This window comes from Salvelinus fontinalis, chromosome 3, assembly GCF_029448725.1.
Source record: "Salvelinus fontinalis isolate EN_2023a chromosome 3, ASM2944872v1, whole genome shotgun sequence".
In the NCBI taxonomy this organism is placed as follows: Eukaryota; Metazoa; Chordata; class Actinopteri; order Salmoniformes; family Salmonidae; genus Salvelinus; species Salvelinus fontinalis.
Genome location: NC_074667.1, coordinates 77,979,475 through 78,049,936, shown reverse-complemented (window position 1 = coordinate 78,049,936; position 70,462 = coordinate 77,979,475). Strand labels below are relative to the sequence as shown.

General features: G+C 44.7%; 5 protein-coding genes across 10 annotated transcripts in view; 2 read left to right on the top strand and 3 right to left on the bottom strand.

Moving 5' to 3' along the window:
- LOC129851516 (anti-Muellerian hormone type-2 receptor-like) overlaps positions 1–11,126 on the bottom strand; it is a 23,435-nt gene extending 12,309 nt beyond the window's left edge. Inside the window, exons 1-4 of the mRNA XM_055918137.1 lie at positions 10,983–11,126; positions 8,774–8,965; positions 2,708–2,872; positions 2,150–2,239 (exon numbers count right to left, since the gene is read on the bottom strand). Coding sequence (XP_055774112.1) covers positions 2,150–2,239; positions 2,708–2,872; positions 8,774–8,965; positions 10,983–11,007 — 472 coding nt within the window. The 5' untranslated portion in view covers positions 11,008–11,126. The remainder of the gene's footprint in view (positions 1–2,149; positions 2,240–2,707; positions 2,873–8,773; positions 8,966–10,982) is intronic.
- Positions 11,127–12,170: 1,044 nt separating this feature from the next.
- On the top strand, positions 12,171–16,138 carry LOC129851513 (cell division cycle-associated protein 7-like). The gene is made up of 9 exons (XM_055918129.1): positions 12,171–12,533; positions 12,643–12,765; positions 13,067–13,375; positions 13,494–13,586; positions 13,925–14,080; positions 14,293–14,436; positions 14,567–14,716; positions 15,129–15,265; positions 15,761–16,138. The coding sequence occupies exons 1-9, from the start codon at positions 12,525–12,527 to the stop codon at positions 15,792–15,794; spliced, it is 1,155 nt and encodes a 384-aa protein (XP_055774104.1). The 5' UTR covers positions 12,171–12,524; the 3' UTR covers positions 15,795–16,138.
- A 176-nt stretch (positions 16,139–16,314) lies between these two features.
- On the bottom strand, positions 16,315–28,162 carry sp1 (sp1 transcription factor). Its single transcript, XM_055918114.1, has 8 exons — positions 28,054–28,162; positions 27,354–27,430; positions 25,337–26,428; positions 24,573–24,780; positions 22,354–22,495; positions 21,686–21,876; positions 18,572–18,859; positions 16,315–17,754 (listed from the first exon to the last, which is right to left on the bottom strand). The coding sequence occupies exons 1-8, from the start codon at positions 28,058–28,060 to the stop codon at positions 17,657–17,659; spliced, it is 2,103 nt and encodes a 700-aa protein (XP_055774089.1). The 5' UTR covers positions 28,061–28,162; the 3' UTR covers positions 16,315–17,656.
- Positions 28,163–30,328: 2,166 nt separating this feature from the next.
- tespa1 (thymocyte expressed, positive selection associated 1) lies at positions 30,329–50,039 on the top strand. 3 transcript variants are annotated; one of them, XM_055918112.1, is made up of 13 exons: positions 30,332–31,053; positions 33,745–33,807; positions 34,564–34,729; positions 35,225–35,267; positions 40,498–40,541; positions 40,656–40,709; positions 41,756–41,795; positions 41,955–42,011; positions 42,422–42,514; positions 42,750–42,958; positions 46,205–47,637; positions 48,827–48,914; positions 49,476–50,038. In XM_055918112.1, the coding sequence occupies exons 1-13, from the start codon at positions 30,973–30,975 to the stop codon at positions 49,583–49,585; spliced, it is 2,481 nt and encodes an 826-aa protein (XP_055774087.1). In that variant the 5' UTR covers positions 30,332–30,972; the 3' UTR covers positions 49,586–50,038. The 3 variants fall into 3 exon arrangements, with proteins under 3 accessions (XP_055774085.1, XP_055774086.1, XP_055774087.1); XM_055918110.1 differs by having other exon boundaries at positions 30,329–31,053; positions 40,498–40,709; positions 49,476–50,039; XM_055918111.1 differs by lacking the exon at positions 33,745–33,807 and having other exon boundaries at positions 30,329–31,053; positions 40,498–40,709; positions 49,476–50,039.
- A 29-nt stretch (positions 50,040–50,068) lies between these two features.
- Positions 50,069–63,786, bottom strand: tarbp2 (TAR (HIV) RNA binding protein 2). 4 transcript variants are annotated; one of them, XM_055918130.1, is made up of 8 exons: positions 63,568–63,786; positions 62,714–62,787; positions 56,833–57,076; positions 56,497–56,572; positions 53,294–53,411; positions 52,904–53,031; positions 52,470–52,662; positions 50,069–51,861 (listed from the first exon to the last, which is right to left on the bottom strand). In XM_055918130.1, exons 1-8 carry the CDS (start codon positions 63,618–63,620, stop codon positions 51,704–51,706), a joined length of 1,044 nt encoding a protein of 347 aa, XP_055774105.1. In that variant the 5' UTR covers positions 63,621–63,786; the 3' UTR covers positions 50,069–51,703. The 4 variants fall into 4 exon arrangements, with proteins under 4 accessions (XP_055774105.1, XP_055774106.1, XP_055774108.1 ...); XM_055918131.1 differs by having other exon boundaries at positions 53,294–53,408; XM_055918133.1 differs by having other exon boundaries at positions 62,664–62,787; positions 63,568–63,593.
- Positions 63,787–70,462: the final 6,676 nt, after the last annotated feature.

The following is a 70,462-nucleotide window of genomic DNA, read 5'->3' as shown; positions in this document are numbered from 1 at the left end:
AGAGATGAGAGGAGGAGAGGGACAGAGAGAGAGAGAGAGAGAGAGAGAGAGAGAGAGAGAGAGAGAGAGAGAGAGAGAGAGAGAGAATCCATCTAGTAGGTTAAATGGAATGAATCATAATAGTCATGTGAATGTAATTTCGTCACCCAGAACCAAATCTCACATATCATTAACTCTTGATAACCCCCACCCACAAGGGCGTCTTATGAAACTCTAGTGGCAGTCTACAATAAATATATATGTAATATACTTATGGGAAATACAAGGGATATATTTAAACTAGTATGATGAAAATGACTAAAATGTTAAAGAATACAGTGAACAAAAAATATAAAGCAACAATTTCAAAGATTTTACTGAGTTTTAGTTCATATGAGGAAATCAGTCAATTGAAATAAAATCATTAGGCCCTAATCTATGGATTTCACATGACTAGGAATACAGATATGCATATGTTGGTCACAGATACCTTTAAAAAAAAAGGTAGGATCAGAAAAGTAGTCAGTATCTGGTGTGACCACCATTTGCCTCATGCAGTGCTACACATCTCCTTCATATAGAGTTGATCAGGCTGTTGATTGTGGCCTGTGGAATGTTGTCCCACTCCTCTTCAATGGCTGTGAGAAGTTGCTGGATATTGGCGGGAACTGGAACACATCGATCCAAAGCTCGATCCAGAGCATCCCAAACATGCTTAATGGGTGACATGTCTGGTGAGTATGCAGGCCATGGAAGCTTCCAGGAATTGTGTACAGATCCTTGCGACATGGGGACGTGCATTATAATGCTGAAACATGAGGTGATGGCAGCAGATGAATGGCACGACAATGGGCCACAAGATCTCATCACGGTATCTCTGTGCATTCAAATTTCCATTGATTAAATGCAATTGTGTTCATTGTCCGTAGCTTATACCTGCCCGTACCACAACCCCACCATGGGAAACTCCGATCACAACGTTGACATCAGCAAACCACTCGCCCACAAGACGCCAAACACGTTGTCTGCCATCTGCCCAGTACAGTTGAAACCGGGATTCATCCGTTAAGAGCACAACTCTTAATGATCGGCTATGAAAAGCCAACTGACATTTATTCCTGATTATTATTTGACCATGCTTGTCACTTATGAACATTTTGAACATCTTGGCCATGTTCTGTTATAATCTCCACCCGGCACAGCCAGAAGAGGACTGGCCACCCCTCATAGCCTGGTTCCTCTCTAGGTTTCTTCCTAGGTTTTGGCCTTTCTAGGGAGTTTTTCCTAGCCACCGTGCTTCTACACCTGCATTGCTTGCTGTTTGGGGTTTTAGGCTGGGTTTCTGTACAGCACTTTGAGATATTAGCTGATGTACGAAGGGCTATATAAAATAAAATAAAATAAACTTGATTTGACTTCACTAGCGTGCGAGTGGCCATCGAAGGTGAGCATTTACCCACTGAAGTCGGTTACGATGCCAAACTGCACCTATTGAGGATGACGAGCATCTTGATGAGCTTCCCTGAGACGGTTTCTGACAGCTTGTGCAGAAATTCTTCGGTTGTGCAAACCCACAGTTTCATCAGCTGTCTGGGAGGCTGGTCTTAGACGATGCTGCAGTTGGAAGAAGCTGGTTGTGGTGGTCCTGGGCTGGCGTGGTTACACACGGTCTGCAGTTGTGAGGCCGGTTGGACGTACTGCCAAAATCTCTAAAACGGTAGAGAATTGAACATTAAATTCTCTGGCAACGGCTCTGGTGGACGTTCCTGCAGTCAGCATGCCAATGGCACGCTCCCTCAAAACTTGAGACATGTGTGGCATTGTGTTGTGTGACAAAACTGCATATTTTAGAGTGGCCTTTTATTGTCCTCAGCAAAAGATGCACCTGTGTAATGATCATGTTGTTTAATCAGCTTCTTGATATGCCACACCGGTCAGGTGGAGGTATTATCTTGGAAAAAGAGAAATGCTTACTAACAGGGATGTAAACAAATTTGGGCACAAACATTTGAGAGAAACCTTTTATTTCAAATCATGAAGCATGGCATCACCACTTGACACGTTGTGTTTATCATTTTGTTCAGTGTATGTAGATTAAGCTGAAATCAAAAGGGGATAAGTTATATTGGAGAAGGTTACCAAATTAATATTTGTGTAAACATAAACTTACCGTAACCTCTGAAACGATGTCTGCATTTAACTGCCACAACGAGGGTACACAGTAACATCCCAAGGACAACCACAGTGACCGTGACCATGTCTGCAGACACAGTACAGGAACAGAATAAAGTACATGCTTTTAATGTGCAGTAGGTCAAATCTGCATTCGTAATGTCTACAGTACATGGCGCCATTGTGATAAATGCGTACAGTATATGGATGACACCTTGCTATGTCTTTATACAGCAGGGTAGATGTTTGTTTGACTGTGTGGGTGCAGGGTGTGAGGAACAGGGAGTGAGGAGACGGGGTGTGAGGAACAGGGAGTGAGGGGACGGGGACTTCACACGCTAGGCTTTGGTTCCAAGGTTAAACAACAGAACACAGAAAAGAGGAGTGGAAGGGAGTGATCTCACAAGGTGGGCAGACAAGAGGAGTGGAGGGGAGTGATCTCACAAGGTTGACTGGGCAGACGAGAAGGAAATGAATATGATGCAATCACAAACACACATTAACACTATTAGGCATTTATACTATAAAATCACGAGTAAACAAAAAGTATCCATACCTGCAGAGTAAGATGAGTGTTTGAGTTGAGGTTGCTTCTCTTCTGCGTTCCAGGTGATGTTGCCATTACACAGGTTTGAGCTGCACTCACATCTGATGTAGTCTACATGGGTGGTTGATGTAAAGCAGGCAGGATCTAGGCAGCCACCGACTACCATTTTGCAACCTATAGAGAATGACAGATAAACAGAGGTGTACACAAATGCCACATTTAGGCTATTTGGATTTAGTTTGGACTGTTTATGAATGAGAGAGGTTACATTTCGCCTGCCCCATTCCTCAGATTATCAAGCAAAGAGGCAGAGACATGCTGTTGAAATTTCACACTGTGCCTTTAATTTAAATCTGGTATTTGGTCTAATTGTGTCTGGTGTATGACATGTCTGTGGACATCTATCACAAGGCCGTAGCCATGGAGTCAACAACCTAAACAAGGGGAAACTAATTTCCTGCCATTCTAAAATATTTACAAATTCACTAAGCCATGGGATTAACTTTTTATTTTATTTTAATTTTTTACAATAATATCTAATAGTGTATTGTATTACATTTCTGTTTTGTTTTTTTGTTTTTTTACCTTTTCTTGTTTCATTTTATGTAACGGCAGAGATGAGGAATTAATGAAGTACAACCATATAAACAGAAATATCTGCATTGTTATATGAAGACAAGTCCAGATATTGTGGCCAAGGTTTAGCAAATTGTTGTTTTTATTTACAAGTAAACTTGGGCGGGCAGCAGGGGTTTTTGCTCTGCTCTCCTCTCCTCCTATCTTCTCCCCTCCAGCCCTCTCTCCTCCTCTCCTCTCCCCTGCTCTCCAGTCATCTCTTCTCCTTTCCTCTCCTTTCCTCTCCTCTCCTCTCCTATCCTCTCTTCTCCTCTCCTCTCCTCTCCTATCCTCTCCTATCCTATCCTCTCCTCTCCAGTATCTCCTCTCCTCTCCAGTCATCTATCCTCTCATCTCCTCTCCTATCCTCTCATCTCCTCTCCAGTCAATGACATGTGTTTTGACTTGCCATTCTTCAAGCAAAGGATCCAAAGGCCTTTTTTGCGCTTATTGTTGACACCGATAAAAGACTGGCATATTCCTTCAAGGTCCAGTCTGTCCAGTTTCTCCTTAGTGCACGTGACACATGGCCACACTACTCAGCCTTGATTGACTCATGGATGATCTAAGCCATGTCTTCAGCCTCCTCAGGGCACTACAACTCCTCTCAGCCTCTACAGAGGAGGCAGGGACGACCAGCCTTACTAAAGCTTCCACCTGACTGAAGAGACCTCTCACCTCTGGCACCGTTTCCCCAATAACGCTAGAAACAGCTGAGCTCGAATTGATATGTGTAATTAACCCCAAAACAAGGCCAGCTGCACCAGCAGTAGTCTTGAACTCAATTCAAGATACTCGTCTACCACCTTGTCCATGTCTCCGCGTAGCAGCACATTTTCAAGCTGCTGCAGCTTGTGGAATCCAGCTTGATCCAATCTCTCTATGAATTGACTATTCACTGTGTCCAAGGTGTTGTAGAACTGGGCTCTGTACAAAGACTGGGCATCCGGATGGATATGGGCTGAGTATTCACTGTGTCCAAGGTGTTGTAGAACTGGGCTCTGTACAAAGACTGGGCATCCGGATGGATATGGGCTGAGTATTCACTGTGTCCAAGGTGTTGTAGAACTGGGCTCTGTACAAAGACTGGGCATCTGGATGGATATGGGCTGAGTATTCACTGTGTCCAAGGTGTTGTAGAATTGGGCTCTGTACAAAGACTGGGCATCCGGATGGATAGGGGCTGAAGTCTGACCGGTGTAACGCTTTGTAGGTTTGCGGATATGAGGCATCTGAATAGGTTGTATAGGTCCAACTTTGTTGCCATAGCAGTTGCTTTTGCGAACAAGACATCACAGTGCTCCACCGTTCGCTTGCCCTGCATGCTTGTTTTGACGTGGTCCACAGCCTCCAACATGTCTGAAACGATCTGTTTCCTAAGCTGCAGGGAGGTGATCAGACACTCCAAATCCCCCGTCAGGTCTTCAGCCACTACAAGGCCGAGCACAGTGTTCCCTTGTAGAAATGTTCCATGAAGACCAATAGCCTCAGTTGAAGTGTCAGATGAGCTGCATAATGCCTTTTCTTCAAGGGCTGTCAGCACGGACTCATACTGGCTGAGAACTGAGCTGATGGCAGGGGTGGGAACAGTTCACCTGGCGGGACAGAGAGGTTTCAACGAGGTGAAACCATGCTTTGATTTTGTGATTTCCTGGAAAATCACCTTGAACTTGCCAGATTGAATAAAGAAGCCCCCCAATTCATGCACCAGACACATTGAATCTCTTACCAGTGGAGAGGCTAAGTTAACTAAGTTCACGCAGTGTGGACCACAGTGACAATACATAGCAAGCGGTTGTTCTTTCCTTAAAATGGCTTGCACCCCCCTGCAATCGTCCAGCCATGTTTGCCGCATCGTCATAGGTTTGTCCTGGAAGTTGGGACAGAGGAAGGCCTAGACGCATCATCACATCACATGACATCTTGGCTATATGTTGCCCTGTCGTTAAGGACACTTCGTAGAATCCCAGGAATTCTTCCTTTGGTTGTAGATCTGCAACTACAAAGAGTCAACCATATTGACTCCTGATCAACTCCTGATATATCCTGGGTGCATTCAAACATATTGACTCCTGATCGACTCCTGATCAACTCCTGATGTATCCTTGGTACCATCAAACATATTGACTCCTGATCAACTCCTGATACATCCTGGGTACCATCAAACATATTGACTCCTGATCAACTCCTGATCAACTCCTGATCGACTCCTGATCGACTCCTGATCAACTTCTAATGTATCCTTGGTACCATCAAACATATTGACTCCTGATCAACTCTTGATATATCCTGGGTTCCATCAAACATATTGACTACTGATCAACTCCTGATACATCCTGGGTGCCATAAAACATATTGACTCCTGATCGACTCCTGATCAACTCCTGATACATCCTGGGTGCCATCAATGATAAGTGGCATTGATGTTATTTCTGACACAATCTCTTTGAGTAATAAAACTATTTGCACTTTAATCAAACAAACACTAATAATGCTATCTATCATAAGTACAGCTATACAGTATACTATACAGTACATCTATACAGTATACTATACGAATATGCAATAACTGAAAGCTACTACTGTCTACATCAGTTACACATGCAGCGGAACATAAATGATTGACACTTTACTCAGACGTGAACGTAATAAACGTAATAAATACATTAACGTTAGTTGAATACATCCGTGAGCACCATTGTTGGTCGCTGGGTGGAATGTGTGGCTGATTCACTTCCCAGGTAACTTAGCTATGATAGCTAACGTTAGTGATGGTTGGTTGATTGATTAGCATCGCAAATCGGCCCGTTTTAACCCCCAAAAAATTGTTTCCACTCCATGCAATTACTGACACATTTTTAGAAAAATATTATTTATTTCCACAATTACAGTTACAGCGCAAAATGACGTATTGACGTAGATGTTAAAACTATCACAATCGACAGTGATATAGCCTACGTAACACTCATATTACACTCTAGTTTTACACTTTTTAATAAATTTCTAAGTAATGAAATAAAGAGACAGTATAGTGTTAGCCATTGGTTGTACCCACAGCAGTCGAGCAACAGCTTCTGCCGGGGTACGGCAACACGCAGAACTGCAGTACACCGTAATACTAGAACCGGTAGTAATAATAATAACAATTTGTTAAGTTTAGTTATGATAACATTTACTAATGATTATTTCGGACGGTGGTGCATGGGCCTGTTGTAGCATAGTACATTTTTTATTTATTTATTTTCATAATATAAATATATGGGTGGGGTTTGAGCATATTTGAATATAGGGGAGGATGTGTACAGTTGTGGCCAAAAGTTTTAAAAATGACACAAATATTAATTTCTACAAAGTTTGCTGCTTCAGTGTCTTTAGATATTTTTTGTTAGATGTTACTATGGAATATTGAAGTATAATTACAAGCATTTCATAAGTGTCAAAGGCTTTTATTGACAATTACAAGAAGTTGATGCAAAGAGTCAATATTTGCAGTGTTGACCCTTCTTTTTCAAAACCTCTGCAATCCGCCCTGGCATGCTGACAATTAACTTCTGAACCTCATCCTAACTGATGGCAGCCCATTCTTGTATAATCAATGCTTGAAGTTTGTGTTTTTGTTTGTCCACCCGCCTCATGAGGATTGACCGCAAGTTCTCAATGGGATTCAGGTCTGGGGAGTTTCCTGGCCATGGACCCAAAATATTGATGTTTTGTTCCCCGAGCCACTTAGTTATCACTTTTGCCTTATGGCAAGGTGCTCCATCTGTCACTGCCGATGCTGGAAGAAGACCAAGGTGCAGCGTGGTTAGCGTACATTTTTCTTTTATTTAAAATGTCGCCAACAAAAACAACAAACGGAAAACAACCGTGAAGCTTACAGGGCAAAGTGCCACTAACAAAGATAACTTCCCACACTGAAAGGAAGGAAAAGGGCTGCCTAAGTATGGTTCCCAATCAGAGACAACGATAGACAGCTGTCCCTGATTGAGAACCATACCCGGCCAAAACATAGAAATAAAGAAACATAGAAAACAAAAACATAGAATGCCCACCCCAAATCACACTCTGACCAAACCAAATAGAGACATAAAAAGGCTCTCTAAGGTCAGGGCGTGACACCATCATGCTAGAAAAGGCATTGTTCGTCACCAAACTGTTCCTGGATGGTTGGGAGAAGTTGCTCTCGAAGGATGTTGGTACCATTCTTTATTCATGGCTGTGTTCTTAGGCAAAATTGCGAGTGAGCCCACTCCCTTGGCTGAGAAGCAACCCCACACATGAATGGTCTCAGGATGCTTTACTGTTGGCATGACACAGGACTGATGGTAGCGCTCACCTTGTCTTCTCCGGACAAGCTTTTTTCCGGATGCCCCAAACAATCGGAAAGGTGATTAATCAGAGAAAATTACTTCACCCCAGTCCTCAGCAGTCCAATCCTTGTACCTTTTGCAGAATATCAATCTGTTCCTGATGTTTTTCCTGGAGAGAAGTGGCTTCTTTGCTGCCCTTCTTGACACCAGGCCATCCTCCAAAAGTCTCACTGTGCGTGCAGATGCACTCACACCTGCCTGCTGCCATTCCTGAGCAAGCTCTGTACTGGTGGTGCCCTGATCCCGCAGCTGAATCAACTTTAGGAGACGGTCCTGGCGCTTGCTGGACTTTCTTGGGCGCCCTGAAGCCTTCTTCACAACAATTGAACCGCTCTCCTTGAAGTTCTTGATGATCCGATAAATGGTTGATTTAGGTGCAATCTTAATGGCAGCAATATCCTTGCCTGTGAAGACCTTTTTGTGCAAAGCAATGATGACGGCAAGTGTTTCCTTGCAGGTAACCATGATTGACAGAGGAAGAACAATGATTCCAAGCACCACCCTCCTTTTGAAGCTTCCAGTCTGTTATTCGAACTCAATCAGCATGATAGAGTGATCTCCAGCCTTGTCCTCGTCAACACTCACACCTGTGTTAACGAGAGAATCACTGACATGATATCAGCTGGTCCTTTTGTGGCAGGGCTGAAATTCAGTGGAAATGTTTTTGGGGGATTCAGTTCATTTGCATGGCAAAGAGGGACTTTGCATTTAATTGCAATTCATCTGATCACTCTTCATAACATTCTGGAGTATATGCAAATTGCCATCACACAAACTGAGGCAGCAGACTTTGTAAAAATTTATATTTGTGTCATTCTCAAAACTTTTGACCACGACTGTATATATTATAATTACGGCCCTGCCATATCACCTTGGAGTGATATAATGATTTATTTCAGAAATTCTGACATTGATAAAGATTTAGTATATTTCATTCAACTGCTAATAATATTAGGTTCATTTCATATTCACAAATGCAAATGGTCTAATTTAAAACCTAACTTTTTTCACTTTATAAATGAACTGAAACAATATGGCACTACTTGAACTAAAATGAAATTATTATTTTAAGAAATCAAATAAATATCACCTTGTAGTTCTGCCACTGGCTGGCCCTCGATAATACGGAAGAAGCCGACACAGCAGTTAGTGTGGGCACAGTACTGGATTGTCCCGTTAACGCGACCCGCCTCCATTTTCTTGGAGTTACGGGAACTGGTCAGGAACACACAACTCCTTCCCTGCTCCACCGCTGGAGCCGGGACAGACACTGACAGACATCCTATACGAGAAAGGAAAGATACACTGAGTGTACAAAACATTAGGAACATCTGCTCGTCCCATGACACAGACTGACCAAGTGAATCCAGGTGAAGCTATGATCCCTTATTGATGTCACATGTTAAATCCACTTCAGTCAGTGTGGATGAAGGGGAGGAGACGGGTTAAAGAAGGATTTTTAAGCCTTGAGACATGTATTGTGTATGTGTGCCATTCAGAGGGTTAAGGGGTAAGACAACATATTTAACTGTCTTTGAACGGGGTATGGTAGTAGGTGCCAGGTGCACCGGTTTGTGCCAAGAACTGCAACGCTGCTGGGTTTTTCACACTCAACAGTTTCCTGTGTGTATCAAGAATGGTTCACCACCCAAGGGACATCCAGCTGACTTTTATTTATATATTTTTTTATTTTATTTCACCTTTATTTAACCAGGTAGGCCAGTTGAGAACAAGTTCTTATTTACAACTGCGACCTGGCCAAGATAAAGCAAATCAGTGCGACAAAAACAACAACACAGAGTTACACATAAACAAACGTACAGTCAATAACACAAAAGAAAAGAAAATCTATGTACAGTGTGTGCAAATGTAGAAGAGTAGGGAGGTCGGCAATAAATAGGCCCTAGAGGCGAAAATGATTACAATTTAGCATTAATACTGGAGTGATAGATGTGCAGATGATGTGCAAGTAGAGATACTGGGGTGCAAAAGAGCAAGAGGGTAAATAATAAAATGGGGATGAGGTAGTCGGGTGTGGTATTTACAGATGGGCTATGTACAGGTACAGTGATCGGTAAACTGCTTAGAGAGCTGATGCTTAAAGTTAGAGAGGGCGATATAAGACTCTAGCTTCAGAGATTTTTTGCAATTTATTCCAGTCATTGGCAGCAGAGAACTGGAAGGAAAGGCGGCCAAAGGAAATGTTGGCTTTGGGGATGACCAGCGCAATATACCTGCTGGAGCGGGTGCTCCGGGCGGGTGTTGCTATGGTGACCAGTGAGCTGAGATAAGGCGGGGCTTTACCTAGCAAATACATATAGATGACCAGGAGCCAGTGGGTTTGGCGACGGATATGTAGTGAGGGCCAGCCAACGAAAGCATACAGGTCGCAGTGGTGGGTAGTATATGACTTGACACAACTGTGGGAAGCATTGGAGTCAACATGGGCCAGCATCCCTGTAGAACGCTTTCGACACCTTGTAGAGCCCATTCCCCAATGAATTGAGGCTGTTCTGAAGGCAAAAGGGGATGCAACTCAATATTAGGAATGTGTTCCTAATGTTTTGTACACTCAGTGTGTAATAATTTAACTAAGATAGAAACACTTACAATATTATTAACCTTGACTAGAATAGAACAGAACGAAACAGAATAGAATGATTAAATTACGTTAAATCAGGGAAAACTTGCTGAAATTCAGGACTAGGTGTAACAGTTTTGCTTCCGTCCCTCTCCTCGTCCCTACCTGGGCTCGAACCAGCGACCCTCTGCACACATCAACAGCTGCCTCCCACGAAGCATCGTTACACATTGCTCCATAAAAACCACCGCCATTGCAGAGCAAGGGAAACAACTACTTCAAGTCTCAGAGCGAGTGACGTCACCGATCGAAACCCTATTAACGCGCACCCCGCTAACTAGCAAGCCATTTCACACCGGTTACATAGGCCTAGGTACACAATTATATAAAACGGAGAAACTTCCTCAGAATTTTCCCATAAGAATTGCTTTCAAAACATTGTCCTCCGTTTTAATTTCTGCAAAGGTTTGTAGGCTAAACTCTAAGGTCTTTGGTGATACACAAAGTACACAACAGAAACAATATTCTTGTTGCCTCAAAATCAGACACACTTCAAGGCCTTCAGATATAAAACATTCAAACAGTGAATGGCAACTGATAGTCACATCAAGAATTCTGCAATGATATTGAATTATGTATCAAATGTAAAGTATCCCAAATTCCATGCCAACTTCAAATTATTAGCACAGTCATTAAATTTGATAAAAACATAACTCACCAAAGATGACTAAATACAGCCACATTTGTTCTGTCTCTCTGTGAGCTGACTGCTAGGTCTGATGTCTGTGAGCTGACTGCTGGCTAGCTCTGATGTCTGTGAGCTGGGATGGGAATGGAAGTTGAGTTTCCCACGCAGTCCAGCCCCCCTTCACTATCACACACCTGTGACCTGCACACACAGACACGCACACACACACACTGGCTGATAAGGAGGACACAAACACTAAATTGTTCAATAACAAATGCATAGCAGCAACTTGTCTGCAATTAATAGCCTATAGCCAGGATTTTTTCTTCTCAAAGTAACTTTAAGTTATTAAAAAAGGTATTAAAATAACAAGTATGTGCGATATACTGTGTTACATTTCATTGTATCTAATTACACACAATCTTAAATAGTTTGACACAAATTTATTTAATTTGTTAGTGTAAGTACCTTTATTAATGTGACACGTTTCCTTCTCCTCCTGAATGCCCCCTCATAGACATCCCCTGCCCCCCTTACCTCATCTCTGTCAACTGTACCACAGACATAAGGGGTAACCCAGATACGTCACAGGGGCTATAAAGTCGAAGCATCCGTTTAGAACGTTTTCTCACCACCAAATATGGTGGTGAGAGGAAGTCCACTGGACATTTGGGGGTGAGAAAACGTTCTAAACGGATGTCGGAGAGGATGGAACTAGCTGAAACTGGGCCGACATTCTGCTTATTTTCTCATCGATGAAACATCTGATCTCAATACATTTTTCTGTTCCAAAAACTAGAATCTGTTACGAACACAGTGCACTAGATTTTACTCTTTGACAAAGTAAAAAAAGAAAAAAGAAAAGTGCGCTGTTTAGAAGGAGTACAAGGTCTAATTTAGATTCTGCACACGCGCACTTCACAGAGGAGGCGTTCCCTAACGGAAATATGCAAATACATGTTACAACGTGCCAATAGGATCGCTAGCTCGTGCTTGGCACTGCCCTCTTCCTTGCTTGTTCTGCCCACTATGCTTCATTTTCACCCACTGTAAACGACACAGATTAACTATCTTGGGTTAGTTATACATATATTTTTGACTGCACTGTTGAAAACAAGTAGGTTAGAGTAAAATTGTCCCATTCCAAATCATCATCAATATGATATGTTAAAAAGGGACGATATGTAGCTTGGTCCCTGGCATAAACTAAATACGGTCTCGGAGCTCGTTTTTTTTCTCCCGAGTTCCCAGTTGTTCGGAACGCTCGAACGTCGGAGATATCCGAGTTCCCAGTGATTTTAACACGTGGAATGAATATTGGGTCATGTTCATTAAAGCAAGCAATGGGAAACATTTTGCAGCGGAAAACAAACATGAACGTATTTTTTTTATTGGACGCTAGGTAGTTCCTCTCTGTTTCAGTACGTTTTCTTCCGTTTGGTGCCTAAAAAACACACACCTGACTGGATAAATTTGAATAATTGGATAGGCTACCTTGCTAGGCTGATCAATAGGCTACACAGCTAAGATTCCGAGTGCCGCCTTTGACAAGAAATCAACGCAATCGACAAAATGGACAATGTAACTTTGTTTCGTCTTCTTTAGCTCTAAATTGATTCTAGTTACACGGTTACAATGTTTAACTGAACTAGTCGTTCTTTTAAATAGTTTTTTCCCCCTCTTCTTCTAGACTGGTGTTTTGGGAATATCTTTGCTCTCTAATAAACTCGCTGAGATTTTCACAGAGGATTCGGAAAATGACAGGACGTTCTATGGGTTTTCTGACGGTGAAAGTGATCTATGTGATAACAAGGTTTGATATCAGTGTAATTTTGTACATTTATTTGCATCTATTTACAAATTATCCAGTCAATGAGTTTATGCTATTTAATCGGGTCATAGTAAAATCCTGATTTACCCACAGCAATTTACTTTAATAATAGGCCTAATTTCAAAATGTACTGTTTAGAGGGAATCAGATTTGTATGGACCTCGTTCTCATTCAGTGGTTCCATATGTAGATCTATATGGTTTGTCAAAAACGTGATAATATTCAGGTAGTTCTGGTTATCAACTGTTATTTCTTACTTCATCTGTCTACCCGTTTCCACCAGAGTTCAGACAGTGGCAATCCAGTGGATCTCAAAGGCAGCCCCATAAAACAGCCTGTACCCTATCGCTTCACATTACGGGTGGTACTGCGCCCCCGTAAGCTAGCCACACCAATTCCTCACTCCAGTGAAGAGGAGAGGAAGATGAAGGCTGAGAAGAAGGGAACAGTCAGATTTGAAGTTGAAGAGAAGCCTGTGACTGACGCAACACAGCCTGTTAAACAACAGTCAGATTCTGATTCTGATGATCTAGCACAGTCTGGCTCTTTTCTGGCCAAGAGAGCCCAGAACGTCAAGGCTAACAAAGCTATGGTAAAAGTGACTTTTGGTAAAATGAACACACACTCCTGAGAGATGACAATCAAACAATGTCACGCTTATCTGTACAATTAATGCTGTGTAATCCTTGTTTTAACTCTGTCTCCTGCAGTTGGCTCAGTTGATAGCAGACCTGCATAAGATGCCAGGAGCTGCCCTGCTGAAGAGTCACAAAGAAGGCAATCTTAAAAAGGAGAAAGGCTCTGTGAGTTGATTGCATGTTTTCTTACTCACGATGGATGGGCATGTTCAATGTATTCAAGTCCCTAGAGAGGATGCAGTGGAGTGAGGGAGATTGGGTGGGATAGATGCTGTTCAACTTTCAACACCTTTTCTATTGGCCAGTGCAGCTTTCTTCAACTTTTCTATTGGCCAGTGCAGCTTTCTTCAACTTTTCTATTGGCCAGTGCAGCTTTCTTCAACTTTTCTATTGGCCAGTGCAGCTTTCTTCAACTTTTCTATTGGCCAGTGCAGCTTTCTTCAACTTTTCTATTGGCCAGTGCAGCTTCATTGCCCCTTGATCTCTTCCTATTTCCCCTGCAGCGAGCGCCCCGCTCCAAGGAAGCAGTAGAGAAGTCCAGGACGAACCCTAAGAGATCCTCCCGGAGACTGACCCGCTCCATGGGCGGAGCTGAGAGCTTGGAGGCACACCAGGAGGAGAGGGAGCTGGAGCTCAGTCTGGAGGAGGAACTATTGGAGGTTAACAAATACCCTTTTGACACGATCATACCGACCCAAACTGTGCTGCACCAATGGTGGATGCCGTAACCAAGCTAGCTCAGTATTTTTGGGGGTTAAGTTCAGCTTTGTGTGGCCCCAGTAGATTCAGATAGAACGAAATGTAGCTTGTGATGTATAGAGATTTATTCTGGTAATAGATTTATCAACGAGCGGTCCGTCTTCTTTTCCAGGTACGTGGTGATCCGAGGAGGAAGGGTGCTCCGTGTCCCAAACAGGCCAAACCTCACAACATAAGACCTGTGGAGGAGATCACTGAGGACGTGCTACTGCTGGTAGCAGACCACACGACAGAGAAGGTGTACAACAGAGCCACAGTAAGTTAGGTCTCACCAAAGTCGAAGGGGTATTGTCTTGTGCACGATACAATACAATTTTGTTGACCAATTTGTATCAAAAATGTATTTTTGCGATTTCTTGTTGATTTGACGTCTGTCTGATTCTCAGGGCTCAACGTGTCACCAGTGTCGCCAAAAGACTACCGACACCAAAACGTGTTGCCGTAGTGAGGAGTGTCGTGGTATAGTGGGACAGTTCTGTGGCCCGTGTCTGAGGAACCGATACGGAGAGGACGTCAGGAAAGCCCTGCTCGACCCGGTAGGAACCCCATCACTTGTCTTTTATACCCTTTTCATGTCAACCAAAATCTTACTGTGCTGGCTCTGATTTTAATTTTCTCACAGTTCCATAACCAGGCTTGCACAGTTAAGCTTGGTGTGGCCTGGCTTGGTTCAGCTGTTGTGTGGAAAAAACATGATTCATCAATATTTTTAAAGTCTGTCGTCTCCCTAACTCCTAGAAAGTAGTTCCCTTATCAGTAGGTAGTAGCTTACAGCACACTGTGTTCATGGCCACATTAACTATCCACATGGTAGCATGTGAATTAATTAACAGGACTTTTAAAGCCTAGCTGCAGGTGCATTGGGTATGTGAGTCATTCAGATACTCTAGGAAGTTATGAAAGTCTTGAAGGTCAAATTTGTATTTGTTTTGTTGTCCCCTGCTGCAGGACTGGCGGTGTCCACCGTGTCGAGGCATATGTAACTGCAGTTTCTGCCGTGCCAGAGACGGACGCTGCCCAACTGGAATCCTATTCCCTCTGGCTCAGTACCATGGCTTCTCTGATGTCCACTCTTACCTCAGCAGGTCAGCGCTACCCCGAACCCTTACTCTCTCTGGCTCAGTACCATGGCTTCTCTGATGTCCACTCTTACCTCAGCAGGTCAGCGCTACCCCAAACCCTTACTCTCTCTGGCTCAGGATCCTGAGTGGCGCAGCATGAGGCGTCACTACAGACCTGGGTTTGATCCCGGGCTGTATCACAACTGGCCATGATTGGAAGTCCCATAGGGCGGTGCAAAATTGGTCCAGCGTCGTCCGGTTTAGGCTGTCATTGTAAATAATACCACGGCTTCTGTTGTCCACTCTTACCTCGGGTCAGTCCAGTGGCCAGATGCATCTAGCCTCTGAGTAGGAGTGCTGATATAGGATCAGTTTCAGTTTAATACATATGGCCCCTGAAATTTAACCTCTTATCCTCTGCTTTAGGGCACAGCCACTTGTAGTTCTGAATAGCAAGGGTTTCCTCCCTCATATTGCAATTATGAATATTTATACTTGACAATGACTTTTTTTTTCTAGTCTACGCAGTAAACTGAAAAATGGGGAGGACTGAGGATCTATGAATGGGAGCGTCTTCAATGTCCTTGTCTGACCACCAGAGGGAGCAGTTGTGAATCCCTGGTCTGGGAATAAGGCCGTTTGACTGGCACCTATCCAGATGAGGTTTATGTTCTATAGGGTTTAACATTGTTTATACTGCTGTTTTTGAGTTGAATATTGATTTTAATCTGATTTTTTTTAAATAAAATACTTTTGACGGTGTCTGAGTTTAGTCAAAACCAGATTTATTTTAAGGTCACATTAAAAAACAGAATATATTTGAATGTTAGTCATTCACTTTACTGAGGACTTGACAACACCAGTCAACTCTCCTGAGATGCCAAAGGGGCAGACAAATTGGATACGTCAGATTTAAAGAATATGCCATTTAGCAGACACTTATCCAAAGCGATTTAGTCACGTGTGCATGGTTGGCCCCAGAGGGCATTAAACCCACAATCCTGGCGTTGCAAGTGCCATGCTCGACCAACTCCGTCAATAGGATCATAAATCTAAAAAGAACAGATCACACATTTTGTATTCATAATTTTTAATCCAGCTGTTGGCATTTGTAGTAATAACATTCAAAAAAACAAAAAAAACTCCCTTTTTTAATGAAATAAAAACATGTTAAGGGCACTTGTCTGAAAATAAAGTAAATTGCGAGGAAGGATAGGAGTATAAATCAAATACTGAAACAATACATTTCCCACAACTTGTAGTTGATCAAGCTCGAAGTGGACATCAAGTACTTAACACCCTTCAAAAGTGTATCCACAATGGCACCCTATTCCCTTTAGTGCACTACTATTGACCAGGGCCCATAGTACTATAGGGAATAGGGTGCCATTAGATGCATTTAGAACCCCAGCTAGTCAGTCTTCTGCAATACAACATGTGACTGACTGGATTAAATAGTGACGAGGTCCATCGTAACATTTGATCAAGTTTGTTAGACCCGGGCTTTCTGTTTGAGACAACCTATGATGCTGTTCTTATGAAATAAATCGTACATCTTTCTTCCAAAACATGCAGGCCAGTGCTGTTACGGAAGTAGGGTTGGAAAATGCCGGAAAAGTTAAATTCCTGGAAAAAGGATTGCGTAAACAGGAAATCCCAACCAAGATTTCTTTAAAACCTGGGAATGTTACTGGTATTTTGCAACCCTAATACAGAAACCCAAGCTGTAATACGACCAGAGTCCGGTTATATTGACAGACTGTCTAGAACTGAGGATGAAACATTCCATTCCAGTTCTCTTAAACAGAATATGGATTTTTGGTTTTAGCTGAAATTTATTTTTTTGCATTATTTGGAAATAAGACTTTAAATGGTTAAAATAGTCAAAAGAAGAATTTGATATCCAAATGCATCAGAGAAAGTACTTGAGTATGACGCAAATTGACAAATATTACCAGAAAAGTAAATAATATGTACTGGGACTGGACCGTATTGAATACATACATAGTTCATTCTATAGACAGAACACTTCTGAAATATTTTAAACAAAATCTACATTTATATAAAAGTTTATAATAATAGAAGTTTAAGATTGATTGTGTATGAGAGACTCACAACAGAAAGGCAATCTCTTGCAACCATATAAAGTTCAGTTGATCCTTCCTATGCTAAGAATTTCCGTAGCTTTACACAAGAAAAAAAGAAAAAAAAACATATGTACATACAAAACTTATCCCAAATTCTTTTCTTTTTTTGCTATGATAAATGTATCAAAGCATGATGGCTTGAATGTGTACCTATATAATAATCATATAAAAAGGCAAAAAACAAGGAGATATTTCATGACGATTTTAGATTTGTGTCCAAAAAATGGCACCCATTTCCCTATTTAGTGCACTACTTTTGACCAGGACCCTATGTAGGTGATCGGGTGCCAGAGTGTGTCCTCCATCCCCTGCTGATTAATGCTCCTGGGTCTGGGCTGTATTCAGGGACATGAAACGTGCCAAACGCTGCAGCTACAAATAGAAAGAACAGAGCTGATTCACTATTCTATCCCACATCATGTGTAACGTTACATCCTCCTGAACAGGGCCCAGAAGTCACTAGTGACCAAATAATGATAAGCCCCTCCCCCATCCACACTGGCCTCCAATGAGAAAGAACCAACAGTGATACTGGGCTAGACAAGAGAAGGTGTGAGAGACCAGGCGAGGCCCAACCCACTCAATCAGCTAGTACAGTGGAGTACTGAAGTTATCTCTGGTGTATACTGTACTATACCCAGACAGAGGGGGGGTTGGACAAGAAGAAGAGACCTGAGAGGGGGGTGGCTCCTAGCCATGGGGAGGGAGGTGAGCAGAGCACTGGACTGAGTAGCAGTAGTGTGTTTCTGCATTCTGTACAAATAGAGATCGGAAGTGATGGATTTTGTATTGTGTTCCAGAGAAGGAGCCTTTGTGAATGTGTTACTAAAGTTAGGACGACCTATGATAACCACTGTAGTAGTACCATTCATTCCCTTCCATTTTCGATCAGATCTAGGTAACCAACATCTAGACTCCTCTCCACCCGACTCATAGCCAATGAAATGGGTAAGGTCATGGAAATACGCCATAGCAGTGTATCTAAAGGGACAGGGACTTCCTGGATCCTGTCTCAGCTCTCAAAAATATCTAAACAGAGCTCTCCCCTCCCTTCCTATTATTAGCCCTTAGTTTTACTGTATATAATCTAGACTCATATAGCCCTTATAGATCAATGTCCGCTGCTCCACTACTGTCCTGACCCCCACATCCAATCAACCAATCAGTAATCAATATCCGTTACTGTTGATGGAGTGCAGGTCAGCCACCTGCATCACGTTGATGCCGCTGCTGGCCAATCGGGCGATGCCCTCGGGTGACAGTGTCTCCATGGCGATGAGGGCGTGCTGGTCATTGACCCCGGCCCCGCCATCTGTGGCTCCGCCTCCACCCGACTGAGGGGCGGAGTTATCGGAGGTCACAACGCCACCGGTGGTTCCTTTCTTGTTGAGGTGGGTCTTGAGGTGTTTGGAGAGGTGGTCGCTGCGCATGAAGCGCTTTGGACACTCCGTACACGTGAACTTCTTCTCACCTAGACGGCATGAAGAGGTTACAGGTTAGTAGTGATTATCTTGTAACCTGGAGAGTGTCTCCAAAACAGAACAGATATCTCCTTATTTGTCTGCTCTTTTTTTCACTTCATATTTTCTCTCTCTGGCATCAGTGGTTTCTTTCATCATAATTATTCAGAAATATACCTAATCTGCACAGAGGTCATTGTTACGTTGGGACCAATAGGAGAAAGACAGAAGTGTCTGCAAATGTAGATCATTACGCAATACGATCAAAGGTTATTCCTGAGACCTGGTTATCACCATATAATAAACCTAGTCAGAGGCTGTAACTAGGGCCCAGAGTTGTTCCTCGTCCAGTCAACACAAGGTCAGGGAAAACTCATTGTCCTAGTCAGCAGTGACAGGCAACAACCATAGAGATGCACTATGCAGATATCGCTCCATTATTTACTGTTTACTAACATTCTAATAGTTCGCCTGATTTTAGTTTGTGTGATAAAACAAGCAAGAACAGCGTAGAGAATCATTCTATCATCTAAACCTCTGTGAAATATATTTTCCATAACTAAAAATATATTTTTGCAGCTGTTTGAAGCTGATGTACAAACCGAAAGTAAAAAGATACAAAAACAGGAAGCATAGAAATAGCGCAGATCTACAAATCGCAATTATAGATCTGTCTATATTGTGAGTTGTAGATCTATAATTGCGAGTTGTAGATCTATAACTCATAACTCAGCCGCGTCAAACCACTAACTAGGAGGGGCCGCGTCAAACCGCTAACTAGGAGGGGCCGCGTCAAACCGCTAACTAGGAGGGGCCGCGTCAAACCGCTAACTAGGAGGGGCCGCGTCAAACCGCTAACTAGGAGGGGCCGCGTCAAACCGCTAACTAGGAGGGGCCGCGTCAAACCGCTAACTAGGAGGGGCCGCGTCAAACCGCCAACTAGGAGGGGCCGCGTCAAACCGCTAACTAGGAGGGGCCGCGTCAAACCGCTAACTAGGAGGGGCCGCGTCAAACCGCTAACTAGGAGGGGCCGCGTCAAACCGCTAACTAGGAGGGGCCGCGTCAAACCGCTAACTAGGAGGGGCCGCGTCAAACCGCTAACTAGGAGGGGCCGCGTCAAACCGCCAACTAGGAGGGGCCGCGTCAAACCGCTAACTAGGAGGGGCCGCGTCAAACCGCTAACTAGGAGGGGCCGCGTCAAACCGCTAACTAGGAGGGGCCGCGTCAAACCGCTAACTAGGAGGGGCCGCGTCAAACCGCTAACTAGGAGGGGCCGCGTCAAACCGCTAACTAGGAGGGGCCGCGTCAAACCGCTAACTAGGAGGGGCCGCGTCAAACCGCTAACTAGGAGGGGCCGCGTCAAACCGCCAACTAGGAGGGGCCGCGTCAAACCGCTAACTAGGAGGGGCCGCGTCAAACCGCTAACTAGGAGGGGCCGCGTCAAACCGCTAACTAGGAGGGGCCGCGTCAAACCGCTAACTAGGAGGGGCCGCGTCAAACCGCTAACTAGGAGGGGCCGCGTCAAACCGCTAACTAGGAGGGGCCGCGTCAAACCGCTAACTAGGAGGGGCCGCGTCAAACCGCTAACTAGGAGGGGCCGCGTCAAACCGCTAACTAGAGGGGCCGCGTCAAACCGCTAACTAGAGGGGCCGCGTCAAACCGCTAACCAGGAGGGGCCGCGTCAAACCGCTAACTAGGAGGGGCCGCGTCAAACCGCTAACTAGGAGGGGCCGCGTCAAACCGCTAACTAGGAGGGGCCGCGTCAAACTGCTAACTAGGAGGGGCCGCGTCAAACCGCTAACTAGGAGGGGCCGCGTCAAACCGCTAACTAGGAGGGGCCGCGTCAAACCGCTAACCAGAGGGGCCGCGTCAAACCGCTAACCAGAGGGGCCGCGTCAAACCGCTAACCAGAGGGGCCGCGTCAAACCGCTAACTAGGAGGGGCCGCGTCAAACCGCTAACTAGAGGGGCCGCGTCAAACCGCTAACCAGGAGGGGCCGCGTCAAACCGCTAACTAGGAGGGGCCGCGTCAAACCGCTAACTAGGAGGGGCCGCGTCAAACCGCTAACTAGGAGGGGCCGCGTCAAACCGCTAACTAGGAGGGGCCGCGTCAAACTACTAACTAGGAGGGGCCGCGTCAAACCGCCAACTAGGAGGGGCCGCGTCAAACCGCTAACTAGGAGGGGCCGCGTCAAACCGCTAACTAGGAGGGGCCGCGTCAAACCGCTAACTAGGAGGGGCCGCGTCAAACTACTAACTAGGAGGGGCCGTGTCAAACTACTAACTAGAGGGGCCGTGTCAAACTACTAACTAGAGGGGCCGCGTCAAATTCTGGATGGTCAGATAGCGAGCAACAAATGACAAGAAACTGCCATGTGGGGAATCCTAAATGACTGGTTTCAGTTAATTTGACCTTGTTCTTGATACCTTGTTTTGAGATGTTCTGGTGGATGTCACAGCTAATATAGATCAAATTAGCTAGCTAGCCAACATAGCTAGCCAACATAGCTAGCCAACATAGCTAGCCAACATAGCTAGCCAACATAGCTAGCCAACATAGCTAGCCAACATAGCTAGCCAACATAGCTAGCCAACATAGCTAGCCAACAACTGTAACGACATAGAGAAAAGTGCTCATTGTGCAACTTGATTTATGTTTTCAATAAACATTGGAGATTAAATATATAGTTGACATGTTTTTAACAATCTAAGCCAACCCGGTCTGTTTTTCTCCATAGTTACGCGTGTCGGGTTTGCTGCTAAACAACCAACCCATCTATCGTCTCAGTATAACGGATCAATAAAGATGTATTTTAAATATCGGCTTGGCCGTCTCACCTGTGTGTGTCCTCTTGTGGCGTTGCAGTTCGTCTGAGCGAGTGAATTTCTTCCCACAGAAGGACCAGCCGCAGACAAAGGGTCGTTCTCCAGTGTGCCAGCGAAGGTGAGCTCTCAGGTGAGATGTCTTACCGTACACCTTCCCACAACCTGGCATGTGACAGATATGCTGCTTCTTCTTATTGGGATCTCTGAACAGACAAAGGGGGAATTGAGTCATTTTGCTGTTAGGCTATTTGATGTGTGCCACCAACATTTTGTGCAGTTTCAGAAACATTGCCCCAGTCTTCGCATACATCATGTCGCTCAAATATACTTCCCAACCGGTCTCCGATTAGCTTGTATTGTTATTATTTTAAAATGTTCCCCCCTCTCTGGCATCAGCATTTTTTATACATCAGGATTATTCCTAAATGAAAATAAAATCTGCACAGAGGTTATTGTTACGTTGGGACCAATAGGAGAAAGACAGAAGTATCTGCAAATGAGTCATAAGCAATAGGGTCAGTGGTTCTTCCTGAAACCTGGTTCTAACCATATAACCTGGTTCCTGGCTACATCATCATAAAATCAACAGAAAGGCTTCCAGGTAATAAAAGCAACATTTGACCCAGCTCTTGACGTTTCCCGATAGTGCAGCAGTGTTGACAGGCTCAGATGTTACGTACCGTGCCTCTCCGTCCTTACAGAAGGGACAGGTGCAAGCTTCCCTGCGTGTCCGGCGGTTCTGAGGCTGAGGGGATGTGTCTCCCTCCTCCATGACCGTGCCGTCATCCAGACTGTCCCCCCCTGTCTGCAAACCCTGGTCTCCTGTAGAGGAATAAACAGGAACTTCAGCCTACAATAGACATACAGTATATTCAGTGTTTACAAACACCATTGGCCTTCCCGTTCAGGAAAGCTTACTGTGACAAATCAATTGCTTTAGGTGTGTATCTAGAACCAATGGGCATTACAGATACAAAATCACCCAGGAAAATCAAAGTTTATTGGTCCACAGTTTAGCAGATGTTCTAGCGGGTGCAGAGAACTGCTTAGCATAAAGAGAACTGCTTAGCATAAAGAGAACTGCTTAGCATAAAGAGAACTGCTTAGCATAAAGAGAACTGCTTAGCATAAAGAGAACTGCTTAGCATAAAGAGAACTGCTTAGCATAAAGAGAACTGCTTAGCATAAAGAGAACCTTGTGACAGTCAACAGACCAAATACAATAGCAGGTGATTAATATTCTGTCATTGTACTGTTGAGACTAAACCAGTTTAAACATCTTATTATCCTACCTGAAATAAATTACAAGTCCAACCAGTATGGTCAGGTTGAGACATTGGGAAATCCCAATCCCAGTCTAATTTCAGGACAGAGGAAAAACTAGAGCCAAGCCATAAAATGTAAATGCTGGTAGGAACAGGGCAAACTTGGACACACCCACCTAATGTGTGTGTGTGTCTGTGGGGGCCTTGATAAGACACCGACAGGGTGGGTGGGGTGGTTACACCCCCTCCGCTACTCCAACTGACTGCCGGACCAGACAGGCCTCTTGCTAGCCGACCGCCGGACCAGACAGGCCTCTTGCTAGCCGACCGCCGGACCAGACAGGCCTCTTGCTAGCCGACCGCCGGACCAGACAGGCCTCTTGCTAGCCGACCGCCGGACCAGACAGGCCTCTTGCTAGCCGACCGCCGGACCAGACAGGCCTCTTGCTAGCCGACCGCCGGACCAGACAGGCCTCTTGCTAGCCGACCGCCGGACCAGACAGGCCTCTTGCCAGCCGACCGCCGGACCAGACAGGCCTCTTGCCAGCCGACCGCCGGACCAGACAGGCCTCTTGCCAGCCGACCGCCGGACCAGACAGGCCTCTTGCCAGCCGACCGCCGGACCAGACAGGCCTCTTGCCAGCCGACCGCCGGACCAGACAGGCCTCTTGCCAGCCGACCGCCGGACCAGACAGGCCTCTTGCTAGCCGACCGCCGGACCAGACAGGCCTCTTGCTAGCCGACCGCCGGACCAGACAGGCCTCTTGCTAGCCGACCGCCGGACCAGACAGGCCTCTTGCTAGCCGACCGCCGGACCAGACAGGCCTCTTGCTAGCCGACCGCCGGACCAGACAGGCCTCTTGCTAGCTGACTGCCGGACCAGACAGGCCTCTTACTAGCTGATTGTCACTGAGCCACAGAGGAGTAAAGGAAATGCTTAGTCAATGCACACCAATGGTCTGTTACTCTGAACGCACACCGTGCAGATACTGGCATCATGTAGCGTGAACAAGGCAAACCAGTTGGCTTACTTAACACTACTTTGCATTCCAGGCATCAAGTTACATTTGTTTGTTGACATCAAATAATTCAAAACCAACCAACTGAATGAAACCTTTCTGGTTACAACAATTAAAGTGCAGATATGGGTAAGTCTACAACTGTGACCACCTGTGCGTCAAGCTAAGTAATATATAAAATGTAAAAAATCTCCAGCAAAATCGGTATGGGCTGCGTCTCAATCCACCGTCTCCATCTAGGTCGGCCTTTCGCGTCTGAACGGTTTGGCATCGAAAACTATTATGACCAATCTATGGAAAGAGACTCTCGCGAACATGATGGTATTCTCCATCTTGCTCTACGACCTACGCAAGTGTCACGAGACTCATCTGAAGGACCCATTCAAACAGAAGTATGGAGGTAATTGTGCGCCCCCCCCCCCCCCCAAAAAAAATATTTCCTGAGCTTTCTTACATCTCCTAGACATAGTGCAGACACTTCAAAACCTTTATTTTTACCAGTCCTTTCCCCCCATTTATGAATGTGATACTCAATGCGTTTCTATGGGCTGTAGTAAAAGACTAATTCAAATTCAATAGGATAAGTGTTAATTCAGTCCTCAGCAGAACACTTACCAGCTGTGTTAGAGATGGTGATGGGAACTCCTTGTAGCTGGTGCATCTGTAAACCAGAGTTCTGCAGTGTGTTGAGGTTGATGGTGTGGAGGCCAGGGAGTTGCATGGTACCTCCCTGGGCCGGGCCCAGCTGAGAGAGACCCTGCATGGGGGCCAGGGTGATCTGGGTCCCCGCTGGGCTCTGCAGCTGGAGGGTCTGCCAGCTCACCTGGAGGGATGAGGAAGAGGGATTGATTAGCAGATCGAGGAAGTCCGTATTGATCGATTAGGAACGGACACATTTAAGTTATATTTTCCATGTTGTTGGACTGAGATAAGTTCACATTTTTCATCACAATTATTCAGAAATTAAAACATCATAATCATCTGCAGAGATCATTGTTACATTGGATCATAGGAGTAAGACGGGAGTGTCTGTAAGTCAGTGGTTCCCAACCAGGGTTACTATGACCCCCCCAGGGGGTACCTGGTCTATCCACATGGGGTACTATGATAAGACTCATGAGACCATAGACCTACTGGTAAACTGCAGGGGGGGGGGGGGTACTTCAGGGGTACTCCAGACAGAGCAACATTCAGTTGGTGGTACAGTAAGGGAAAAAAGGTTGAGAACCAATGTGCTAAATGACAAATGTAAAATGTAAGCTATAGGGCCAGGGGTTATACCTGAGAACTTATAATAACCTAGTCGGAGCCTGTAACTAGGACGCTAGCACCAATCAACAAATACATTCCGAAAAGCTTGAGTAGAACTTCTAACTCACCTGTCCGTTGAGCCCGACGGTCCTCAGCAGGATGGGAGAGGTGTTGGGGATGGTCTGAATTTGCAGGTTCTGCAGGGCATCCTGGGTAAGCGTTGGGGTCGCGAACACCTGTCCCCCAGCTGAGATTGTCTGCAGGGAGGTCCCTCCTTGGATGAGCTGCTGGGGTTGAATGAGGATCTGCTGCGGCTGATCTCTGTTATCTGGCTGGATGGGGATCCCGCCACCAGAGTTCTGGAAGCCGTTGGTGCTCTGAGTCTGCTGTGTCATGCCTCCATACGAGGTGCCTGTCTGAGTGGTGGTGGTGGTTGAGTTAGTGTAGTACGTGCCAGAGGTTGACACTACCTGCTGCATCAGCTGCTGGTTAGAGCCTCCGTCCCCTTCAGACCCACTAGCTGCACTGACCGGAAGGAGGGTGATATTACCATTTAGGAGCCCAGGCATATTAGCCAACTGGAACTGACCCTGGTTATTCTGCAGGACGCTGTTACCCAGACCTAGGTTCTGTAGGGGGATGGCTTGCTGTAGGAGCCCGGCGGGCATGGTTAGGATATTTCCTCCACTCCCTGCTCTAACCAACTGCTGACCCCCGTTAGGCGAGGAGACGAGCTGGAACTGTCCGGCCCCAGCTGCATTAGGGTCCTGCTGTACCCCTGCCTGGGCAAACTGTAGATGCTGGCCATCTACCGTCTGGAACTGAGGGATCACCTGGTAATGGATGTTAGGCATGGACACAACCTGGCCCCCAGACATGGTGAGGACCTGCTGGCCCTGTAGAGAAGGAGCTGAGGACAGCACATACTGCTGCTGTCCCTGGTGTCCACTGGAGACCGACGTCAACACCTGCTGCCCCCTGTTCTTCCCCGAGTCGCCCACGGTCATGACCATGCCAGTAGAGTCGGTGGTGATGGTGTTGGAACCACTGGAGCTACCGAGACTAACCGGGATGATCTGCCAGCTCCCATTGGCTGTCTGGGTCAGCTGGGCTTGGCTTAGGTCTAACTGTTGTTCGGAGCCAGAGTCACTCTCGCCCGGGGTGTCGATTCTACTACAGGTCGCTGCCAACAGAGCTAAAGGAGAGGGCTGCTGGGAGTCCTGCAATAAAAAAATGTGTTGGATTTTTGTTGCGAAGCTACTAGTACAGTATACAAACTCAACAAATTGTTCACAGGAAGAGTAGCTCCTACATGTGCAACATCTAAATGGGGATCTAATCAATAAATAAGATACAGCATCACAATAGCTCACAAAACTTTACCAATGGGGTTCTGTTTGATGTGACCCTGTGATCTGCTTTTCAAAGTGTTCATAAGAGAAACCAAATCTAGTCTGAAAGGGTTCAATTAAAACAAATGAAACCACAGTGAAAGACAAACAATTAACATAAAAATTTAAAATTCTTGTCACATTTGCCATGGTTTTAACATCACACCTATAGTGAAATGTGACAGTACACACAGCATTCCAGCGTATGTGCTGCAGCAGACATGAGTGAGAGGGCGAGAGTGGAGTGAGAGGGCAAGCCAAGGGAGAGGAAATGGGAGAGCGCCAGTGGCAAATGGGTGGGATCACATTTTTTTTTTAAAGAGCAGCGGCGGGCTAAACTTCCCCTCCCCCAACCCACCCACACCTTTATCTTGCCCTATAAACTAGCTCACTCAGCCGAAGCCACCCCCTCCGACGCCAGCCAAAATGGGCTGTGCGAGTTGCTGTATGGGGCTGGCAGGAACTCCCCGTGTGGGATCATCCACCTCTACGACTGCCTATATCCCCACCCCGGTGACATGTGCTTGTGAGAAATCAACAACACTGATCAAAACCCATTCCCACCACTGACCTCAGTTAAGCTACGCATTATCCATAGCTAGCTAGCTAAAAATGTCTCATGCTTGCTACTTTTCTAGCTAGTTAACGTTAGATGTCAGGGGGGGAAGGGGTAACGTCTCTAGCAAACATCAGAGGAATACATTGATTGCACGTTATCTGGGAATGTGTAATGTTATTTGACTGGCAAGCATACTTGTCCGGTATTTGTGTTTCGCTTTTGAAGGAAGCCTCCGCCGCTTTCCACCATCGCGGCCATTTCATCCTGTTGGTCTGTAAATGTAACGTTGCAAATGGATTAGCTGCTAACAGTAGCTAGCTACCTGATATTAGTTGCCAGTTAAACAAGCAGGCTAGATATTACAGCTGACACGACTATGATACTTTCATTAGATAAAAACACTGCTAATACTACGAACTAGCAAACTAGTTTATGTAAGTTTTTCAAAACAACCGTAAACAGCTGCTAACTGGCTAAAGAAAGTAGCTAGCTCATAGCATGGGAACGATTAGTGGGTCTTAATTACACAACCACAAGAGCTAACTAACGTTAGCTGACTGACTAGCTAATGACATGATATTCGAGGAGTTTAAAATTGGGCTAACAAATGCATGTTTTCCAACCTTATCTAGTTGTTAGATAATCTAGCCGGCTAGCTAGCTACCTCATTCGACTTTCCATCCTAAGTGACTGGCTAACCATTAGCTCGTTAACGTTAGCTACGATTCAATAAATGGTTATCAAATTTAGGGCTAAATAGCGGAGGAGTTTGAGACCTTGTATTTTCAGATTTACCTAGCTTTATCTGCTCTATAACAATCACCTACTATTAGTTCACTTCATAGACTTTTACAAACTACTGTAGCTACTTCTGAAGAAAAAAAAGTTCACCTACCACTCATAATTTCGAGACGGGAGGAGTTTCTCGGGCTTCTTTCAGGTTGACATCAACTTTTTGCTCATCAACCAAACGTGATGGTTCTGCTACGAAGGAGAAAAAAGGAAAAAATATTATCCAATCAGATGTCGAATTGTGTTGTTGTGGGCCAATGAAAAGGCTGTTTTCTTTCATAACTAGACTCCCTCGCGGGGGTTTCTACGTTAAGCAGTGTGAGCTTGATTTAATACCTAAGCTTCATTTGCGCTTTTAAAAACCGTTGGAACGACTGTATCTTGCTCCCGAAGTGCCTGCATGCCAGACCGTGTAACTGGAATCAAGTGCACCCCATGTATGAGTGACACCAGCCGCTACCTAATGAGAGTTGTAGTTATTCTAAAATGGGAAGAGCTGACCAATGGGGATGTGGCCATGGGCGGGTATTTGGGTGGGGTCAACAAACGGTAGGTTGTACCTTTTAGCGGCTACGTTGACTAGAGTGTTTTTGGCGGAAAAGGCGCCATTGACAAACATGACCTAAATAAATTGTTGTTGACGAGCCCAACGGTAACAAAACTAGGCCACATTCACAACGAAAGATATCATACACTGTTTCATACATCCTTTACAACATAATGCAAATAAAGGAGGGAGGTTTAGAAATCGCTCAGCAACAGATGGGGCTAAACTTTTTCGCTGGCCACTCCCTGCCTGGATGAACAGTGTGGGCTTGGGAACGTGCAAGGGGTGGGCTGGGACCGGGGTGGGTGGAGAGACCCTTCAATGTGGACGGACTCGTTTTGATAGCGCTGGGAGGAGATTTGTCGTGGGTGGGAGGGTTTTTATGTGTGAGGGGGGTGTCCGTGGAACACATGTGGCCGGGGTAAACATTTCAGTCCCCTTAGGATGGAGTGTGGAGTTGCCAATGCAGGACAGCCACACACCCTCCGCCCTCCCATCGAAGTGGACCACCCCCTCCAGTCCACACTCCACCCCCAGTCCATCACTCCCTCCAGTCCACACTCCACCCCCAATCCATGCTCACTGGTACATCCCGAACTGTTCTCCTCCAAGCCCATCTTGTAGATATCCAGAAGCATATAGGCTGTTTTTAGTAGCCTTTTTTTGATATCCTCACAGTGGATATCGACAATAATATTTAGGTTATAAATAGGTTTTAACGGCCATATGTTTTCTTTGTAGAACCAAGCCTACCAAGTTTAACAGAACACCAGTCATCACATCACAGCCCATCTGAATCTATGACTAACCCTACTGTAGGGAATTGATTTTAATATGAAATTATAAATAAATACAAATATGACTACCGTTTGAAAGATCATGGTCCCAAGTAGCCTATATTTCAATCTTGTTTGAAGATCTTTAAAATAGTGTTGCTATTATACTGCCAAAATATAGAAAACAACAACACCAGTCAGAATAGCTTCAGAGCACCTTGGCATCGATTCTACAACTGTCTGGAACTCTATTAGAGGGATGCCCACCGTAACTCCATGAGAAATTCCATCTATTTGAGTTTTGTTGATGGTGGTGGAAAACATTGTTTTCAATTGGGTTGAGATCTGGTGACTGAGACGGGCCATGGCATATGGTTTACATTGTTGTCATGCTCATTAAACCATTCAGTGACCACTCGTGCCCTCGTGGATGGGGGCATTGTCATCCTATGGAGGCATAGCCATGGTAACCAAAATAATGGCCTGCACATTTTTATACATGACCCTAAGCATGATGGGATGTTAATTGCATCATGAACTCAGGAAGCACACTTGTGTGGAAGGACCTGCTTTCAATATACTTTTTATCCATCATTTACTAAAGTGTTTCCATTATTTTGGCAGTTACCTGTAGATTCCCTATAATACAAAATATTTTTGCCAAGTTGTTAGTAATTTCAAGGAATAGAACTTGGAGGGATAGAGTACATACTAGATAACATTGTGGACATAACACAATCACTAGCCTCGTTTACACCTTGTGTTAACATGTACGTTTCGTAATCTGATCAATATGATCCAATCACTATCTAATCATACTTTTTATCCATCATTTACTCAAGTGTTTCCATTATTTTGTCAGTTATCTGTAGATTCCCTATAATAAAAAATATTTTTGCCAAGTTGTTAGTAATTTCAAGGAATAGAACTTGGAGGGATAGAGTACATACTAGATAACATTGTGGACATAACACAATCACTAGCCTCGTTTACACCTTGTGTTAACATGTACGTTTCGTAATCTGATCAATATGATCCAATCACTATCTAATCATACTTTTTATCCATCATTTACTCAAGTGTTTCCATTATTTTGGCAGTTACCTGTAGATTCCCTATAATAAAATATATTTTTGCCAAGTTGTTAGTAATTTCAAGGAATAGAACTTGGAGGGATAGAGTACATACTAGATAACATTGTGCACATGACACAATCACTAGCCTCGTTTACACCTTGTGTTAACATGTACGTTTCGTAATCTGATCAATATGGTCCAATCACTATCTAATCAAGTACAATCAGAATGTGGAAATTATCAGGACAAAGGGCGCGAGTTAGCACCAGTTTTAAACGGGGCTATACTGTGAGCTCTTCTTTATTAGCCTACAGTGTATTTTGGCGTCTGTTACGCAGGGAGGATGTGTGTCACAAGTGTTTCACACGCTCTTTTTTTTCTTAAGTTGAAACCACACGAACTTCCTTTTCTACCTTCCTTGTATTGTATTTGCGCGTAAAGAGACAGTCAGAGGAGTTGACAGCAATGATGTATATATTATACACATTGGTTGAGAAAGAGAGGCGCGAACATGTAGCCTAGGCGTTGTGTTGATAAAGGTTGAAACGTTTATCCAGGATGAACCGTTTCAGTAAATTGTCATCTGAAAAACAGAAGAAAACCTGGATGAAATATGCAGTGCTATGTTGACAACAAGATGCAACTCGAGACCGGTGAGCGCAGTGGGAGAAACCAGAATTGAAACCTGCGGTGCTTCAGTGAAGGTAGGCTTGGAATAAAGATTTGCTTATTTTAAAAAAAGACTTTTAAAAAAAAAAATATTTTTACATTTGTCCTTGAATACTGTAGTTTGGTGTAAGCATCTGCATGCGGTTTGTTTTTCAACCATGTTTTCTAAATATGTCCTTGTTTTTGATTGAGCAAATCGGCAGTGCAGTAAAGTTTTAAAACATTTTACGTTAGACTGACGATGTGCACTGAAAGATTTCTACCAATATTGGCAGTTGTTAGGCTATAGAATATAATAACTTTCTTTTTTCTCAGAGGGAACTTCTGTGATTGTCATGTAGGCTATGATTTTTCAGCTCTGGTCAACATTAACATAATTGCAAGCATTTTGTGAGTTTGTGACTATTATGATGATTATCAATGTTTTGTTCTGTTTTTCCTTGTATTATGCATATCGTTCATCTCTATCTTGAACAATGCATCTTTCCTAAGGGCATGAAACAAGATAAAGTTCAACACGCACCTCTCTAATTCAGAGGTTTTCAGTTGTACACCTGACTAGGTATCCCCCTTTTCCTCTGTATAAGAAGAGGATAAATCTGACCCTGGGAATTACAGGCCTGTATCTATCCTCAGTATAACATCAAATATCCTGGAGAGAGTTGTACATGAGCAAATGTATGAATATGTTAACAAACAGGGTCTAATGTAGGATTTTCAGTCGGGTTTTAGAAAACATACTCCACTGATTCATGTCTACTTTACTTGACAGACTTCATCAGGAAAGAGATTGATGAGGGAAATCTGTGTGGAATGGTACTGCTTGACCTACAGATGGTCTTTGATACAGTTAACCACTGTCTCCTAATCTCCAAACTGGAGGCACTGGGGTTAAGCAGTATCCCTCGAAGGCTGGGTAAAGTCCTACTTGTCAGATAGGGAGCAAGTGGTAGAGGTTAATGGTTCACTGTCTCAGGCAAAACCAATGAGTGGTGGCGTTCTGCAGGGGAGTGTGTCTGGGCTTCTACGGTTTTTACTGTATATAAACAATATGAAAGATGCTTGTTCTTGCTCTCCTTTCCTTTATTGCGGATGACTCTACACTTCTGGTGTCTCATAAAAGTAAAACTATGTTGGAGAGCATTCTTAGCACAGAGCTTACTAACATTAGCAAATGGCTTGGATATAATAAGCTATCTCTGCACTTACTGTAGGGAAAACTGAGGCAGTTATTTTTGGGTCCAGACCTAAATTGTGTAGGTCCTCTGAAATCAGAGTGTAGTTAGGGGGTGAGGTGCTGACTACTAAAACCTCTGTTAGCTACCTGGGAAGCATCCATGATGGAAGCTTGGGGGTGTGAGTGTAACAGTATAACTTTAAACCGTCCCCTCGCCCCGACCCGGGCGCGAACCAGGGACCCTCTGCACACATCAACAACTGACACCCACGATGCGTCGTTACCCATCGCTCCACAAAAGCCGCGGCCCTTGCAGAGCAAGGGGCAACCCTACTTAAAGTCTCAGAGCAAGTGACGTAACTGATTGAAATGCTACTAGCGCGTGCCCGCTAACTAGCTAGCCATTTCACATCCGTTACACTCACCCCCCTTTCAACCTCCTCCTTTTCCGCAGCAACCAGTGATCCGGGTCAACAGTATCAATGTAACAGTATAACTTTAAACCGTCCCCTCGCCCCGACCCGGGCGCGAACCAGGGACCCTCTGCACACATCAACAACGGTTGCCCACGAAGCACGGTCATTACCCATCGCTCCACAAAGGCCGAGGCCCTTGCAGAGCAAGGGGCAACCCTACTTAAAGTCTCAGAGCAAGTGACGTAACTGATTGAAATGCTACTAGCGCGTGCCCGCTAACTAGCTAGCCATTTCACATCCGTTACATGAGCATGGCCACTAAAGTGCTAGGGAAGGTTAATGCCAGCACCAAGTTTTGGCTAAAAAGTCCAAGCTGCTTGATAAGGACTCCATGAGAGTGCTAGCCACTGCCCTCATTCAATGCCATTTTGACTACTCTAGTACTTCCTGGTTTGGGGTCTTATCTAATTTTCTGAAGGCGAAGCTCCAGATAGCCCAGAATAAGATGATCAGAGTAGTATTGAAGGTGAGTCCACCTACTCACATAGGTAGGAGCTGCGTTCAGGAACTCAACTGGCTGCCTGTTGAGGCTAGGGTGTCCCAGATTAGACTAGGTTTGGATTAATTAGGGTGTCCCAGATTAGATTGGGTTTGGTTTAATTAGGGTGTCCCAGATTATACTGGGTTTGGTTTAATTAGGGTGTCCCAGATTATACTGGGTTTGGTTTAATTAGGGTGTCTCAAATTAGACTGGGTTTGGTTTACAGGAATATTTATGGTTCTGCACCCAGATATCTAACTGGTTACTTTCCCCATGTTAAGGATGCACACAACCACAGCAACAGAACACGTGTTGCTAATGTGTGCTTATACAGGTTCAGGAGTAATGCTGGGAAAGGTACTGTCTCGTATACTGGAGCCTCAGAGTGGAATGAGTTGCCTCTGACCATTAAAACAATGTCTTCTCTGGGCAGCTTTAAAAATACAGAAAACAAATGTTTGATGTCATATTTGCCCATGTGAACGTCACCTACGACTTAACTGCAATGATGAGATGGATGTTCTTCTTCTTTGTTTTTTATGTTGTGTTATAACACGGCCATGCTATGTACAATCGTGTGGCTCTTGCCTAGCCATCTTGTCTGAAGAGGATCACTGTAACGGAGACAGAGGGAGTCAGGAAACAGGTGCAGTCGGTGAGTTTAATCAGAACGAACATTGGTGTGAATACAAAAACAGATGTAGGGTCTAAACATGGAGAAACAGGAAACAATACTACCTAACAAGTGATACAACGGAGTGTTAGATAAAGGGGAAGTAATCAGGGAGTGATGGGAGTCCAGGTGTGCCTCAAAATGGGGCGCAGGTGTGCGTAATGATGGGTTGCCAGGTGTGCGTAATGATGGGTTGCCAGGACCGGTGGTTAGTAGACCGGCAACATCGAGTAGACGTGACAATCACAAGGGAATAAGTCTCAGACTTTATTGTGTTATCCTATATGATTTAACTAATGTGTATGTATGGCTTGATTTATGTGTGCTTGTTTTGGTCGAATTAATAAACTCTATCTAATTATAGATTGATTTGAGTGAGTGTGTGTGGTCAATTATTTTTAGAAATAGCAACTATTCATTCCAATCATGTGATACTTTACTCTTCCAACCACTTCAAACCAACTGTACTAGATTATTAATCTGGGAATATGTGTTCCTGCTTGAAATGCCCTGTAGGCACCAGTAGCTTCACTCAACATGTCATTAAGCTGGTCATGGTTTTGAAATGTCTAGTATTATATCAATATAAGTCTATTGATGAAATTGTATAATACTAACTTCATTGTTTGGGTTCTACCAGTTGATTGTTATTGAAGTAGGCTATTCAATTAATTGGTGAGCTGTTGAGTGAGTTATGCATATTGTAAAACAGTGTCTCTTTTTGTTGACCCCATGCAGCCCCCCCCCCTGATGGAGAGGCCGTCTTCTACAACCAGGCGTCAGGCCTGGTTCCAGACCGGTCGCCAGTGGCCAACCCTGAAAGAACAAGATCCACAGGGACCTCCATCCATCCACCCGTCTGTTCCACACCAGCCTGCATCAGAGGATGATGTCTTCTCAGATGGTCAGTTCTTATTTTGGTAGTTTGATAAAGAGTTTACATTTTGAGTGACATTTAAAAAATAAATAAGTTACCTTTACTTAACTAGGCACGTCAGTTATTTACAATGACGGCCTACCCCGGCCAAACCCGGACGACGCTGTGCCAATTGTGTGCTGCCCTATGGGACTCCAAATCACGGCCGGATGTAATCCAGGCTGGATTCGAACCAGGGACTGTAGTGACGCCTCTTGCACTGAGATGCAGTGCCTTAGACCGCTGCGACATTGATGCATTACTGTATAATATCTATTGAACAACAACAGGCAGGGGGCTAAAATTCCTTAACAACAACTCTGTTTAGTCTGGTATATTTATAAGTCACAATATGTGGGCGGCTGGCCTCTGCATGATGCATCACAGCTTTGTGACAAAACAGAGCAAAAAAAATGTACTAAGTGTTAATTGTCTTAATGCTGAATGCTCACCCTGATTGTTCTATATCTACTGTTTCCACAGGATGCTCAGCAGGAAAGATTGAGAGCTGGCTGCTGGGCTGCGGGTGAGTGAGCATGCCGTGCAAGGTTTGACTTTGAAATGAAAAACTTCAGAGCGAAACTCAATAGGCAAGGATGATGCGTCAGTGGCAGCTAAAGGTTGATGGAAACCGCCCACAGTGTGGGGGAAATGTTACACATGTGAATTGCCAGTATTAAGTTGTGCTCGAAAATAGACATTTTCTGTTTAGGATATGGTTACAGGTCAATGAACAGCATGGCCCAAAGGGGATTCTTGAGTCAGTTCCGAAACACCTTGGTTCTAGAACTAGTTGTGTTCTATTTATACTGTTGGACATTCTATTTCCAAACTTTCTTTGGTGTTGTGTTTATAGTCCCAGGTTTCCATCGTATTTGGTAGAATAGTACTGTTTGTTTTGTTGCTTCCTCCAGTTATGTTTAACAGAAAACAGCATCCATGTTAGCACAGAAAATAAATTGTTGTATAACTGGATGGAAACTTAAGTATTGTGTAATTACTTATGTATTATTACCAATGATCATAGATGACTTGGTCGCGACTCTATTGGCAACCTGATGTCATGAACGCAAGTCAAATTACTCAAGTAGTCTTAAAACGCTGCTAAAAGGGACGTGCGAACTTGTATTAGTACTTTGTAGGTTTTTCAGTCGGATAAAGTGAGATAAGAAATGCTGGGATGTTCTTACAACATCTGGTTGACTTCACTTGACTATCTGACAATCCGCTTGACAGCATTTCCTCTGTAGGAAGTGAACAAACTTGTAAAAGCTGTAGCTCTGTTGGACAGACTGAGAGGATAGCTGGCTAGAGATGATCCCTGTAGGTTTGACCCTGTATAGTAAAGATACAGTAGGTCTGGTTTGACCTGGTGTTTAACACAGAGAAGGCATAGGTTAAACAACCATTAATTATCTATCTAACAGACAGTAGTATTTACTCATTCTGACTGCAGCTGATCACTGGGGCTAAATAGCCAGTTAGGATATATATATATATATTGTACCAGTCAAAAGTTTGGACACACCAACTCATTCAAGGGTTTTTCTTTATTTACTATTTTCTACATTGTAGAATAATAGTGAAGACATCAGAATTATGAAATAACACATAGAATCATGTAGTAACCCCAAAAAGTGTTAAACAAATGCAAATATATTTTATATTCTTCAAAGTAGCCACCCTTTGCCTTGATGACAGCTTTGTACACTCTTGGCATTCTCTCAACCAGCTTCATGAGGAATGCTTTTCCAACAGTTTTGAAGGAGTTCCGACATGTGATTGTGGAGGCCAGGTCATCTGATGCAGCACTCCATCACTCTCCTTGGTCAAATAGCCCTTACACAGCCTGGAGGTGTGTTGGGTCGTTGTCCTGTTGAAAAACGAATCATAGTCCCACTAAGCGCAAACCAGATGGGATGATGTTCTCCCCACTGTATATATACATTTGCTGAAATTTCTAAAATCCTGTTTTCACTTTGTTGTTATGGGGTATTGCGTATAGATTGACGAGGGGAAAAAACAAAATTTAGAACAAGGATGTAAAATAACAAAATGTGTAAAAGGTCAAGGGGTCTGAATACTTTCCGAATGCACTGTATATCCACATACAATCTTTAATAGATAGACCAATGGTGTTTATATAAATAGTGAAGAGAACAGGTCCCAAGATCGACCCCTGTGGTACACCTTTATACCTTTATTCAGACTTAACCCCATCAATCAGGTGTCTGAGCTCAGGCCTATCGAGGACAACTTATTAAACAAAATAGCATGATCAACAGGATTTTAGAAATTTCAGCAAATGTATATATATATATCATTTTTGAGCTTCACGGTTTGTGTTTGTAGTGTTTATTGTTTTGTTCGGTGTCATTTTGATTAAATAAAAGAAAATGTACGCTCACCACGTTGCACCTTGGTCCACTTCCTTCAACAGCCGTGACACCGTCCTTATGGAGTGGCAGCACAAGAGATGATGTCTATACTCTTTGAATATTTCCTGTTAATAATGTTAAATAAAAAAAATGGTGGGTTATTGAGCCAACAATGATGGGTGCTGCACACTTTAAGCAGACTGTGATCCAATTGGTCAGGCTCCTGTGGATTTGTTGTCTATTGCTACCAAAGCATACAGGACTTGTTTTTCTGTAAATAGTCTACATGTAGCCGGGTTCCTATTACAATCTGAAAGAGTGGTTACATAATAATCAGATTTAGCCTTTCTGAATAGGTTTTTGTTATTGTTGTACATAATGATTCCTCAGTTGCTTAAAAGCTTGCCAGTCCGGGCCTAGGCTTCTGTTCCTGGCCTTGACCCAAGCATCATGTCTTTTATGATAATTCCAGAGTGTACCAAGCATTTGATCTGTCTTTAACCCTTTTTTTAAAGGTAACATGATTATCTACAATAGTATTGAAGACATCTACAAAAAAAGGCTCAAAGCTAAATCATGTTCAGGGATTAGCTGAAATACAATCAAGGTCACTAAAATAAAGATTGTGTAAAAAAAAAAGAATAAAAAAAAAAAAGAAGCCTGCTCACTGAGTTTTTTTTTTAAAGCTTCTTTTAGATTTTTGTATTCTCACATCTCTAATGCATACAACTGGGCAATAGTCACTGTCTTGAGTGAAGACACCAGTAGAAACATATTTATCTGGTGTATCAGTTAAAATAAGAACAATCAGAGTTGACTTTGAAGGATCTTTCGGGTTGTGCCATGTAGGCTTAGTCACCAGCTGGGTGAGGTTTAGATCATTACACATGTCTTTTAGATTGTCTGAAGCCTGCATTTCTCAATCATAATTTAGGTCACCCAGGATAATAACTTCTGATTTTAGTAAAATAAAAACTGGTTTCCTCATCGAGTGCACAAAGGTTAGCCGGGGGAGGACAATCGACCCCTATAACAGTTATGGATGACATTTTTCCCCAGACAAAGGCTTAAAGATATACTGAACAAAAATATAAACACAACATTCAACTATTTCAAATATTGTACTGAGTTACAGTTCATATAAAAAAATCAGCCAATTGAAATAAATAAATTAGGTCTTAATCTATGGATTTCACATGACTGGGAATACAGATATGCATCTGTTGGTCACATGTACCTTAAAGAAAAGGTAGGATCAGAAAACCAGTCAGTATCTGATGTGACCACCGTTTGGCTCAAGCAGAGCGACATCTCCTTCACATAGAGTTGATCAGGCTGTCGATTGTGGCCTGTGGAATGTTGTCCTAATCTTTTCAATGGCTGTCTGAACACAACTTTGACATCAGGAAACCGCTCTCCCACACATGAGGTTGAGCTCTCCCACACATGAGGCCGTTTGGCTATACTGTCAAATTCTCAAAAACAATGTTGAAGGAGGCTTATGGTAGAGAAAGGAAATTCTCTGGCAACAGCTCTGGTGGACATTCCTGCAGTCAGCTTGCCAATTGTACGCTCTCTAAAAACTTGAAACATCTGTGGCATTGTGTTGTGACAGAACGGCACATTTTAGAGTGGCCTTTTATTGTCCCCAGTACAAGGTGCACCTGTGTAATGATCATGCAGTTTAATTAGCTTCTTGATTTGCCACACCTGTCAGGTGGATGGATTATCTTGGCAAAGGAGAAATGCTCACTAACAGGGATGTAACTAAATTTGTGCACAAAATCTGAGCTTTTTGTGCGTATGGAACATTTCATTTTTAGGTCAGATCTTGAAACTAACACTTTACATGTTGTGTTTATATTTTTGTTCAGTGTAGTAGCAAAACAAAAAGAGTCAGCTCTAAACACATAATAACCCTTATTATTAATATCATAGTCCAGAATGTCCCCAGAGATCCAAGTTTCAGTCAATACCAGAATGTCTGGATAAGTCTGCATAGCCCAGATCTTAATGTAATCCAGTTTAGGAAGTAAGTTCCTAATATTCAGATGTGTCTGCATAGCCCAGATCTTAATGTAATCCAGTTTAGGAAGTCAATTCCTAATGTTCAGATGCATCAACCCAAGCCCTTTACGTTTTTTTAAAGTCACATGGAAACTCCAATTCAAACAAGCTACATTCAACAGGCGCTGTCTGATGGTTGATATCTATATAGTTGCTATGGCTATAAGATTGCATAGAACTGGTCTATCCCTATTAGTAAGAGAAGAAATTGGAATGTATTTTTCAAGGTTGGCACCATGGGGCCTGGGGTTGGCACATTTACATTACATTTAAGTCATTTAGCAGACGCTCTTATCCAGAGCGACTTACAAATTGGTGCATTCACCTTAAGATATCCAGTGGAACAGCCACTTTACAATAGTGCATCTAAATCTTTTAAGGGGGGGGGGGGGTCAGAAGGATTACTTTATCCTATCCTAGGTATTCCTTAAAGAGGTGGTCACCATAGGGTCTGGGGTTGGCACCATAGGGTCTGGGGTTGGCACCATAGGGCCTGGGGTGCCAACGTCAATATGAGGAACTCTCAGAGTAACCAATGATGGAATAAATCAAATTCAATTTTATTTGTCACATACATCGAATACAACAGGAATACAACCTTACATTGAAATGCTTACTTACAAACCAACAATGCAGTTTTAAGAAAATACCCCCCCCCCCCCCCTCCCACAAAAAAGGTAAGAGATAAGAATAACAAGTAATTAAAGAGCATCAGTAAATAACAGTAGCGGGGCTATATACAGGGGGGACCGGTACAGAGTCAATGTGCGGGGGCACCGGTTAGTTGAGGTAATTGAGGTAATATGTACATGTAGGTAGAGTTATTAAAGTGAATATGCATAGATAATAACAGCGAGTAGCAGCAGCGGGGGGGGGGGGGGGGCAATGCAAATAGTCAGGGGGGGCAATGCAAATAGTCTGGGTATCCATTTGATTAGCTGTTCAGGAGTCTTATAGCTTTGGGGTAAAAATGATTTAGGAGCTTCTTGGACCTGAACTTTGCGCTCCGGTACCGCTTGCCGTGCGGTAGCAGAGAGAACAGTCTATGACTAGGGTGGCTGGAGTCTTTGACAATTTTTTGTGCTTTCCTCTGACACCTCCTGGTATAGAGGTCCTGGATGGCAGGAAGCTTGGCCCCGGTGATGTACTGGGCCGTACACACTACTCTCTGTAGTGCCTTGCGGTCGGAGGCCGAGCAGTTGCCGTACCAGGCGGTGTTGTAATAATAAAGGTTTTGTTTTGGTGTGTACGTTTTATTTTTATTTAAACTTTATGATTAGTAACAACATGTAACCTACACCTTCTCATTAGGCTGGAGACGGACTCAGAAAACTCTAGACATAATCTGACTGTTGGTAAGTCTGACAACAAAGTCACCGTCACTGAAATCTACTGTCAGCATGGAGCGATGATGTCATATCCTACTGGTCACAACAGAACACTGATTTTAGTCTCCTCTCTTCTTCCAGAGTCTCTGCTGAAATCGAACAGTTTTGAAGATGACCTGAGTCTGGGGGCCGAGGGTGAGGATGAAAGAGAACATAAACCCATTGGCACACACACACACACACACACACACACACACACACACACACACACACACACACACACACACACACACACACACACACACCACAGGAAATAATCAAAGCAGGAAATAGTTTCGTAGGAAAATTAGGAGAGCATCATGGATGTTTTGGGAACGGTTGGTCTCTGTATGTGTGTCACCTTGTGAAGTCCATTATACCTGTTTTGACTAGTGGAAGCTTTCTTTTTTTTTTTTTTTTTACATTTGCCATTTAATAAATCCAGGGTACAGGTCTGTGCAATGTTAGTGAGATACACCGTCCTCATGGCATAGGACTGCTTCTCCACTGCTGGTACATCAACGACATGTAGTTACACTGAAACAAAACAATCTAATCTTAAGCCTTCACCTCCTAATGAGTGTCTGACATGCTGGTGCATGTTATTTAGCTGCTGACTGACTGCCTCGCCCTAAGACTGGCCCGATATATAAAGCAAAGATGAGGGCGTGTCTGAAAAGAGACGAGCCATCGCTCACTGAAGTCTAGTCACAACACAAAGGGGCACATGTCACAGAGGAAATGTACATATATATATATACACACACACACATACACATAGACATACATAGACACACACACACACACACACACATACACATATACATATACATACATAGACACACACATACACATATACATACATAGACACACACATACACATACACATAGACATACATAGACACACACACACACAGACATATACATACACACACACACATACACACATACACACACACACACATACACACACACACATATACACACATATACACATATACATACACACACACACACACACACACACACACACACACACACACACACACACACACATATATATATATATATACACACACACACATATATACATATATACATATACACATATACACACACACACACACACACACACACACACACACACACACAACCAGTGTTTTCTTTTCACTGAAACGTTACTTTTCTTTAATGTTTTACAGCTACAGTATTAAATGTTGAGGAAGGAGTCTCAGAACTGGGGTAAGACAACATGAAGAATGTGTGGTTTAATTACATAAATTCTGTCAAACCTCTTTCCTATTTAGAGGGAGGTTTAGTCAAGTATGGTTGACGTGACGTAAATTGACCTGCTTTTATCTCCCAATGGTGGTGCCTGCTGGCTAAATGGTGCCTGTGTAGGAGCTGCCCACTGCTGCTTCCGCCACCCAAACATCCTCACAGAGGAGTCACCACCAGGTCAGTGGCCACCCACAGTAGACCTGTCAAATTTACAAAGTACTACACATGGCAAGCTAAAATTATAGTCTGGAGTTATTTTTTTTTTTTTTACAATGCCTCTTTATGCATTTTCCCAGCTACTACTACATTAGTACATTAAATACAGGTATATTAAGATTTGACTTCTGTTTAATACAGGCATAATAATAAATAATAGCATGCATCAACTACTATTACAGAGTTATTAGAATCTTTCTGGTTTGTTTTGCCAACTACTATTACAGAGTTATTAGAATCTTTCTGGTTTGTTTTGCCAACTACTATTACAGAGTTATTAGAATCTTTCTGGTTTCTTTTGCCCATTGTTTATTTTTGCCTGTCACAGGTGTTTGATCTGTGATTCCTGTTTTCTTGTACTGTATCTGCAGTACTCCCCGCCAGAGGCTGGTTCTGCCTCATCTCCACCTGGGTCACAGTCTGGCCTCCAGTGGGCTCTCCAAAAGCACCAGTAAAGCATCGAGGCGAGTTAGGACCAACCACTCTCAACCTGATGTTTCACAGTCTAACAGATCTAGTACAACGTCACTGAGAATGCTTAAACTGAAGTGCAGTCAGTAAATCTCTCTCTCTCTCTTTCTCTCTCTCTCTCTCTCTCTCTCTCTCTCTCTCCCTTCCTCTATATCTCCGTCCTCATCCCCTCTCTCTTCTTCTGTCTCTCTGACTCATCACCTACACACACACACACACCCCCCCCAGTGTGTCGGAGGCGCTGCAGATGTGTGCGGAGGATGCAGAGGAGACTCTGTACCAGTTAGGGTTTGGTTGTGATGAGCCTGAGGTTACGGCCCGTATCCCTATCCGCTTCATCAACTTCCCGTCCCATGCCCACGGCATCAACCTCCGCCTCTTTCTTCAGTCCCAACTGCACCGGCTCCGACAGGAAGACCCAGGACTCTCCCTGGCCAGTAAGACAAGCACACACCATTGTGTCAGACTCCCACCCACACTACTGTGGTCATCACCAGCATGCAACACCCACATCTTCCTCTATATGACTCAGCTATAATTTACATAATAACTGTAGTTATGTAGCACTTTTCATGCAGTTGAAACAGTTGCATCACTAAATCAAAGTGTACAATAGACAACTACATCTACAGACTGATAGTGTCTATATAACTCAGCATAGTACACAGTGCCTTCAGAAAGCATTCATATCTCTTGACTTATTCCACCTTTTTGTTGTGTTACATCCTGAATTTAAATTTGAAAATAAAAAAAATGATCTCTCACCCATCTACACACAATACCCCCACATAATCATAATCATAATCAGTTTACAATTGGCTCATTCATCCCCCTCCTCTCCCCTGTAACTATTCCCCAGGTCGTTGCTGCAAATGAGAACGTGTTCTCAGTCAACTTACCTGGTAAAATAACGGTAAATAAATAATAACAAAGTGAAAACATTTTGAAAACAAAGTGAAAACGTTTTTTAGAAATTGTAGCTAATTTATTGAAATTTAATTCAGAAATATAGTGCCTTGCAAAAGTATTCACCCCCCTTGGCGTTTTTCCTATTTTGTTGCATTACAACCTGTAATTTAAATGGATTTTAATTTGGCTTACATGTAATGGACATACAGAAAGTAGTCCAAATTGGTGAAGTAAAATAAAATAAAAAACTTGTTTCAAAAAATGTAAAACAATTAAAAATGGAAAAGTGGTGGGTGCACATCTATTCACCCCCTTTGATATGAAGCCCCTAAAAAAGATCTGGTGCAACCAATTACCTTCAGAAGTCACATAATTAGTTAAATAAAGTCCACCTGTGTTCAATCTAAGTGTCACATGATCTGTCACATGATCTCAGTATATATACACCTGTTCTGAAAGGCCCCAGAGTCTGCAACAAGTGGCACCATGAAGTGGCACCATGAAGACCAAGGAGCTCTCCAAACAGGTCAGGGACAAAGTTGTGGAGAAGTACAGATCAGGGTTGGGTTGTACAACAATATCTGACACTTTGAACATCCCACGGAGCACCATTAAATCCATTATTAAAACATGGAAAGAATATGGCACCACAACAAACCTTGCAAGTGAGGGCTGCCCACCAAAACTCACAGATCAGGCAAGGAGGGCATTAATCAGAGAAGCAACAAAGAGACCAAAGATAAGGTGGCTCTACAAAGAATTGACTTTGGGGGGGGTGGGGTGTGTGTGTGTGTGTGTGGGGGGGGGGGGGGGGGGGGTGAATAGTTATGCACGCTCAAGTTCTTGTTTGTTTCATAAAAAATAAAAAATATTTTACATCTTCAAAGTCGTAGGCATGTTGTGTAAATCAAATTATACAACCCCCCTAGAAATCAATTTTAATTCCAGGTTGTAAGGCAACAAAATAGGAAAAATGCCATGAGGGTGAATACTTTCGCAAGCCACTGTATCTCATTTATACTGAACAAAAAATACACGCAACATGCAACAATTTCAACAATTTTACTGAGTTATAGTTCATATAAACAAAATCAGTCAATTCAAATAAATTATGCCCTAATCAATGGATTTCACATGACTGGGCAGGGGCACAACCATGGGTGGGCCTGGGAGGGCATAGGCCCACCCACTGGGAACCAGGCCCAGCCAATCAGATTGAGTTTTCCCCACATAAAGAGCTTTATTACAGACAGAAACACACCTCGGTTTCATCACCGGGTGGCTGGTCTCAGACGATCGATCCCTCAGGTGAAGAAGCTGGATGTGGAGGTTCTGGGCTGGTGTGGTTGCATGTGGTCTGCGGTTGTGAGGCCGGTTGAACGTACTGCCAAATTCTGTAAAATGACGTTGGAGGCGGTTTATGGTAGAGAAAGTAAAGTGACATTCTCTTATTTGAGCATAAAAGCGTTTCCACCGTCATCTCTCGCATAGTTAATTTTACAGTTGCAAACAAATGCATGTTTAGGAATATTTTTATTCTGTACAGGCTTCCTTCTTTTCACTCTGTCAATTAGGTTAGTATTGTGGAGTAACTACAATGTTGATGATCCATCCATATTTCCTATCACAGCCATTAAACTCTGTAACTGTTTTGAAGTCACCATTGGCTTCATGGTGAAATCCCTGAGCTGTTTCCTTCTTCTCTGGCAACTGAGTTAGGAACGACGCCTGTATCTTTGTAGTGACTGGGTGTACTGATACACCATCCAAACTGTAATTAATAACTTTACCATGGTCAAAGGGATATTCAATGACAGCTTTTATTTACCAATAGGTGCCCTTCTTTGCGAGGCATTGGAAAACCTCCCTGGTCTTTTGTAGTTGAATATGTGTTTGAAATTCACTGCTCAATTTACAGATAATTGTATGTGTTGGGTACAGAGATGGGCTAGTCATTCAAAATCATGTTCAACACTACTATTGAACACAGTGTTATTATGTGACTTGTTAAGCAACATGTTACCCCTCAACTTATTTAGGCTTGTCATAACAAAGGGGTTGATTACTTATTGACTCAAGACATTTATTAATTTGTAAAAATATCAAACAACATAATTCCACTTTGACATTATAGGGTGTAAACCAATGACAAAAAAGTATTGGTTTACAAAAGTAGATGTAATCTGTTTTAAATGCAGGCTGTAACACAACAAAATGTGGAACAAATCAAGGAGTGTGAATACTTTCTGAAGGCACTGTAGTATGTTTCTTCAAATGTTTCTCCAAACAGTACAATGCTCTCATTGTCCTCTGTTAGGCAGCATTCCAAACAGTACAATACTCTCACTGTCCTCTGTTAGGCAGCATTCCAAACAGTACAATACTCTCATTGTCCTCTGTTAGGCAGCATTCCAAACAGTACAATACTCTCATTTTCCTCTGTTAGGCAGCATTCCAAACAGTACAATACTCTCATTGTCCTCTGTTAGGCAGCATTCCAAACAGTACAATACTCTCATTGTCCTCTGTTAGGCAGCATTCCAAACAGTACAATACTCTGATTGTCCTCTGTGTTAGGCAGCATTCCAAACAGTACAATACTCTGATTGTCCTCTGTGTTAGGCAGCATTCCAAACAGTACAATACTCTGATTGTCCTCTGTGTTAGGCAGCATTCCAAACAGTACAATACTCTGATTGTCCTCTGTGTTAGGCAGCATTCCAAACAAACTGTTCCTTTCTCTTTCCCTGATGAACGTTTCTTTCACCCTGCAGGTCGTTTCAGGCAGGTAGAGGTGCTGACAGCCATGGCCAACGCCTTCTACTCCCTCTACTCACACGTGTCCCGCACACCCCTCCAGAAACTCGCCCCTCCCGAGTTCAGCTTCTCCCCCACCGCCGACGGGCAGATCGGACGGCGCTTCATGGGAAGCGTCCGCAGCGAACCGAGGTCTCCAGTGGAACGACTCAAGGACACGGTTTCTAAGATGTGCCTGTATACTGGCTCTGGGGGTTCCGCCCGGCTGGGCTCAGACTCTGCCTGCCCCAGACCAGGACTCTCCCCAGGGCCTGGGTCTGGGTCGGCCCCCAAGAAGAGAAGCAGCCTGCCTGACTTGGTGGGTCTGGTCCTGGAGAACACCAAGGCAGAGGCTTTATCCAGAGACATGGAGGATAATCAGGATACAGGGGACAGTAATGAGACGAGTGCTGCTGTGGACACGATGGTGAAGGATAGAGAGACAGAGACACAGGGACACATAGACAGGGAGGGGGAGCAGGGGTTGTTTTCAGATGTACAGGATATGGACACTGGGGATAGTAATAAGGCATGTGCTGTGGGCACACGTATGTTCAGGGACAGAGAGACAGAGACACCGGGACATAGAGACACAGTCAGGGACAAGGAGTTGGAGCAGGGATCGTCATCAGATAGGGATGGAGTTGATTTAGAGAGAGAGCAACATTCTGACACAACACCCAACCTTGGGGCATCATCACTTTCAGAATCAGGTCATCAAAGAGAGCCCAGTAGTAGGAAGAAGCTGGACTTTGGCCGTACTACTCCAAGACCTACTTGTGAAGTTGGAGAAACTCAAAACACAATGCATCCCACAGGCTGGGCAACGGTAGTGGCACCGGTCGCCAAGGTTACCCACGACATCACCCGTCCTCAGATCGTTGAGTGTGTTCACCAGGCTCCGTACAGCAGTCAACTACAACCGTGGAATAATAACACACAGGCGGCGGACACTTTGTCATCTGTCGTCTCCTCTGAGAACGTCAGAAGATCTGACCGATCCTTCACCACAGACGGACTACACCAACCCAGGGAGGAGAAATGCTTAACTACCAGTAACTCAGCCAAGAGTTTAGAGGTCACAGTAACTCCCATGTCTAAGGTTGAATCCAGCTTGGGAGAAACTGGAACACTGGTGGTGTCAACGTTCGTGCCTATAGAGCTCCTTAGTTGCAGGAAGTCCCCTTGTCTCATCACTGTTACTGATGTGACACCTTCTAGTTCTTTAGACACAGATGCACCTGAGATGATTCTCCCTCCCAGTGGTGGGACCACAGTGGTGCCTCCAGCAGCTCAGTATTATCCAGGTGTATGGAGGAACAAGAGGTACCTGAGTCCTCTGAAACCACCACCACTCCAGGGGCAGGTCTCCCACACTATTCAACAGGCCAACTCCTTTGAGCTGGAGGAGGTAAGTGACAGAACTGTTTTGGATTGACCTATATGGCGCACCGTACTCCGGCCTCTGAGTTCCTAGGGCTGATACACACATATATCTGGTGTAGTCCATTATCTAACCATCCTTGGCTGCCTGACATAAAGCAAATCAAATCAAACTTTGTCAAATGCGCCGAATATAACAAGTGTAGACTTTACCGTGAAATGCTTAATTACAAGCCCTTAACCAACAGTGCAGTTCAAGAAGAGTTAAGAAAATATTTACCAAATAAAGTAAAAAATAATCATAAAAAGTAACACAATAAAATAACAATAACGAGGCTATATACAGGGGGTACCGGTACCGAGTCAACGTGGAGGCTATATACAGGGGGGTACCGGTACCGAGTCAATGGTGAGACTATATACAGGGGGTACCGGTACAGAGTCAATGTGGAGGTTATATACAGGTGGTACCGGTACAGAGTCAATGTGGAGGTTATATACAGGTGGTACCGGTACAGAGTCAATGTGGAGGCTATATACAGGGGGTAACGGTACAGAGTCAATGTGGAGGCTATATACAGGGGGTACCGGTACCGAGTCAATGTAAAGGCTATATACAGGGGGTACCGGTACCGAGTCAACGTGGAGGCTATATACAGGGGGTACCGGTACCGAGTCAATGTGGAGGCTATATACAGGGGGTACTGGTACCGAGTCAATGTGGAGGCTATATACAGGGGGTACTGGTACCGAGTCAATGTGGAGGCTATATACAGGGGGTACCGGTACCGAGTCAATGTGGAGGCTATATACAGGGGGTACTGGTACTGAGTCAATGTGGAGGCTATATACAGGGGGTACCGGTACCGAGTCAATGTGGAGGCTATATACAGGGGGTACTGGTACTGAGTCAATGTGGAGGCTATATACAGGGGGTACCGGTACCGAGTCAATGTGGAGGCTATATACAGGGGGTACCGGTACCGAGTCAATGTGGAGGCTATATACAGGGGGTACTGGTACTGAGTCAATGTGGAGGCTATATACAGGGGGTACTGGTACCGAGTCAATGTGGAGGCTATATACAGGGGGTACCGGCACCGAGTCAATGTGGAGGGATACAGGTTAGTCGACGTAATCTGTACATGTAGGTAGGGGTGACGTGACTATGTATACTTGGGCCAGGAGTTTTTCCTGACTACCTGTTTTTCCAATAGGTACATAGCGCAGGGGAGGAAGACTTTGGACAGCAAGAAACTATACGGTCAACATCTTTGTCACGGTCTACTGTCAATCAAAACAAAGGTGAGTTCATAGTCAGCTGAGACCTAGTGATATTAACAGTCTATATCTGCTCACTACACTCTTAGGGGGGGGAAAAGGTGCTATCTAGAACCTAAAATGGTTCCTCGGCTGTCCCCATAGGGGAACCCTTTTTTTTTTTTTTTAAGAGTTTACTACCAAACTAGTTGTTTTTAGAGAAAGATGACTGACTAGTGTGATTCAGAGCAGTCAAATTGCTGACTGGGACTTTGGTTTAATCTCACAGGAACACACACACCCTTTTCAAATTACAGTTTGAAGTGAATGTGGTTGATACTGTAGCTGAAATGGGCAGTGCTGTTACATTACCCGCAAATGACTTGCTGTGTGAAGGTGTGTTCACAACTTGTACCCACACTTTCTCGTAAGAATAATTGTTGTTCATCAAGAACATCAGCCAACTGGAAATGTTGAGGAAAGTATGGGTAGATTTCTGGTTGACCCTGCATGTTTAATTCTGAAGTATTGTAGGCCTGTGTTAAAGCCATGAGGAGAATATGGCTGTATCCATCTGTGTGTAGACCTGAGGTTCTCTTTCTGTAGGTCTGGTGGTTCGAGGGGACAGCATGCAATCAGACAGTAGTGGCTACGCCGATGAAGACGTCTATTCCCCTGAGAGACAAGAGCTGATGGACAGACCCTCAGGGAAATAGACTCCGGGAACTATTTATTTGTATGAGTCACACAAACATATTCAGCCACTGAAGAAACTTCATGAAAAATCCGTATCTGTTGAATGTATGAAAAGGTTTGTTATTGTTAATGACATCATGAACACACCCACTGGCGTGACGTCGACCGAGTTCGCAGTTGTCTTCCGGCGGTTAACGCATTGCCCCGGAGGTATATTTAACACAGATCAAGTTGCCTAACCTGATGCGCAGGCATTGCATCAACCAACAGTTGTGTGCCAGACAATGCAATGTGGTTAGCTGACATGTTAAATACTTATCCAGGCGTTGTTAGATCTGGCATGAGTCTTCAGTGTAGTCGGACAGTTTGATTGTGTAGACTGTCCTATGTCCAGTGTTACTGTAGACAGTCATTAATCCATGCTAGTGCTGTGACTTTTGTGTGAAAATTGTTATTTATGGATGTTAAAAATAAATGTTTTATAAATTAAGAGAATCAATAAGTGATTTCAAAAAACATTTATTTGCACTGAAATCAAGTATTTTAATCAAAAAGGAACAAAGCAAAACCGCGATAGTCGAACTGAAACGTGGCCTATGTATATGGGCAACAACACTTTCCACAAAATCGTCAAACATTGGAAAAGGGGAAATAAGAGGATACCTAGTCAGTTGTACAACTGAAATGAGTCTTCCGCATTTAACCCAACTAATCTGAAATCAGAGGTGTGCGGTACATTGCGTTTCTCTCACTGCTTGCTCATCATGAGATGTAGCAGCAACCTAGTGTCACCCTACTACAGCCAGTATACTTCAGACACTCATTACACCAATACTATTCTTGACTCAACGTCCCATATGAAACCTTGACTCTCTGAAGTGGTGGGAGTAAACACTGGACGATAGAGAGTTCGGGCTATACCATTAGCGTGTAACAGGAGGTAGATGAGGAGCAGATTAGTCAGATTAGGAGAATCCAACTTAGATGATCTACTATATTAAATGCAGCGATACAATTCCATCTCAATTAGATGCTAGCCTGGTCCCAGATCTGTTTGTGCTTTTTGGCCTACTCTATTGTCATTGTTTAACATTGCAATTCCATAAGTAGTGGGTAAGAGACCATGAACAGACTGGCACACAGGCTAATTAGATGGTCCATTTCAGACATTATGAACAACCACAGTTGAGGGAAAGTGATAATATCAATTAATTGAAGGGCCATTGACACGGTTTTACGAGAGCAATCAGCTACTCAAACAGCGATTCACTTTTGACATCTTAAAATGTGTATTTTTAGATCACAGTAATACATTCACAATTTCAAACGGGGTTTTGTGAGGTCTGACAAAAGAAATTCAATGGTAAAGTACACAATGTTAAATGTAATTCCAAAACTCAAAATAACATTTTGCATTTCAGATGTTAAGCAATCATAATTTAAAATGTACACCTTTTAACAGTTATCAGATGACTCTTCTAAAAGGCAAATTACTAAACACAAAAAATGACAAGACAGACAGATGGGCTGGATCTTGTCAACTTGTCAATAAAAGTACACAAGTCTCCAATTTAAGAACTCATGTCGTTCAATGTCCAAAATCAGACTTCATTCAGGCCAAGACTTCTTCAACGGGGGGTATATTTTTGGTTGACGACAAAGTACTAGCTAATGAAAAGGCAACCAAAGTCAATCATTGTAGATGTGGCAACTAGAGAAAGAGGCTACAGTCAAATGGGGGTTGTTGTAAAATGTATTTTGCCCTTTTCTCTGCAGAGTATCTCTCTAGGCACGTAACAGCAGAGCAGGTGGGTGACTGACCATCCAAATAAATGGCCAGTGTAGCCAATCAAGAGGACATCGAGGACTATGTGGGATATCTTCAGGGCATAGGGACAAATTATCTAGGGCTATGTGGGATATCTTCAGGGGGCATTTAGGAATGAACAGACCAGATAGGGCTACAGGGATGTGTGGGGACAATTCTCAATTCCCACATCATGGGTAATTCTGGGTCAATCAATGGTCACTTCCCCTAACCACCATTGGTTGGAAGATGTTTCCACCCTCCGAGGTGGATGTGTCACATGATCAGGGTCTAGGTCGTTGCCATGGAGAGAGGCCGGTCTGGGAGACGGTCACTTCCCCCCAGCCATGATTTTGAGGTACTGCAGTGCATTGTGAGCTGCGCTGGCGCGGGCAGCGTCCTGATTGGGTGCGAAGCCGTGGCACACTGTGATTGGCTGAGTGGATAGCTCTACCAGACACTGGCACAGTCCGCTCAGACTGTGCTCCTCTGGAACAAGGAAACCCACATTAGGTTCATACAATAAAGACATCACAGCCTGGCCACGTATTCACAAAGAGCTGGTTTAGGATCAGTTTAGCTGATTTTTGTAACTTTTTGTTGGGGAGGGTTATAGGTACATTATCCATTTCAATACGATAAAACAACTGCCACTCAAGAAATAAATATATTTCTTACTGTTAAATGAATAGTACATTCAGTATAAAACAGGAAAACAAAGTGGACCTACACACCCAACCCCAGAAACCATGTTTCCACCCTTCCCACCACCCCTAGCAACTAGGGTTTGCTCGTCAGTCACACCCCAGACCTCTCCCGGCAACCAGAGAGAACCCTCCCCACACCACCCGTTCCCCGTGGGACTATTCTGTATCTGTTGGGCTTCATGGATTGTTTATATGTGTGGGGCTTTAGCCAAGATGATTGTTTACAGAGTCAAGTATATCAGTACTTTCAGGAGCTCAGTAGCATTTTTGATCACAAGGAAAAATATATAGACAGAGATGTGATCAAAGATAAACGCTCCTACCTCAGACACTTTAAAAACAGGAATCTATATGTGAGTTGGCCCCAGTGATGAGGGGGATATTATTTACCTATGTCGAGGTAGCTAATGTCAAAGCGCTGCTCCTCTGAGAGGTCGTGTAGCAGAGAGCAGAAGTCAGAGCTGGGCATGCCCAGAGGGTGGCTCCTCAGCTGCAGAATCTTCTCCCCAGCAGAGTTCCTCAGAGAGTCCCAGGTACAGCCCAGACCTTTACACTTCCCTGCCTCCACCCTGCTGCCCATGTTCTGCCCACCAGAGGAGACAATGGTCCTATGAGTCAGACGCTCAGGCAACCTCGCATACATTTAACAAGCATTTCGCTACACCTGCAATGTCTACTAAACATGTGTATGCGACCAACAATATTTGATTTATTTATACAGGAAAGTCTTAAGAACAGACACTTATTTGCAATGATGACCTGTCAGGAAGCGAGCAGAGCAGCCGTATTGTCTTAGAAAGGCCATGAACAGGTCGCTGTCTCACCATGATAAAAGTGTCATCCTCAGGCTCAGTCTCGTGGCTGCTTCTCAGGTCTACAGGAACATCGTGTATCCTGGACAACATCTTAGCTGCTGCATTCCGCTTGGCTAGCTTCTTCGATGTGCCACTGCCTGTGGAACAGAGAGGAGTCTGGATGCTAGTACTAAGACACAGAATTGCTTCATGTAACAGTTTCCCAAACATCTCCTAAAAGTACCCCCAGCCACTCCATGGATTCTATTCCAGGATTAGCACGCCTGATTTCACTTCCTGGTTAGTTGACCAATTGAATCATGTTGCTACACAAGGAGATACGATATACCTAATGTGTAATGAAAAAAAAAAAAAAGAATCCATGACATATTGAAAGGGCAGAACCCGAGTTGGATTTACCAATTTCAACGAATCTCTCGACCCGGCATGTCATGGTGAACTCCTTGCGGTGGGCAGGACCCGATTCCTGGGTCACGGTGTACTCTGGCAGGCGCCAGCCTTTCTGAACCACCAGCTCCTTTCAGTGAAACACACAAAGTCATGTATCCATAAAGTGGGAGATTCATTTACCTTTACATTTTTTGCTTCACAATTAACGCCATTATCCTCTGTAAACGTTGGAGGGTTTGGGAGAAGAGAGGATTTGAGAAAAGCGGTTCAGAGACTGACACAGTATATATCTATAGCCGAGCTCTCCAACCCTGTTCCTGGAGAGCTCCCATCGTAGGTTTACGCTCCAACCCTGTTCCCGGAGAGCTCCCATCTTAGGTTTACGCTCCAACCCTGTTCCTGGAGAGCTCCCATCATAGGTTTACGCTCCAACCCTGTTCCTGGAGAGCTCCCATCGTAGGTTTACGCTCCAACCCTGTTCCTGGAGAGCTCCCATCGTAGGTTTACGCTCCAACCCTGTTCCTGGAGAGCTCCCATCATAGGTTTACGCTCCAACCCTGTTCCTGGAGAGCTCCCATCGTAGGTTTACGCTCCAACCCTGTTCCTGGAGAGCTCCCATCGTAGGTTTACGCTCCAACCCTGTTCCTGGAGAGCTCCCATCATAGGTTTACGCTCTAAACAAAGTTCTACACATTTTTCAAATAAGTTTATCTATCAGCTATTAGAATCAGGTGTGCTAGATTAGAGTGAAAACCAACAGGAGGGTAGCTCTCCAGGAACAGGGTTGGAGTGAAAACCTACAGGAGGGTAGCTCTCCAGGAACAGGGTTAGAGTGAAAACCTACAGGAGGGTAGCTCTCCAGGAACAGGGTTGGAGTGAAAACCTACAGGAGGGTAGCTCTCCAGGAACAGGGTTAGAGTGAAAACCTACAGGAGGGTAGCTCTCCAGGAACAGGGTTGGAGTGAAAACCTACAGGAGGGTAGCTCTCCAGGAACAGGGTTGGAGTGAAAACCTACAGGAGGGTAGCTCTCCAGGAACAGGGTTGGAGTGAAAACCTACAGGAGGGTAGCTCTCCAGGAACAGGGTTGGAGTGAAAACCTACAGGAGGGTAGCTCTCCAGGAACAGGGTTGGAGTGAAAACCTACAGGAGGGTAGCTCTCCAGGAACAGGGTTGGAGTGAAAACCTACAGGAGGGTAGCTCTCCAGGAACAGGGTTGGAGTGAAAACCTACAGGAGGGTAGCTCTCCAGGAACAGGTTTAGAGTGAAAACCTACAGGAGGATAGCTCTCCAGGAACAGGGTTGGAGTGAAAACCCTGATCTATACATGCAGTGTATTCGGAAAGTATTCAGACCCCTTAACTTTCCCACAGCCATATTCTAAAATGGATTAAATTGTTTTTTCCCCCCTCATCAATCTACACACAATATCCCATAATGACAAAGCCAAAACAGGTGTCGAAAAATTAAACTGAAATATCACATTTACATACAGTACCAGTCAAAAGTTGACAACTACTCATTCCAGGGTTTATTTTTTACTATTTTCTACATTGTAGAATAATAGTGTAGACAAACTATGAAACATATGGAATCATGTAGTAAACAAAACAAAAAAGTTAAACAAATGTTCCATATTGACTGACCTTCATGTCGTAAAGTAATTGACTGTCATTTGTCTTTGCTTATTTGAGCTGCTCTTGCCATAATATGGACTTGGTAAAAGACCAAATAGGGCTATCTTCTGTATACCACCCCTACCATGTCACAACGCAACTGATTGGCTCAAACACATTAAGGACAGAAATTACATTCATTAACAAGGCACACCTGTTAATTGAAATTAATTCCAGGTGACTACCTCATGAAGCTGGTTGAGAGAATGCCAAGAGTGTGCAAAGCTGTCATCAAGGCAAAGGATGGCTACTTTGAAGAAAATAAAATATATTTTCATTTGTTTAACACTTTTTTGGATACTACATTACTATTTTCAGGTCTCTCAAGAGATGTTCGATCGGGTTTAAGTCTGGGCTCTGGCTGGGTCACTCAAGGACTTGTCTCGAAGCCACTGCTGCGTTGTCTTGGCTGTGTGCTTAAGGTCGTTGTCCTGTTGGAAAGTGAACCCTTTCCCCCAGTCTGAGGTCCTGAGCAAGTTGTCATCAAGGATCTGTACTTTGCTCTGTTCATCTTTGCATCGATCCTGACTAGTCTCCCAGTCCCTGCCCCTGAAAAACATCCCCACAGCATGGTGCTGCCACCACCATGCTTCACCGTAAGGATGGTACCAGGTTTCTTCCATTCGTGACGCTTGGCATTCAGGCCAAAGAGTTCAATCTTGGTTTCATCATGGTCGGAGAGTCCTTTAGGTGCCTTTTGGCAAACTCCAAGATTGGTGGAGTGCTGCAGAGATAGTTGTCCTTCTGGAAGGTTCTCCCATCTCCGTAGAGGAACTCTGAAGCTCTGTCAGAGTGACCATCGGGTTCTTGGTCACCTCCCTAACCAAGGCCCTTCTCCCCCGATTGCTCAGGTTGGCCGGGCAGCCAGCTCTAGGAAGAGTCTTGGTGGTTCCAAATTTCATCCATTTAAGAATGATGGAGGCCCCTGTGTTCTTAGGGACCTTCAAGGCGGCATACATGTTTTGGTACCCTTCCCCAGATCTGTGCCTCGACACAATTCTGTCTCGGAGCTCTACAGACAATTAATTCGACCTCGTGGCTTGGTTTTTGCTCCAACATGCACTGTCAACTGTGGGACCTTATATAAACAGGTTTGTGCCTTTCCAAATAATATCCAATCAGTTGAATTTACCACAAGTGGACTCTAATCAAGTTGTAGAAACATCAAGGTTGATCAATGGAAACAGGATGCACCTGAGATGCTTTAGTGTCATAGCAAAGGGTCTGAATACTTAAATAAGGTATGTTTTTTTAAATTTGTATTCAATTTGCAAAAACAGTTTAAAAAAAACTTTTTCGCTTTGTCATTATGGGGTAGTGTGTGTAGATTGATGAGGAAAAAACTTAAGTCTTACTCTAAAATGGATTAAATTAACGTAACAATGTGGAACAAGGGGTCTGAATACTTTTCGAATGCACTGTGTACATATGTACACATTAATAGCAATAAAGCTTATTGAATTGAGTTGAAAGGGGTTCAAAGTGTAGTTCTGAGAGGACTGAGTTCATCTGTAAAATGAACTCAGGATGCATCTCACCTGCAGAGCTCCCACAGGGTTGCATTCTGACTGCTGAGACGTGCCACTTCCTGAAGTCTTCATCTCTGACGGAGAACTGGGGAGGGAAAACAGCAGAGGAAAGTCCTTATTTACACCAGACTGACCAAGAGCACACAATCTATCACAATTATAAATGGGTGGCAAGGAGGTTTTGCAACTTTACCAAAATAAGAGGCACTTTGTCTAGTGTTTTTGCGTCCTGGCTTCCAATAGATAGCCTCCCTACATTACTCTCGCCACATAAGCATTGAAGCCAATTATCACTGCATTCAACTACTCATTTTCTCTGGATTCAAACTTGTATAATCCACTCACCTGTCCCCATCCAAAGGCTCTTCCACCCCAATAAACCCTTCTCCCAATCCTTCTCCCAGCACCACTGGTCCCCCTAGCCCTCCTTTCATCATCTTCAGGGCGGCCTCTGCTGCCTTGTGTTTGGCAGCCTTCTTGCTGGGCCCCTGGCCGGTGCAGCTGATCTCTCCCACGGACACGCGGAACGTAAAGTTGGGTTGGTGCGCCTGGCCCTCGGCCTTGAGCAGGTCGTACACTGGGGTGTTACCTGGAACAAAAAGATTGGTAGTGTTGCAGCGCAGACACTATTGAGTGCAACACTTGGAGATCCTGCCATGCTACTACCATAGAGATCCTATTAAATTAGAGGGATTATGTCAAACCCTCAGTTTCAGAATGCGGTGAAAATGGAAGCCATATTGGCAGCCATTTTGAATTCAGGCTGTGACAACAAAATGTGAAATAAAATCAAGGGGTGTGAATACTTTGACGGCACTAATTATAAATACAATTCATACGGGTTTTATACCATTTCTGTACAAATAGCCTCAAATATATGTAAACAAACCATAAATGTCAATTTTTGTTTCCTTGGAAAGCTGTGAGTGCTATATGATACAATATCAGTACATGTTGCATTTACAACTTGTCTGTCCTATCAGCAACTGATTTCAGCCAGCATATGGCTGTGCATTGACTTGTTGGAATGGAACGTTGTTGCGGTTTATGCTAAGGTTGCTAGCAACAGCGCAGAGTTAGCAAGCTAGCTTAATGGCAGCACAATCCTCTCGATGCTACTGTAGTGTCCCCCTTTTTTCTGCCAGAACAAAAACATCTCAGCTTCCACAACTTCCCCAAAGGATAAGACTTTAAGTGACAGCAATTAGAACAGATGAGGGCCCAGACTTCATTTTTTTTATTTTTTTTATACATGGGAGCACCTTTAGTCAATAGCCTGCATTTTAACCTGGCCAACATCTGATGGGGACCGTTCCCTGTCGGTTCTCCTGGAACAACTGGGGAGGATGCCTGCATTCTTGGGTCTCTCCCTTTGATAGAGCAAGTTTGTGACTGGGAACTAATGTCCGGGAACAGGAGGTGGATGTCTCAGCTATTGACAAGTGTTGGTCCCTCTGCACTGACTGCAGTGTCCCATGACTAAGCCTGCCCTCCTCTCCCTGGTGAGTAACGTGAACTTAAGTTTTCCAGATGGTTGATGATGTGTTGTAGTGCAGCGTTACAGTTCTGCAAAGAGTTGCTATAGTTCAGGTATTACATTAGCTGCATCAAGCTAACTGGCTAGCCAGGTTGCGTCTCTTCTCCCACTCTGCGCTCCAACTTAAGAGCCTCCTTTGGCAGTACGTCCAACCCGCCTCACAACTGCAGACCACGTGTAACCACACCGGCCCAGGACTTCCACATCTGGCTTCTTCACCTGCGGGATCATCTGAGACCAGCCATCCGGACAGCTGATGAAACCGAGGAGCATTTCTGTCAGTAATAAAAGCTAGTGTGGGGAAAAACTCATTCTGATTGGCTGGGCCTGGTTCCCAATTGGGTGGGCCTACGCAATCCCAGGCCCACCCATGGACGTGCCCCTGCCCAGTAACGTGATATCCATAGATTAAGGCCTAATGTATTTATTTTAATTGACTGAACTCAGTAAAATCGTTGAAATTGTTCATGTTGTACTTAGATAATTATATTTTTTGTTGTTCAATATAAATAGGTGCATTGAATGTTGCATTGGGTGGAATCAAGGAACAAGAGCTACAAGTCCAACAGCTTTTTGGACACCTCCAGTTCCAAAAGATTCTGTGCAGCCAATGAGGACTTCAGGTTCTATAGCCGGTTCCACTCAGAGAAGATCGTCATGGTGTTCTGGGAGTCCATTAGCCCCCTCTAACCCTCCAGTATGAATCTACTGGCCCAAGGCCCAGAAGACTGGAATGGGAAGCGCAACACCAAGCCAACAGAAAACTGCCACTCATTGACAAGTTATTTCTGTAATGCTGTCGAGTAGCAGCTGGGCTGGAGAAGGTGTTGGCGGACATCTTTGGCGTGAGTGTCCCTTCAAATGATCCGCATTATAATAACCTGGACCAACAACCTGCATCTTGTCTCGGGCTTTGCGCCCATTTAGATGCCATAGGATCAGTTCCAGGTGCACTGTCCAGAGGTCAGAGGTAACCTGGACTGCACAGATCTGAGATGTGCCTGATTGGGATTGCACCTCGTTGAGGCATCACTTTTGTATCCAAACTTTTCACTGATCAGGAGATCACGGGTCTCTCTGGAATCCGAGCCTGGTGATGGATGCATGGAAGACGAGAGGTTCATCAGAGAGGATGCTGTCAGATGTGGGGGCAACGCTCATCATTCCCCCATTGAAGAGAGCAACTCCACTTACGTGGAAGGACAAGAGCGAAAGCAAGTCAATGCACGTCAGTATGCTAGTAGAGAGTACTATATCTGGGATAAGATTATCCCACTCACTCTGGTAGGCTGTCAATCAACTGTGGAAGAACTGCTGCTTATTGGTGAACTACCAGGGACCTCTGGGTCTCAAGGGTGATCAGCCAGTGTGAAAACATGCTCAAGCACGGCAGTGCACACACAAAATAATGATTTGAGTTCATTTAATTAGATCATGATAAATAACAGCTTTAAACCTGTGTACGTCTGTTTTATTTTTATTGATCTGTTCAGACAAGATATGAATTTGGGATATTTTTGATATTGAATATGTACTGATAAATAGTTTAATGAATAAGAATGTTTTTGGGATGTAGTGTTTGTTAAAGAGAGAACTTTATTTGAAGATTTGATTAAATAAATACATTTATTATGTGACATGTTAAGTCATAAAATAAATCACAATTTAATCAGTAACTCACTCCAATTCAATGTTAATTTAGCAGACTCTTATCCAGAGCGACATACAGTAGTGAGTGCATACATTGATACTTGTGTACTGGTTCCCCCGTGGGAATCGAACCCATAACCCCGGCGTTATGAGCCCCATGCTCTACCACCTGAGCCACACAGGAAAGACAAAGAACAAAACAATTCTTTAATTCAAAATGAAAATTCATCTACATACAACTTTGATGAGTTATCTAAACATCCCTGTAGGTGTAGAAGAGGTCAGGTTCCTCTCATCTCTGTCACTAAAGAATCATCTCTCCAAACTCTCTACTGTAATGGCACTTCTAGTGCTTGTAGTGAAGTCGTACCAAACTAAAATGGTTACAGGCAGTTGACCCTGGACTTGCTAGTGATATTTGTGGCTGTGTTTGAGCTTGGCCTGGCCATTGACAAACTGAAATGTGCTTCACATCAGTTACACTCAACATCAGGCACTTGATCTCAGCTAGCCTGAAGGGCGGCGCTGCAGAAGGGCCATAAACTTTCTCATCATGGTTTGCCCCGAGATGGGGTGCATCTGGGTGCACAACGAAACCACAACGTTTGACTGAGACATCAAATCATTGAGAGTAGTTCTGGAGAACCTCTGGCTTAAGCTCAAGACCCCTTCGCATAGCTCCGGTTTGCCGTTCACCTCGAAGCATTCTCATGGCTAGGGCCTGGCTAGATGACTCCCCACGCACCTGGCATGCCTCCCTAAACTGGCGAGCAATCACACATGGTTTCCTCATTTCCTTCCATAGTGGACAGACAGACTGCTCGACTGTGTCCTTCTCAATAGCAGATGACAATGCTGGTGACACCTTTAAGCTCTCCAAGTGGTAAAACTGAGTGCAAGTAGGGACAAAGTTTAAATTACTGTACAATTTACTTTATTTTACTGAGAGCTGGAGGAATAGAGGAGCATCTGGGTGTTTTAGAATCTCTGGTGACAGTTGGGGGACAATGATGTGACAGCACTGACCCATGGAGCATTGGACCAAATCTAGAGTCACCCAGAGTCCATGCAGCACTGTGGCAATGGCAGGCTGTGGTCACATGTTCCTCAAACTTGGTCCAGCAGACACAGTAATGTCAGGAAGGGGCCCTGAAATACAGACAAGGGATGAGTGTCAACCAAGACTGTAAAACTTTAGTTCAATCAATTTCAACACAAGTGAAAGCAACTTGTGAGCGTAATGGGGACGCCAACTTGTTTAAAAGACAGCTTAACTCACAGGGAATGCTTGGTAAAGAGTGGGTTTTATGCCACTCTTGCCTGATGTCCTTGGCTTCCTCAGAACCATTTCATCCTATGGGCTCTGAACAAATGCCCTGGTAAAAAAATAAATATTTTTTATGTTTCAGGATGAATTTATAACTATGTGCAGTAATATGAGTTCACAAAAATGCAAAATGGGGGTTCTCTATGACAATATGAAAAATGTTCACATTCCAAACTCAGAGTCCTTGGTCAATGCCACAACTGCAGTACCTCCGTGCAAGGCAATGGTGCTGACAGTCTACAACCCCAGTGTGGTGTAATGTGCAGCCTGGAAGAGTAGAGTCACCATATTGCACAAAACGCCCTCAGCTGAACAAGACAAGCCGTTGACGATGACAGGCTTCTTGGGTGCTTGCAATGTAACCTAAAATAACATGTAGGGGGGGGGGGGGTCATCATACAATGTTTTTGATCATCTGCAGCAGCAAGGTCATGTTTGCTTCTCTTCACTTCTGACATTAAAAACATAAGACGAACTGTAATAAAAGTGGACTATACAACATGTTGTTATCCAGCTTCAGATCAGTAACAAAGGAACTATGCCTACAGTGAACAGATACAGAGTTTGATTCTTTTAAACAACACAGGTAAACTAACCACTGCAACACTAAGCAATTAAACTGCCTATCATCTCTCTAACCTGCAGCGACTAGAGCTCCTCATTCACATGTGACACCTTGCCCAGACTACCACTGCCCCCTCCTGGTCTACCATGTGTCACAATGCATATTCAGAAGAACAGAGCAGGAAAGAACGTTAGGTGACAAACATTAAATTGATGTATGCATCAGTTTACCATTGCTACTCTTAACGTTACTGAGACGGCTCTAGCTAGCGAGAAACAAATAGATTACAGTGGCTGGCCAAATAGCTAGCTAACTTATTAACGTTAACTAAGTCTGACAAATCTTAAGTAACGTTAGCTAACTCATGTTAGCACTAACCAATTTGGTAACGTCTTAGCTATCGTTAGCTAGCTATCTATCTCAACAGGTCACTTCAAGTACTAACTTACCTTGATCGTTGAAGATATTCTTTGTGGAAGAACTTGTATCCTTTTTATGAAGTTCAGATCTCTTCGTCTGGGAATGTTCGTGAACAATAGCCACATGACTAATGCCAAACTTGGGCAAATTGAGCAGTGACTGGGTAAACTCCAATGTTTGAATTTCGCAGTAGACTACAGACAACCGGATATCGTCACACACTGCTCGGCGTGGAAGGAAGTGGTCTTTTGGGGGCGTGAAATGCCTATTGACTCACTGTATTCTTTGAAAATGAATGTTGGCATCTTGGCAGTTCATTTCATTAAGATATGGAATTATTCCTCTGAAATTGGCTGGCTAGCTAACAAAGAGTACAGATAAATTCTTAAAATCATTATTTTACACAATATCTTATTACAGCACTGGTAAACCAGGGTTGACCAACTCCCTGACCAAAATATCTGACCTTTATCCCATCATAAGACAGGCCATGTCAATTCTAGTACTCAAATTCCTAATTCTATGGCTACTACAGTATAAAATATATATTTGACTAGTGACCAGCAGGTACCTGTATTGATGCAGTGTGTTAATTCTACTACATAAGCAGATGATAAACCAGTCCATTTGGTATAGTTGTAGGTAGCTAGCTAAGACAGAACAGAATGAAACCTTACCCAGACTCTGAGACAGAAGAGGAAGCATTCCTAGACCATCTCTGCCTTACCTATCCGCGTTCCATACTCCTGTAGCAGACTGATGGGTGTCTTGCCGGGGTTCACAGCCAGCATTTGCTCAATACTGAGGACAAAAAGACAGAGAGGGAGATTAAATCGTCATTCAGCAGTTCAGAGGAACGATATGTTATGTTTCTCTCCGAGGAACTATGACATGACGTGCAGGCAGACAGGAAGTCTTGCATGTGCCGATGCACGACTAACAGGCATGTAGAGAGACACACTTGTTGGCTAGTTGGGAGGTTTGTTAGCCAACAGATCCGACCCACTTGCAGCTGCACGAGGGTCGAACAGCATTCTTGCGTGTATTAAGACATGTTGGAGCCGGCATGAGATATGGCTCAGAAAAACATACCTCAATCCAGGGATAAGAAACCCGCTGTACCCCCGAATTGTCCCATTATCCCAACCAAGATTTAATGACTGCTTGTTTTCAACTAACACTCATTCAATCTTATTGATGTTACTGTTGGGATAATGGGACAATTCGGAGTATGCATTTTTCATCTCTGGATTGAGGTACGTTTCCTGAACTCGCACCGGCTCCGCAGTTTCTTAATATACACAGGAATGCTGTCCGACCCTAGCGCAGCTGTAAGCAAACAGGTCGGATCTGCTGGCTAGTTAGCTAACTAACTCAGACAATTTATTGAAAAGACCCTCGCCTTGAACTACAAAATGCAATTATAAAAATTCTTGACATTGAATGGTAAATTAATCTATCGGTTTACTTTGCTACATAACTAACAATTTGTGCTTAGAGGACATTTAGTTAGCTAATCTAGTGAGATGCTGGACCGCCAAGCTAGCTACATATGCTAGCTAGCCATCGCTACACGGTTACCTGGAGCACCCAGAGTTTATCTTGCAACTGCCCGGTGTTGTCTCGTCGTTCATTCCCTATTGACAGAGATGAAGCCAATGATTGCAAATCCCCCCCCAACAAATACTGACACTTGATTTCATGAGCTAGCTAATATTTTCCAAGTCAGTGGAGGCAGCGACATGTGAAGAGACACCTCGCTCTCCCCGTCCCACCAAAAAACAGCATCTGTTTGGCGAATTTTATGACGTCGTCAATGCGCACCCGGAATCGTTTCAATCTCGATCATTCATTGGTCCGCTAGAGATTGAGGATTCGCTCCTTTTACACGACGGCGTGTCCCGTTTCGGGGTAATGCAATTTTACTCATATTACATTTACCTCAAGGGGGCAGCAGACTGATTAAAACATTTATTTTTTCATGAACTTTAAGGCCGAGGACGAGTGTTTTGCGGCCCCAGTCCTTTGGGGCCTCAGGGGCTCCTGGTTTCAACTTTGGCTCTCACTCCTCCTCCTCATCCCACAACATGGAATGGAAGTAATGATGATTGAGATACATCCTTGCTAACTGAGTGAACTAAAGAAAGGAAGGATATATTTTAACTTGAATTTAGTCAAACTAACCACCATATAAAAAACGACACATGACACTAGACTTTAGTTTCACAATACAAAGCCATAATCTATCAGTCTTTCTTATGGTTGATTTGAGTCAGTTGAATCTAATGAGAACCCCTTTCACACCCTTTCATTCTTCATTCTCTCTCTTTTCTGATAATATTTGGATATTATGGTGAACATGTATTGGATCCTCTTATGGATATTCAAAATTCTACTTTGTTACACAAGGGTGCGTGCTCAGCCCTCCAACTCAATCATCAAGTTTGCAGACGACACAACAGTGGTAGACTTGATTACCAACAATGACGAGACAGCCTACAGGGAGGAGGTGAGGGCCCAGGCAGAGTGGTGCCAGGAAAATAACCTCTCCCTCAACATCAACAAAACAAAGGAGCTGATCGTGGACTTCAGGAGACAGCAGAGAGAGTATGCCGCTATCCACATCCACGGGACCACAGTGGAGAAGGTGAAACGCTTCAAGTTCCTCGGCATACACAACAAACAGTGTATTGAAGAATGCACAACAGCGCCTCTTCAACCTCAGGAGGCTGAAGAAATTTGGCTTGGCCCTTAAGACCCTTGGCCCCTAAGACCCTCACAGATGCACCATTGAGAGCATCCTGACGGGCTGTATCACCGCCTGGTACGGCAACTGCACCGTCCGCAACCGCATGGCTCTCCAGAGGGTGGTGCGGGCACAATGCCTGTCCTCCAGCCGAGCCACGGCCTTTTCCCCTGGCTATCAAGAAAGCGAGGTCAGTACAGGTGCATCAAAGCTGGGACCGAGAGACTGATAAACACCTTCTATCTTACAACCATCAGACTGTTAAATAGCCATCACTAGGCGGCCTCCACCCAGTTCCCTTCCCTGAACGTAGTCACTGTCACAAGGCTGCTTCCACCCAGTTCCCTTCTCTAAACGTAGTCACTGTCACTAGGCGGCCTCCACCCAGTTCCCTTCCCTGAACGTAGTCACTGTCACTAGGCGGCTTCCACCAAGTTCCCTTCCCTGAACGTAGTCACTGTCACTAGCTGGCTACCATCCGGTTACTCAACCCTGCACCTCAGACACAGGCTGCTGTCCTATGTACATAGTCATGGAACACTGGTCACTTTAATAATGGACACTAGTCACTTTAATAATGTTTACAAAGTGATTTATCCATTTCATATGTATATACTTTATTCTAGTCAAAGCCCATCCTATTCAACTATTACTGTACATTATTCTATCCTAGGTATTCTACAGAAATACTACATATTCTATCCACATACTGTCCATAATGTCTATACATCCCATCATACATATATACACTGACCAAAAATATAAACGCAACATGTAAAGTGCTGGTCCCATGTTTCATGAGCTAAAATAAAAGATCCCAGAAATGTTGAATTCATTTTAAATTGACTGATTTCCTTATATTAACTGTTACTTAGCAAAATGTTACATTGTGTATTTTTGTTCAGTATATATATATATATATTTATACTCTGACTCCAACATTGCTCATCCTAATATTATATTCCTTAATTCCATTCTTATACTTTTAGATGTTTGTGTATTGTTGTGAATTGTTAGATACTACTGCACTGTTGGAGCTAGGAACATAAGCATTACGCTACACTCGCAATAACATCTGCTAAATATGTGTATGCGACCAATAACATTTGATTTGATTTGATACGTTGTGTACAGCTGTACAGCTGTGTATGTGTCTAGGGGTTTTTGCCTTGGCTGTGTGTGTACTGTAGTGGTATTTTGTAGTGGGTTGTAGTAGTGTTGGGTGTATGTTATTATAAATATTTAGAGGGTGAGTTGTAAAGTCTGGTCTGCCCCTGTATATAATCCCCTGCAGTAAAGTGTGTGTGTGTGGGGGGGGGGGGGGGGGGGGGGGGGGGTGGCATCAGCAGTGGTCTCCCATGGAGTAATAGGTGTGAGTGAGGATGTCACCACAGCCCAGCCCAGCCAAGCCCAGCCCCAGCCCAGGCAGAGAGCACCACAGACAGACGAGGGGAGGGGAGGGAGGGGGAGGGGGAATTGGAAACATATGGATGGGCCTGAGTGCTGTCTGCTCTTTCCTGGCCCCTCCTCCTCTGTCTGGTCCTTAGTCCCTCATTCCTTCTCCGGTCCAGACAGTGGCTGATATGTCCAGTCTACGTATACAGTACCTTGGTAGAAACAATTTATTTTCCTCTGCACTCACATCCAGACCCAGGGACACAACAGAAGCATTAGAGGCCACCGAGCCTTACGATTCAGTGGATGAATGTCTCACAGACACACATCCAGCTGTTTCCTTCCTCCGTGCACCTCGGTTGTACTGCGAGGTAGCAACACCATTTCATCTCTTTACACTAAGACAAGACAAGGTCCTCCCTGTCTCCATGCTGTTTTATGGTTCTTTAACTTCTTATGACCCAACTGTAGGAAACTCTAGGAATATCTGCTTTAGTAACAGCATGACTACCAACAACTCAACACTACCCACCACTGCCACTCCAAGGATAACGTCAAAATACTCGCCACATCACTATTGCAGAAAACAGGAAATGACAAGAAAGCCCTTTCAAAGTTTCATATTAAAGCAATTAACCGGGGAAAGGACTGGGAATATTTCTGTGCTCGTGTGTCTGGAGTGTGTGTGTGTGTGTGTGTGTGTGTGTGTGTGTGTGTGTGTGTGTGTGTGTGTGTGTGTGTGTGTGTGTGTGTGTGTGTGTGTGTGTGTGTGTGTGTATGTGCAAAGTAAGGGAGTATGTATGATCAGTGTGGTGATGGTGGTGGTGGGTTGGAGGGGGTCCGACACAGAGAGACAGACGCCAGGCTGGGTTTGGAACATATCCTGTTGAGGGACTGTGGCTGCCGGAGTGTGGAAGGACTGGCGAGGAGGAGAAGGGATGGTAGGTTAGGGAGGAGTGATGTCGGGAGTGGGGCGGACAGACGGACGGTTGGGGAGGTTGGGGGAGTGGGGTGGGGGCTAATTAACTAGTGCGAGATTGGAGTCCCAGTGGTTTGGAGTCCCAGTGGTTTGGAGTCCCAGTGGTTTGGAGTCCCAGTAGTTTTAAGTCCCAGTAGTTTTAAGTCCCAGTGGTTTGGAGTCCCAGTGGTTTGGAGTCCCAGTAGTTTTAAGTCCCAGTGGTTTGGAGTCCCAGTGGTTTGGAGTCCCAGTGGTTTGGAGTCCCAGTAGTTTTAAGTCCCAGTGGTTTGGAGTCCCAGTGGTTTGGAGTCCCAGTGTTTTGGAGTCCCAGTGGTTTGGAGTCCCAGTGGTTTGGATTCCCAGTGGTTTGGAGTTCCAGTAGTTTTACGTTCCAGTGGTTTGGAGTCCCAGTGGTTTGGAGTCCCAGTAGTTTTAAGTCCCAGTGGTTTGGAGTCCCAGTGGTTTGGAGTCCCAGTGGTTTGGAGTCCCAGTAGTTTTAAGTCCCAGTAGTTTTAAGTCCCAGTGGTTTGGAGTCCCAGTGGTTTGGAGTCCCAGTAGTTTTAAGTCCCAGTGGTTTGGAGTCCCAGTGGTTTGGAGTCCCAGTGGTTTGGAGTCCCAGTAGTTTTAAGTCCCAGTGGTTTGGAGTCCCAGTGGTTTGGAGTCCCAGTGTTTTGGAGTCCCAGTGGTTTGGAGTCCCAGTGGTTTGGATTCCCAGTGGTTTGGAGTCCCATTGGTTTGGAGTCCCAGTGGTTTGGAGTTCCAGTAGTTTTACGTTCCAGTGGTTTGGAGTCCCAGTGGTTTGGAGTCCCAGTAGTTTTAAGTCCCAGTGGTTTGGAGTCCCAGTGGTTTGGAGTCCCAGTGGTTTGGAGTCAGTGGTTTGGAGTCCCAGTGGTTTGGAGTCCCAGTGGTTTGGAGTCCCAGTAGTTTTAAGTCCCAGTGGTTTGGAGTCCCAGTGTTTTGGAGTCCCAGTGGTTTGGAGTCCCAGTGGTTTGGAGTCCCAGTGGTTTTAAGTCCCAGTGGTTTGGAGTCCCAGTGGTTTGGAGTCCCAGTGGTTTTAAGTCCCAGTGGTTTGGAGTCCCAGTGGTTTGGAGTCCCAGTGGTTTGGAGTTCCAGTAGTTTTACGTTCCAGTGGTTTGGAGTCCCAGTGGTTTGGAGTCCCAGTAGTTTTAAGTCCCAGTGGTTTGGAGTCCCAGTGGTTTGGAGTTCTAGTGGTTTTAAGTCCCAGTGGTTTGGAGTCCCAGTGGTTTGGAGTCCCAGTGGTTTAGATCCCAGTGGTTGGGTTCAACCACATGCTGCTTTTGATGAGGGCTGAATCCTCAAGCTCAATCAGTCCCACATGAAGCCAACTGGGAGAGAGTGGGGGATAGAAAAGGAGTGGAATGAAGAGAGAAGGATTGGGAAGAGGAGTGAAGGAGTGGGGAGGGGAGTGAAGGGGTGGGGAGAAGAGTGAAGGGGTGGGAAGAGGAGTGAAGGAGTGGGGAGGGGAGTGAAGGGGTGGGGAGAGGAGTGAAGGAGTGGGAAGAGGAGTGAAGGAGTGGGGAGGGGAGTGAAGGGGTGGGGAGAGGAGTGAAGGGGTGGGAAGAGGAGTAAAGGAGTGGGGAGGGGAGTGAAGGGGTGGGGAGAGGAGTGAAGGAGTGGGAAGAGGAGTGAAGGAGTGGGAAGGGGAGTGAAGGGGTGGGGAGAGGAGTGAAGGAGTGGGAAGAGGAGTGAAGGAGTGGGAGGGGAGTGAAGGGTGGGGAGGGGAGTGAAGGGGTGGGGAGAGGAGTGAAGGGGTGGGAAGAGGAGTGAAGGAGTGGGGAGAGGAGTGAAGGAGTGGGGAGAGGAGTGAAGGGGTGGGGAGAGGAGTGAAGGGGTGGGGAGAGGAGTGAAGGGGTGGGGAGAGGAGTGAAGGGGTGGGAAGAGGAGTGAAGGAGTGGGAAGAGGAGTGAAGGAGTGGGGAGGGGAGTGAAGGGGTGGGGAGAGGAGTGAAGGGGTGGGAAGAGGAGTGAAGGGGAGGGGAGAGGACTGAAGGGGTGGGAAGAGGAGTGAAGGGGTGGGGAGAGGAGTGAAGGAGTGGGGAGAGGAGTGAATGGGTGGGGAGGGGAGTGAAGGGGTGGGGAGAGGACTGAAGGGGAGGGGAGAGGAGTGAAGGAGTGGGGAGAGGAGTGAAGGAGTGGGGAGAGGAGTGAAGGGGTGGGGAGGGGAGTGAAGGAGCGGAGAGGGAGTGAAGGGGCAGGGAGGGGAGTGAAGGGGTGGGGAGGGGAGTGAAGGGGTGGGGAGGGGAGTGAAGGGGTGGGAAGGGGAGTGAAGGGGTGGGGAGTGGAGTGAAGGGGTGGGGAGAGGAGTGAAGGGGTGGGAAGAGGAGTAAAGGAGTGGGGAGGGGAGTGAAGGGGTGGGGAGGGGAGTGAAGGGGTGGGGAGGGGAGTGAAGGAGTGGGGAGGGGAGTGAAGTGGTGGGGAGTGGAGTGAAGGGGTGGGGAGAGGACTGAAGGGGTGGGGAGGGGAGGGGAGTGAAGGATCGGAGAGGGAGTGAAGGGGCAGGGAGGGGAGTGAAGGAGTGGGGAGAGGAGTGAAGGGGTGGGGAGGGGAGTGAAGGGGTGGGGAGAGGACTGAAGGGGTGGGGAGAGGAGTGAAGGAGTGGGGAGAGGAGTGAAGGGGTGGGGAGGGGAGTGAAGGGGTGGGGAGGGGAGTGAAGGGGTGGGGAGGGGAGTGAAGGTGTGGGGAGGGGAGTGAAGGGGTGGGAAGAGGAGTGAAGGAGTGGGGAGGGGAGTGAAGGAGTGGGGTGGGGAGTGAAGGGGTGAGGAGAGGAGTGAAGAGGTAGGGAGGGGAGTGAAGGGGTGGGGAGAGGAGTGAAGGGGTGGGGAGGGGAGTGAAGGGGTGAGGTGGGGAAAGGAGTGAAGGAGGGGGGAGGAGAGTCAAGGAGTGGGGAGGGGAGTGAAGGAGTGGGGAGAGGAGTGAAGGGGTGAGGAGAGGAGTGAAGAGGTGGGGAGCGGAGTGAAGGTGTGGGGAGGGGAGTGAAGGGGTGAGGAGAGGAGTGAAGGAGTGGGGAGGGGAGTGAAGGGGTGGGGAGGGGAGTGAAGGGGTGAGGTGGGGAAAGGAGTGAAGGAGTGGGGAGGGGAGTGAAGGGGTTAGGAGGGGAGTGAAGGGGTGAGGTGGGGAAAGGAGTGAAGGAGTGGGGAGGGGAGTGAAGGAGTGGGGAGGGGAGTGAAGGAGTGGGGTGGGGAAAGGAGTGAAGGAGTGGGGAGGGGAGTGAAGGAGTGGGGTGGGGAGTGAAGGAGTGGGGTGGGGAGTGAAGGAGTGGGGTGAGGAGTGAAGGAGTGGGGAAAGGAGTGAAGGGGTGGGGAGGGGAGTGAAGGGGTGAGGTGGGGAAAGGAGTGAAGGATTGGGGAGGGGAGTGAA

Bases quoted from the DNA above. Each gene is read 5' to 3' on its own strand.
- LOC129851513 (XM_055918129.1), top strand. The intron at 14,081-14,292 runs GTTAACAAATAC...CTTCTTTTCCAG, and splicing joins TGGAGGAGGAACTATTGGAG to GTACGTGGTGATCCGAGGAG. The intron at 14,717-15,128 runs GTAGGAACCCCA...CCCCTGCTGCAG, and splicing joins GGAAAGCCCTGCTCGACCCG to GACTGGCGGTGTCCACCGTG.
- sp1 (XM_055918114.1), bottom strand. The intron at 24,781-25,336 runs GTGAGTTAGAAG...TCATCCCTCCAG, and splicing joins CCGTCGGGCTCAACGGACAG to GTGAGCTGGCAGACCCTCCA. The intron at 22,496-24,572 runs GTAAGTGTTCTG...ATTCCTCTACAG, and splicing joins CACCATCTCTAACACAGCTG to GAGACCAGGGTTTGCAGACA.
- tespa1 (XM_055918110.1), top strand. From the start codon at position 30,973: ATGTTGACAACAAGATGCAACTCGAGACCGGTGAGCGCAGTGGGAGAA. The intron at 42,959-46,204 runs GTAAGACAAGCA...TTCACCCTGCAG, and splicing joins CCCAGGACTCTCCCTGGCCA to GTCGTTTCAGGCAGGTAGAG. The intron at 47,638-48,826 runs GTAAGTGACAGA...TTTTTCCAATAG, and splicing joins ACTCCTTTGAGCTGGAGGAG to GTACATAGCGCAGGGGAGGA.
- tarbp2 (XM_055918130.1), bottom strand. From the start codon at position 63,620: ATGAACGACGAGACAACACCGGGCAGTTGCAAGATAAACTCTGGGTGC. The intron at 53,412-56,496 runs GTGAGATGCATC...TTTCACTGAAAG, and splicing joins ACCCTGTGGGAGCTCTGCAG to GAGCTGGTGGTTCAGAAAGG. The intron at 52,663-52,903 runs GTGAGACAGCGA...TCTGGTGGGCAG, and splicing joins AGGATGACACTTTTATCATG to AACATGGGCAGCAGGGTGGA.